The sequence below is a fragment of the Schistocerca cancellata genome, chromosome 5 (genome assembly GCF_023864275.1).
Source record: "Schistocerca cancellata isolate TAMUIC-IGC-003103 chromosome 5, iqSchCanc2.1, whole genome shotgun sequence".
Classification (NCBI taxonomy): Eukaryota; Metazoa; Arthropoda; class Insecta; order Orthoptera; family Acrididae; genus Schistocerca; species Schistocerca cancellata.
This window is the reverse complement of record NC_064630.1, coordinates 718,110,720-718,182,808: the sequence shown is the minus strand read 5'-3', so window position 1 is coordinate 718,182,808 and position 72,089 is coordinate 718,110,720.

Genomic DNA, 72,089 nt, shown 5'->3' with positions numbered 1-72,089 from the left:
AACATTCTTCATGTGTGCTTTTATTTTAATTATAGGTTTAGTTATTGGTTTTAGTTGGTTTAGCTTAGTTCCTTATTTCCTTTTATCTTTACTCTCCTGAAAACCTGGAAAATGTAAATAATTCGTTTTAAATACCAAAGGAGAGCGATCTCGCGGAAATTCCTCGTCGTTTTCTGCTCCACCTGAACTCTCTAAAACATTTACTCGCTACGCAAATCGTTCGGCACAGCTGTACATAATGTTGTTTGATGAGTCTGGATGGTAGCTCCAACAATGTAGCAACTTAAAGTTTATTAATTCGGAGATAATCTCTCGACGAATCATGACCGGGGAAAATGCTGGTTCTCACTATCGTTCCAAACTTCACCTCCCAGTGATCTACGCCTCGTAATCAGATTAAGTTTTGCATCATCCCAGTTCCCAGAACTCCTGAAGATAGACGTTGACTGTGGATATTGTATCACAGAAACAGTCCCTTTGACTGTTCAGAATTGTCACTAAATCTGTAAGTAGGCTGTTTAGATTTTTATATTGGTAATGCCACGTAGCGCTCTGTATGAAAATCACTGGCTGTGCTGTGTGCAGTCTGTGGCTAGTTTGCATTGTTGTCTGCCATTGTAGAGGGGCAGCTGGATGTTAACAGCGCATAGCGTTGCGCAGTTGGAGGTGAGCCGCCAGCAGTGGTGGATGTGGGAAATGAGATGGCGGATTTTTGAGTACAGAATGGGTATTATGAACTGCTATGTATATTATGCTTTTTCAACACTATTAAGGTAAATACATTGTTTGTTCTCTATTAAAATCTTTCATTTGCTAACTATACGCCATATGAAACGTCCCCTTAGAAAAATTGTACTAGACTGTGCTTAAACTGACACACAATATTTTTTAGCGCAACGCAATCTGACTTTCAGAAATCCCTACAAAGGAATGGCCCTGACTAACATTAATCTGTACCTTTCACAAATCACTTACCTCACCAAAAATCTTCGTTACTCGAACTACTGCAATACAGCGAGCGCCACTACTGCCAGCTAAATAACAGATTCAAACTACAGAAGTCACTAACCACTACTTCTGTGTGCAATTTCTTTTACTAATGAGACTTTGTGAAAAAAAACTGTAATTCCTATTATGATGAATGATCAGGACTATCTTTATGGACTGTGAGAAAATTTTAGCTTTTGACTAACATTGTATCAATAAGTGTGTGCATTTGATTTCTTTGTTATTGTAATTATGAAAAATTTTATCAAATCATTATAGGCCACAGCCCAAAACAATTTGTAAAATTTTTTGTGGGGAGCATGGGGGCTATGTAAGTAGGCTGTTTATGTTTTCTTATCGGCAACCTTACGTAGCGCTCGGTATGAAAATCACTGGCTGTGCTGTGTGTAGTCAGTGGCCAGTTTGCATTGTTGTCTGCCATTGTAGTGTTGGGCAGTGGCAGCTGGATGTGAACAGCGCGTAGCGTTGGGCAGTTGGAGGTGAGCCGCCAGCAGTGGTGGATGTGGGGAGAGAGATGGCGGAGTTTTGATAATTTGTAATACTGGATATTATGAACTACTATATATATTATGACTGTTAAAGGTAAATACATTGTTTGTTCTCTATTATCATCTTTTAATTGCTAACTATGCCTATCAGTATTTAGTGCCTTCTGTAGTTTGGATCTTTTATTTAGCTGGCAATAGTGGCGCTCGCTGTATTGCAGTAGTTCGAGTAACGAAGATTTTTGTGAGGTAAGTGATTTGTGAAAGGTATAGTTTAATGTTTGTCTGAGCCATTCTTTTGTAGGGATTTTTGATAGACTGCGTTGCGCTAAAATTATTGAGTGTCAGTTTAAGCACAGTCGTGTATAAATTTTTCTAAGGGGACGTTTCATATGTTCTTCTAATACTAAGCTACATTCACTATGATGAGGAATACTGTTATCCTCAAATATAATTGGCATTAATAATATGTTATTTACCTTGTAAATATGCTTAGACATTATTTATTCTGTTTTGTTTTAATGCTCATGTGTAAAGTTGATGTTTCAAAAGTTATTCTGATCTTTTATGTATTTACTTATGTCATAATTCCTGTAATACTGATGTATATGTTATTTCTATTCTTTTGTAAAGCCTGTATTACTACAAATGTTATCTGTATTGTTATGTTTTAATGATGTATTTTGTACCTTTGTAATTGTATTCTCATGTTATAATATTGTAATTGACACCAGTTCATCAAATTAAGTAACTTGTAAGCATTCATTTCACTGCACACATTTCTGTTGGTCATAGTAATGCACAATATGTGAGAAGTTGGGACTGTTAGTGTTTGCACATGTGTTAATAATTCAGCAAGGTACTGGATAACAGCATTGCTGGTTCTAAGGACAATTCCAAAAACTTCGTGAGTGTACAAGTGGTGGTTTATGGACTTTCTATATTCTCCGCAAGACTCTTCGATGGTGATTGTGCACCGGCACAGTCGCAACGGATGGCTGCTGGCCGTCTCTACAAGGACTACAGTGGCTCTACACCTTTGCTGACTCACCGGTACCATTATTTCTACAAGGACTGCAGTGGGTCTGCACCTCTGGTGGCCCACCAATACCGTAATCTCTATCAGGACTACAGTGGTCTGCTCTGTGATGACCTACCTACCAATATTCTTCAAAACTTCGACTGACTCTGCTGTGGGTTTGCTCTGCTGTCTTTCCGCTGGAAGGACAACACTACTTCTTCAAGACTGCATGCAACTCGACTACTTCTGTGTGCAATTTCTTTTACTAATGAGACTTTGTGAAAAAAAACTGTCATTACTATTATGATGAATGATCAGGACTGTCTTTATGGACTGTGAGAAAATTTTAGCTTCTGATCAACATCGTATTAATAAGTGTGTGCATTTGATATTTTTCTTACTGTAATTATGAAAAATTTTTTCAAATCTGTATTGGCCACTGCCCAAAACAATTTGTAAAATTTTTTTGTGGGGAGCATGGGGGCTATGTAAGTAGGCTGTTTAGATTTTTATATTGGTAATGCCACGTAGCGCTCTGTATGAAAATCACTGGCTGTGCTGTGTGCAGTCTGTGGCTAGTTTGCATTGTTGTCTGCCATTGTAGAGGGGCAGCTGGATGTTAACAGCGCGTAGCGTTGCGCAGTTGGAGGTGAGCCGCCAGCAGTGGTGGATGTGGGAAATGAGATGGCGGATTTTTGAGTACAGAATGGATATTATGAACTGCTATGTATATTATGCTTTTTCAACACTATTAAGGTAAATACATTGTTTGTTCTCTATTAAAATCTTTCATTTGCTAACTATGCCTATCAGTAGTTAGTGCCTTCCGTAGTTTGAATCTTTTATTTAGCTGGCAGTAGTGGCGCTCGCTGTATTGCAGTAGTTCGAGTAACGGAGATTTTTGGTGTGGTAAGTGATTTGTGAAAGGTATAGATTAATGTTAGTCAGGGCCATTCTTTTGTAGGGATTTTTGAAAGTCAGATTTCGTTGCGCTAAAAATATTGTGTGTCAGTTTAAGCACAGTCTTGTATAATTTTTCTAAGGGGACGTTTCATAAATCCGGCCAAAAATATAAAAAACGATCCATGAGCAGCGCCTATTAGACGGAGGGAGTCCGACAGTAGATCAGTTCCAGGTACACAACTCGTGTTGTCTGTAGTTCAACCATACGTAGACGGTCAATATCGCGGTTCGATCGCGTCCGCAATTGTTACTTTGTGCCACGAAGGGCTCTCAAGAAGGGAAGTGTCCAGACATCTCAGAGAGAACCAAAGCGATATTGTTCGGACATGGAGGAGATACAGAGAGATAGGAATTGTCGGTGAAATGCTTAGTTCAGGCCGCCCATGGGCTACTACTGCACTGGATGACCGCTACCTACGAATTATGGCTCGGAGGAATCTTGGCAGCAACGCCACCATGTTGAATAATGCTTTTCGCGCAGCCGCAGGACGTCATGTTACGACTCAAACTGTGCGCAATAGGCTGCATGATGCGCAACTTCACTTCCGACGTCCATGCCGAGGTCCACCTTTGCAACCACGACACCACGCAGCGCGGTACAGATGAGCCCAGAAACATGCCGAATGGGCCGCTAAACATTGGCATCACATTCTCTTCACCGATGAGCGTCGCGTATCCCTTCAACCAGACAATCGTCGGAGACGTGCTTGAAGGCAACCCTGTCAGGCTGAACGCCTGAGACACATTGTCCACCGAATGCAACAAGGTGGATGTTCCCTGCTGTTTTGGGGTGGCATTATGTGGGACCGACGTACGTCGCTGGTGCTGATGGAAGACGCCCTAACAGTTGTACGATACGTAAATTTCATCCGCCGATCGATAGTGCAGCTATTTCGGCAACCTATTGGCGAGGCATTCGTCTTCATGGACGACAACTCACACCTCCATCGTGCACGTCTTGTGAATGACTTCCTTGAGGATAACGACTTCGTTCGACTAGAATGGCCAGCATGTTCTCCAGACATGAACCCTATCGAACATGCCTGGGATAGATTGAAAAGGGCTGCTTATGGACGACGTGACACACCAACCACTCTGAGTGATCTACGCCGAAGCGCCGTTGAGGAGTGGGACAATCTGGACAAACAGTGCCTTGATGAATTTGTGGATAGTATGCCACGACGAATACAGGCATGCATCAATGCAAGAGGACGTGCTACTGAGTATTAGAGGTACCGGTGTGACTGCAATCTCAACCACCACTTCTGAAGTTCTCGCTCTATGGTGCTACAACATGAAATGTGTTTTTTTCATGAGCAGTAAAAATGGCGGAAACGATGTTTATGTTGATCTCTGTTCCAATTTTCTGTACAGATTCCGGAACTCTCGGAACCGAGATGATGCAAAACTTTTTTGATGTCTGTATTTGTAACCGTGATAATTAACTAATTTCGGTATGGAGATATACACACTTTGAATACCGTACTTTATGTTAGTTATTGGATTTTATTTTGTGCAAAAAAATTATGTGAACATTTGGTATATACCGCAGCGACGTCTCACAACAATACAATCTCGCTCCTCCTCTCACACGTCCGATCTCTCCATTTTCTTCACAACGAGTCCCTACAACAGAGATGCATTCTTAGCTCGGAACGTCCGATTCTCGCAGTTGGTATATGCTGTTCATGAGGATATCAATTCGTCGCATCTAAATTCTTGTGTGTTAATTTACTATTACATTCTGGAATGCAATCTTTAACATGACCATGTAGTTGGAACTGTGAACGTGTTATGCAAAATTCGCGAAGCTTATCAAAGTGTAAAATGATATGTAGCTTGGGATGGTATACCAGATAAAAATTATACTTCATACAATAAAATGGTATGTAGCTTGGGATGGTATATCAGATAAAAATTATACTTCATACAATATTTTATAAGCCGGAGTCAGATTGTGGGAGAAGCAGCTACTCATTTCAGTTTTACTACGCGATACCTGCGAGTACATGACTATTCGAAGGAAGTTTAGGGTTTAACGTCCCGTCGACAAAGAGGTCAGTAGAAACATATGACAATTCGATATACCGTACAGGAGATGGACGAAACTATGGGAACATCACAATGGCAACACGTTATCTCGTCTGACATGGTGTAGAAAAAACGTTGACATCAGTACGCCTCCAGTCGTCTCGGAATGGATAAGACAGCTATCGCATGGTTTTTACGGAGACTTTATTACCGTTCTTCCTGCAAAATAATGGCAATTTTGGGTAACGATTACGGAGGCGGACAGCGGTTACGCACCCTTCACTCCAAAGTACGCCACAAAGGCTCAATAACACTGAGATGTGATGACTGACCTGAGGAGATGCCACAATTCATCCTCGAGCTCACAAAGCCAGCTCTGAACAATGTGAGCTGTGTGAACATCGGCTCTGTAGTCTTGGACCACAGCATCACCATTAGAGAACAAACATTGTACTGTGGGAAGTATCTGGTCAGCTAAAATGATCACATAATCCTTTGAAGTAATGTGGCCTTACACAGTAACCATGGGGCCCGTAGAATACCTCGATCTCGCTACTCAAGCCATCGCCGGACCCCTGCCATATTTCATTCTTGGGAAGTAAACTCGGTCAGAGGACGGAAACAGTGAGAAACAAGACCCATCCGACCAAATCAAATTCTTCCATTGCTCCACAGTCCAGGTTTTATGGCGTCCTGTTACGGGCAGTTGCTTCACTGATAAATGTGCTGGAATTCGAGCTCACCCTGCAATTCCCAGCTTATCGAGCTTACTTCATTTGTGTGTGAGTGTGTGTGTGTGTGTGTGTGTTGACAGGGTTCGCGAGTGTGACATTCAGTTCTGCAGTGACTTTTACAGCTGTCGTGCCGTGTTATTTTCCGTGAAAATCCTCTACAATGTCCCTCCGTCACGATCACTAAACATATTTCGTACACGTTGTGACTTAGGGGAAATTGTTTTACCGCTTTATGTGTATACGTTATAAATCTTCGATATGGTGCCTCTTGAAACACCAAACATTTCGGTTCCCTTGCTTACTGAAGCCACTCACAAAAGAGCACCAACAACCCGCAAACGTTAGAAGTCACTTACTTCCAACGTAATGCACTCTGGACTACACAGAACGCTGGCCGTTGTGGAAGAGCGGTTCTAGGCGCTTCAGTCCGGAACCGCGCTGCCGCATCAGTCGCAGGTTCGAATCCTCCCTCGGGCATGGATGTTTGTGATGTCCTTAGGTTAGTTAGGCTTAAGTAGTTTTAGTCTAGGGGACTGATGACGTCAGATGTTAAGTCCCATAGTGCTCAGAGCCATTTGAACTACACAGAACACTGACCTGACCACGAATTCACTGGCAATGTCTTGAGGCCATTTCACATGTGCCGTTCGTGCTTAAATGTAAGAATAAAACCTGAGGGTTTGGCCAGAAACTGCATTTATGTATCCAGAATGAGATTTTCACTCTGCAGCGGAGTGTGCGCTGATATAAAACTTCCTGGCAGATTAAAACTGTGTGCCGGACCGAGACTCGAACTCGGGACCTTTGCCTTTTGCGGGCAAGTGCTCTACCGACTGAGCTACCCAAGCACGACTCACGCCCCGTCCTCACAGGCAAAGGTCGCGTGTTCGAGTCTCGGTACAGCACAAAGTTTTAATCTGCCAGGAAGTTTCATATCAGCGCACACTCCGCTGCAGAGTGAAAATCTCATTTTGAAAACATCGCCCAGGCTGTGGCTAAGCCATGTCTCCGCAATATCCTTTCTTCCAGGAGTGCTAGTTTTGCAAGGTTCGCAGGAGAGCTTCTGTAAAGTTTGGAAGGTAGGAGACGAGGTACTGGCGGAATTAAAGCTGTGAGGATGGGGCTGAGTCGTGCTTGGGTACCTCAGTCCATGGAGCACTTGCCCGCGACAGGCAAAGGTCCCGGGTTCGAGTCTCGGTCCGGCACACAGTCTTAATCTGCCAGGAAGTTGCATTTATGTATTTACCGCGGTGGTTCCATATTTTTGTCCTAACCCAGTAATGTTAGTTTGTATTTTTTCTTCTTGTAAGCATACTGTTTACTTTATTGATTATTATTTAAAGGCGCTACAGTCTGGAACCGCACGACCGCTACGGTCGCAGGTTCGAATCCTGCCTCGGGCATGGATGTGTGTGATGTCCTTAGGTTAGTTAGGTTTAAGTAGTTCTAAGTTCTAGGGGACTTATGACCACAGCAGTTGAGTCCCATAGTGCTCAGAGCCATTTGAACCATTTTTTGATTATTATTTAAGATCAAATGGTTCAAATGGCTCTGAGCACTATGGGACTTAACATCTATGGTCATCAGTCCCCTAGAACTTACAACTACTTAAACCTAACTAACCTAAGGACATCACACAACAGCCAGTCATCACGAGGCAGAGAAAATCCCTGACACGCCGGGAATCGAACCCGGGAACCCGGGCGCGGGGAGCGAGAACGCTACCGCACGATCACGAGCTGCGGACACTTAAGATCATTTAATGAGATGTACACAGCGCTGTTTATTATACCATTACCTATTGTAAATTACGAAAATGCAGAGTTCAAAATTTCGGGGAAACGTATTTCAGTTCAATCTGTTTATTCAGTTTAATGTCAGCCCAATTACTGAATACAATTTTGGCCTAAAATTTGTAAATTTTTATCATGGAAATATATACTAGAAAATGATGTAAAACATAATGGCTGCTTATCAAAATGGATACATTTCAATTTCACTGAAGCGCCAAAGAAACTGGTATAGACAAGCGTATTCAAATACAGGGATATGTAAACAGATCGAATACGGAGCTCCGACGGCAACGTCCACATAAGACAACAAGAGTCTGGCGCAGTTGTTAGATCGGTTACTGCTGCTACATTGGCAGGTTATCAAGATTTAAGTGAGTCTGAACGTGGTGTTACAGTCGGCGCACAAGCGATGAGATACAGCATCTCCGAGGTAGCGATGAAGTACAACCATTTCACGAGTGTGACATGAATATCAGGAATCCGGTAAAACATCAAATCTCCGACATCGCTGCAGGCGGTAAAAGATCCTACAAGAACGGAAGCAACGACGACTGAAGAGAATCATACAACGTGACATAAGTGCAACCTACTGCAGATTGTTGCAGATTTCAGTGCTGGGCCATCGCAAGTGTTAGCGTGCGAAACATTCAACGGAACACCTTCGATATGGGCTTTCTGAACCGAAGGCCAACTCGTGTACCCTTGATGTCTGCACTACACAAAGCTTTACGCCTCGTCTGGCCTGTCAACTCCGATATTGGACTGTTGATGACTGGAAACATGTTGCCTGGTCGAGCGAGTCTCGTTTAAAATTGTATCGAGCGGTTGGACTTGTACGGACATGAAGACAACCTCATGAATCCATTGACCCTGCATGTCAGCAGGGGACTGTTCAAGCTAGTGGACGCTCTGTAATGGTGTGATGTGCGTGCAGCTGGGACCCCTGATATGATTCTCTTCAGTCATCGTTATTTCCGTTCTTGCAGGATCTTTTACCGCCTGCAGCGATGTCGGAGATTTGATGTTTTACCGGATTCCTGATATTCACGTCACACTCGTGAAATGGTTGTACTTCATCGCTACTCTGTCAGGTGACAGGTGGCATGTACGTAAGCATTCTGTCTGATCACCTTCATCCATTCATGTCCATTCTGCATTCCGACGGACTTGGGCAATTCCAGCAGGACAATGCGACATGCCACACGTCCAGAATTGGTTCAAAATGGTTCAAATGGCTCTGAGCACTATGGGACTCAACTGCTGAGGTCATTAGTCCCCTAGAACTTAGAACTAGTTAAACCTAACTAACCTAAGGACATCACAAACATCCATGCCCGAGGCAGGATTCGAACCTGCGACCGTAGCGGTCTTGCGGTTCCAGACTGCAGCGCCTTTAACCGCACGGCCACTTCGGCCGGCGTCCAGAATTGCTACAGGGTGGCACCAGGAACACTCTTCTGAGTTTAAACACTTCCACTGACCGCCAAACCACGAGAAAGAACATTATCGAGCATATCTGGGATGCCTTGCAACGTGCTAGTCAGAAGAGATTTCCGCCCCCTCGTACTCTTCCGGATTTATGGACAGCCCTGCAGAATTCAGGGTGACCATTTCCGCAAGCACTACTTCAAACTTTAGTCGAGTCCACGCCAAGTCGCGTTGCGGCACTTCTGCGTGCTCGCGGGGGCCCTACACGATATTAGGCAGGTGTACCAGTTTCTTTGGCTCTTCATTGTATTACCAACCTTAAGCATGACTTCTAGATCACTACTACATTAACAGTGAAACAGTCTTGGATTATCTGTAAATGAATCAACAGGAATCTACGAATACTGTGTCTATAAAACTAAAATTCGTGTTTCATTATTCAGATGGGAAATTTTACAAAAATTTTCGTTGAAAAAGGTGTTATCTTACAAAAATTACTGTCTCATCTATTTTTATTTGACTATACAGAAAACATACAGAGAATTAAATGAATCTTTAACTTTCCATTTTAAGTTTGCAAATGGCAATAACGCGTGTAAGATTTGGGACTGTTGCTCCAATGTGTAATGGATATCGCTGAGCGCACCAAAGCTGCAGTTTGTTTGTGAAGTTATGGACATACAGTCCACGTCAGTCTACTTTGTACGTGACGATTCGATAACACATAAGTGATGAACCAAACAATATGACCACTACCCACCAGGAAATTCAGTGCTACCTGTTGGCGTTGAGCACACGTGACGCGATGAAAAAAGTAGATAAGCGATGCAGAGGCGAACGGGAAATCATTCTAGACACCACACGATACGTAAATGGGGCAATCCACTAACACAAGCGATTTTGACAAAGGGCAGATTGTTAAGTCCTGGCTCCTGACAAAGAGTTCCTCGAAACTGGTGGCCTGTTGCCGTATTTCTATCCTGAACATCTGTGGAAACTATTGAATGTCAGTGAAAGCAGAAGTAGGAATAAGGTGGTGGACGACCACACATCGTCACAGAGTGAGTAGGTCTGGAGCTTCCCTGCTCTTTATAGCAGGAATGGCAGAGCCTTGTGGCAGACCTGACGACACAGTGTTTCAGGGTACACCGGTCAGCGCACATTGCTGAAGATGGGGCTCCACAGCCGACCACTCCTAGGTGGTCCCATGTTGACGAAACAACATCTACAAGTATGACTGCACTGGGCACAGGATAACCTAGACTGGACCGTGGATCAGTGGAAACGTATCGCCCTGTCGGTCGAACCACGTTTCTTGTCATACGGAAACGCCCTCATTCACGCCAACTGCTTCCCGCTGAGCTTCCATGCGACCAGTGCTAGTAACCGAAGGCACCGTGACAGCTGTGGACCTAGTGAAAATTTTTGCGGACCAGCTGCATCCCTTCACGCTAGGAATCTTCCTCGACCTACGTGGTCTTCCAGCAACGTACAAGAGCCTCCTAAAAAGTGATGCCTTCGGATTGTTTATGTGAGAACTCGAAAAATGGCTCTGAGCACTATGGGACTTAACTTCTGAGGTCATCAGTCCCCTAGAACTTAGAACTACTTAAACCTAACTAACCGAAGGACATCACACACATCCCTGCCCCAGGCAGGATTCGAACCTATGACCGTTGCAGTCACGCGGTTCCAGACTGTAGCGCCTAGAACCGCTCGGCCACAACGGCCAGCTTATGTGAGAACTCAAAGCATTTTAAATAAAGCAAACTTTATCAATAATCTACATCTTTATTCTTCACATACATATATATATATATATATATGAAGACAGTAACTGTTCTCGAAAGAACGTATTACTATTGTTGGCCGTGCAGCTTTTCCCTGAAATAAATGATGACTAACTGAAACCCTCAGCTGCCGACAGGTGTTGTTGACATACCGCGATGTGGACAGCTGAAAATGTGTGCCCCGACCGGGACTCGAACCCGGAATCTCCTGCTTGCATGGTAGACGCTCTATCCATCTGAGCCACCGAGGACACAGGTAAATAGCGCGACTGCAGGGACTTATCCCTTGCACGCTTCCCGTGAGACATTCCCAACTGTCCACAATTCTACAAATGTAATGTACCTTATAGACATTTGCCCATTCACTCATTACTCGCGCACGCTTTGGCGATTCCTGTAAGAGTTTGGGCAACCTGTACGCATTCGCACAGACGAAGGTCAATGGCTGGGTAGCCTTTAACTATATATATATATATATATATATATATATATATATATATATATATATATATGAAGACTAACTGTTCTCGAAAGAACAACAGTAATCTGCTCTTTCGAGAACAGTTACTGTCTTCATATTTATATATATATATATATATATATATATATATATATATATATAGTTAAAGGCTACCCAGCCATTGACCTTCGTCTGTGCGAATGCGCACAGGTTGCCCAAATCTTACAGGAATCGCCAAAGCGTGCGCGAGTAATGAGTGAATGGGCAAATGTCTATAAGGTACATTACATTTGTAGAATTGTGGACAGTTGGGAATGTCTCACGGGAAGCGTGCAAGGGATAAGTCCCTGCAGTCGCGCTATTTACCTGTGTCCTCGGTGGCTCAGATGGATAGAGCGTCTACCATGCAAGCAGGAGATTCCGGGTTCGAGTCCCGGTCGGGGCACACATTTTCAGCTGTCCACATCGCGGTATGTCAACAACACCTGTCGGCAGCTGAGGGTTTCAGTTAGTCATCATTTATTTTTCACGTCTGCATACTTATTTCTCAATAAAGTCATACTGGCGTAGAACGCTTTTCTCCCGACGACAAAACAGTTTGTTGGTATTACAGTTGTAAAAGTACCGTAGGCTGCTGTAGAATATCGTAAGTAAGCGAAGGCTGTAGTAGTTTTCCTAGTAGCCTTTGTCAGTTAAGATTGTAGCCACGTTACCTGTACATTAGGTGTTTTGCATACTGTAACACCCCAAGAAACCCGAAAACCCAAATAAGAATGTCATGATAATTTAAAGTAGGGAACAGTGTTATCCTGACAGGTACGAAAATTTTGACAATAATATAACACCTTAAAGTTTTGATGCACACCAATTTCAATAATTACTGAGTATGTCATGATATAAAGCTAGAAAGAAAGGAAGGTTATTTTAATTAGCTATCAAACATTTCAGTAAAAACTGCAACTCAGTACGACGAAAGTTAAGTCCAAAGTAAAAAGTCGGTCAGAAATAACATTTATTGTGAAAGAGAGTTGTAAACGCGGCGAAAACGAAATTCAATGCGTCTACAATATTCTATCATGGAAATGTTAGTTGCTTGCTAGGTTGCTTGCTATCAAGTCGAGAGAGAGTACCGTTTGTTATAGTACTACAAACGTAACGCTACGAGATTGTTTCTTTTCAAAAAGAAAAAAAAAACTAATATTGTGTGATAAAGGTGCGTGGACTTTGTTCTCAGTTATTCTGACTTGAGAACTTGAACTGAAGTGATATTCTGATAGTGTACGACGAGTTAATGAACTTTAATTATTGGAGATATTATTGTCGGACAACCTTCATCAAAGTGAACAATTACAACGAAGAATGGACATAGTATCGAAGACTGCAATACCTGATTAGCCTGGAGTAGGAAACATTAATACGACCACACGAAGATAATACAAATACGCCGATTGTAAAAGTTGTAATTGTCACAATCACCGAACTGAAAAGAATCGTAACTGATCTGATCCATCGGTGTGCGTGTGGTGTGATGATTATAAACTAATTGCTAAGAAGGAACAATAAAACTGTTCGTCAGTAATGGAAATCCCACGTGTTGGCTCCATCATTAATTAAACTATGTGATAGTTAATGATCAAAATTAATTAACTGTGAACATTTTAATTGAAAGAGTGACTTGATGAACATTGAGCATTGAAAGGAGTGTTTTGCCGAAATAATATCACGACGCCCAAAAGCAAGATAGCATTGTAGATTATCTCTGGATTTGCGTCGGTCGGCCGGGGTGATCGAGCGGTTCTAGGCGCTGCTGCAGTCTGGAACCGCGCGACCGCTACGGTCGTAGGCTCGATTCCTGCCTGGGGCATGGATGTATGTGATGTCCTTATGTTAGTTTGGTTTCAGTAGTTCTAAGTTCTAGGGTGCTGATGGCCCCAGAAGTTAAGTCCCATAGTGCTCAGAGCCATTTGAGCCATTTTTGATGTGCGTCGTGCCGTAGTGAGCAATTCTGCCTAGCAACGTAACAACAACTACTGATACTGAACCGCAAATGAATTTTTCCTCGTTTCAGTGGTGTGAAACGACGCCGATGATGAATGATTCACTGAATACTGCAATAACTAACTAACCGGGCACAGCAAATCATCATAAAACCGTGACAGACAATTAAAATCAGCAGTTCGCATCGCTGAGAAGACTGTGCGGACTCGCAAACGGACTTTCATACATTACGCGAGGAACAATTTTCTTTAGAGATTTCCACGTTATCCGACGGGGACAACCATAACTGCGAGTCGCGTCTCCTTTCCACCGACCGAGCTGCAGCAGTAGCGGCTCAACATCAACAGTGACAAGAGGGGAGGGGGGACGTCACAATACCTATCGTGCGTTATCTCACGTCGATCACTTTATTTGCAGGATGCGATCAGTGTCTTACTAGACCCACCTAGGTAGCGGGACTGGCGAAACCTTTACGAACTGACCTCACCTCTGCTTCCACCACTTCATCACTACCAAAGTGAAGTCTTCAAAGGTATTCTTTATATTTTGAAAACAGCTGGAAACCGGATAGGAACTTTATGTGGACTTTACGGGGGACAATCGATGACAGTGAATCCAAGGCGTCGGATTGTTGCAGGTGTTGCAGCGTCCCTCTCGCCGGAGGTTCAGGTACTCCCTCGGGCATTGGTATGTGTTTTGTTCTTAGCATAAGTTAGTTAAGTAGAGTGTAATTCTAGGGACTGATAACCTTAGCAGTTTGGTCCCTACGGAATTCACACACATTTGAACATTATTTTTTGTTGCAGCGTTCGTGTCTGGTCTCGTACCGTCTTGCTGAAGGAGAGGGTAATCTAATGTGTGGATGAACTCTTCGTGTTCGAAACTCGATTACAGTACGCTGTTCCTCACGCCCCGACATTGTTACGTTACGCACCGACATGTTACTGGCTACAATTCGGAACTCTCGAGCGGCTGAATGTTCCAACATACGTCAGCGAAACGGGAAAGTCGACCGGGTAAAACATACGTGTAATATCTCGGTCGATGCTAAGAACAGAATAAAAAATCGGAGGCATCACTTCTCAGCACGCACTCGTGGGCGAGCGTGTCACGAGGCCAGAATCCTGGCACAGTCGTTTGAGGATGTTAACCTAGTCCGCCTGATCTGAAACCGATCGAACACATGTGAAACACTATCGGACTCCAGCTCCGCGCCCAAGTACCACCGGCGAGTAGTTTACGCAAATTTCGTACCCTATGCGTACACGTCGAGTGTCACGTGTCTCCGGAAACCTACTAAGGACTTATCTAATCAGTGTAACACGGATTCGCTGTTGTATTGCGTTCCAGATGTGGATCAACGCGCTAGCGCTATACGCAGGTGGTCGTAATGTTTAGATTCAACAGCGTATGTAAATCTGGCAGAAAAGTCGATGGTTTTTTCTATAGTTCGTAAAAGTCCCTAAATCTAGCATCAAGCGGGACTGAAATTTAGTGCGATCCATATAAACCGGAACTACTTTTACGAGTCACAATATTTGAGGAAATAACGGGACATATTTGCAATGTTGGGGATGATAACAGACAACCGGGAGATTACATAGATACACACAAACTCTTCACAAGATATTGGAAATGATTTCCGCGAACATCGATGCACAGTTGTACTCATTTCACCATATTCCGCGGAGTTCTGTCACATGTATCCTCGCCAAAGTTGCTTATGTCATGGGTAATTGCCTTATTGAGTTTCGCAGTTGTCCATGATCTATTCGAGTACCCTCGGCTTTTAAGATACCCCATATAAGAAAAAAATCCGGGGTTGGGGATTAGATGAGGTGACTGGGGAGACCACAATTTTTTTGAGATTATTCGGTCACCAAAGAAACTGGTTACAAGTTGCATGTGAGCTTAGACGTGTGAGATACTGCTCCATCTTGTTGGAAATAACCTTCTGTAAGTTTGACGTCATCCAACTGCTCCAAAAATGTGTTGAAGATGCCAGTATGTACTGTAGTGTGCACGGATGTATCAAGAAATGGGCCCAGCCATCCTGAAAGCTGACACCGTACTCACAATCCAACTTTTCTATCATTTAGTCATGCTTCATGGGTGATACTGTGGTTTACACCAGTCCAGCATCTACTGTTCTGGGTGTTGATATGACGTGACAGATGGTACCATGCCTCATCCGTAAACCAAATTGTGGAGAGAAAGTCTGGACGTTGAATAACAAACCCCTGAAACCATCGACAATGACTTGTTCTCTTCTCATGATCTGTTTCTTGCAATGCTTGCATCACGTGCATTTTGTGTGGTCGGAACGCCGATGTATTCGCAGTTCTCTAACACGTGCGATATGAAATGCTTGCCTCCTGCCTCAATCGACACAACGATTTCCTTGGAGATTTCTGCAAATCTCCAACCGTCCTCGGATATTACCACTAACCTCTGCACTCATTGATGGTCTATGATTACCAGTGTCACTGTTTAGTACACCAGTTTTCTGCACCTTCCTTACAGTCGATGAAATTGTTGCCTTTGTGGGAACATCGCGCTCACTGAACTCTCTCATACATGCCCGTTGTGTTGTGACCAATGAGTCTGTCTTCCAATATATTTTGACGATAAAAACCCGCTCTCGAAGTGTGTACTGCATGTTTTTTCCAGCTAAAGACTGCGAACGAATCACTGATTTGCTCGTTATTCACTACGCGTACATGCGACACATCTTCCGAAGGACGAAAACCGAATTTCGAAAACCGTTTTTCACTGTCGCTGCCTGGAAAACACCTGTTACAGTTTCTGATTTAGCCGGCACACTCACTATTTATCTTCAGTTGGACGAGGTGTGAAGTGTTTCAGTCTAATCTACTTATCATTCACTATACTGAACGTCACTCCGTCCATATTAGACGAAATTTTTTAAAAAGAAGGCGGAAGCTGACATCCCAAGCACGTTTAAAAATCGGTTGTGATTACATGGGAGCGAATATCGACTGCGGAATTGTAAAACTGGCAACTAGAAGAGGATTTCCAGAATCGATTTTGAAATGTTTACATGACCACCGAGAAGCGGTATTGAAAAAATGGTTTACTAAATCCGGTTTTGGGAGACCCATCTAAATGGGGTGATTGTGGTAAGTTCCTATGGGACCAATCTGCTGAGGTCATAGGTCTCAAGGCTTACACATTACTTAATCTAACTTAAACTAACTTACGCTAAGGGCAACACATGCACACACACCCATGCCGGAGGGAGGACTCAAACCTCCGACGGGGGAGCCGCGCGAACCGTGACAATGCGCCCGAGACCGCACGGTGACCCTGTGCTACCGGATGATTGTCACAGGGTGTAACTTATACACTTACAGACTTCACAAACCCCGACCGACGAAGCTACGAACGAACTAACATGAGCCGAGCAAGCGTGGCATTATACCGCTCGAAGGACTAATACGCAAAAATTACAACCAACTTGCCAACGACGGGCGATAATTATGATTCTCCCAGAGCTACTGAGATGATTAAACATGGTTCAAATGGCTCTGAGCACTATGGGACTTAACTTCTGAGGTCATCAGTCCCCTAGAACTTCGAACTACTTAAACCTAACTAACCTAAGGACATCACACACATCCATGCCCGAGGCTGGATTCGAACATGCGACCGTAGCGGTCGCGTGATTCCAGACTGTAGCGCCTAAAACCGCTCGGCCATCCCGGCCGGGCCCGCAGCTCGTGGTCGCGCGGTAGCGTTCTCGCTTCCCGCCCCGGGTTCCCGGGTTCGATTCCCGGCGGGGTCAGGGATTTTCTCTGCCTCGTGATGGCTGGGTGTTGTGTGATGTCCTTAGGTTAGTTAAGTTTAAGTAGTTCTAAGTTCTAGGGGACTGATGACCATAGATGTTAAGTCCCATAGTGCTCAGAGCCATCCCGGCCGGCCATGATTAAAACAACTTTCCCATTTCTACGAGCTTTCAGATGGAAATTATGACCCACTGAAGTAGTTCAGATGTACTCGGGTAGTCCTATATCCGGGCATGGGTGTGTGTGTTTATCCTTATGATAGTTTACGTTCAGTAGTGTGTAAGCTTAGGGACTGATGACCTTAGCAGTTAAGTACCATAAGATTTCACACACATTTGAACATTTTTAAGTCCTGTATCGAAGAGTTGGATATTCGAGATAAGAAACTGCAGATTCTACTTTCTTCTCTGTCGTGAAACGATGAGCCAAATTTTTTAAAATAACTGCACAGTTGAACATTATATGTTACTACAAATGGTAGGGTATCTCAGAAAGTTCTTCCTAAATACCACACTTCCGCCATCTGGATACTGTTGCATATTCATTAGTCTAAAACGTAGGATAAATTCCTCTCCTTTCTTCTCCCACAATGTCCTCCAGATCTTAACAGAGCCACTAATCCCTTAATGCGCGTCGTTTTTCGAATCACAGTACAGCTGCGGATAGTTTTTGTACCCCAAACCTCCTGACCCGTGATTAACGGCGCTTTAAACCCGCGCCGGGCGGGGGAAGTTTCTCAACTGCGATCGCTAAATAATTATGTTGCTGCCGATGAATAATTCAGGCCGCCTTAAGCGAACCGAGATCCTCGCCCGCCGGCTTAATGTTGCGTGAAGAAGTTGAATACACGGCCGCTCGAAGAATATTAAACACTGAAACAGAGAAACAAGCAATTATAAATTGAAACAAAGTGATGAAACTCGGCAGCACTTAATTTCAAGTTCAGCAAAAGTTAAATTAATTTTCTAATTGGAATTATAGTCATTAGAGGTCCAGTATAAAGAAACTTCCAGCCCAGGGTAATGGTTTTGGTCCTTCTGAGCGCGCCTCCAAGAACACCCGGGGCACCGCAGGATTATCTCTCAGACTGCTCCCGTCTTTTCGCTGTGAGACGAAACAGTCTCCTTACATTACACCAGTCGCATGTGAATAACTCAACATTTGTTAAAATGTTGCCGGCTGAAGTGGCCGTGCGGTTAAAGGCGCTGCAATCTGGAACCGCAAGACCGCTACGGTCGCAGGTTCGAATCCTACCTCGGGCATGGATGTTTGTGATGTCCTTAGGTTAGTTAGGTTTAACTAGTTCTAAGTTCTAGGGGACTAATGACCTCAGCAGTTGAGTCCCATAGTGCTCAGAGCCATTTTTTTTGTTAAAATATTCAAACGTTTTTGACCTGCAAATATATATGCTGTAATGGACAGTGAATAATTGTGCGTAGCGGATAACCGTACATCTAGATCAGTATGACTACTCTGCAATTCACATTTAAGTGTCTGACAGAGCGTTCATCGAACCACCTTCAAACGATTTCTCTAGTGTTCTACTCCTGAACAGCGTGCGGGGAAACAACACTTAAGTCTTTCCTTGCGAGTTCGCGCTTATTTTATTACCACGAGCGTATGGAGGGTGGTACCAACAAAATATTTTTGTATTTTGAAGATAAAATTAGTGATTCAAATTTCGTGAAAATATCTCACCATAATGAAAAACTCCTTTGTTCTATTGACTACTCCCCAATTCGGATACCAAAAGCATGACACTCTATTCCCGTTTTCGCTGCCCTCTTTTGAAATTTTTCGATGTCCTCTGTCAACTCTACCTGTTTCGGATCCCATATCGAATAGCAGTACTCACGAAGAGGACGGGCAAGTGTAGCGTAGGCATTGTCCTTTGTTGACCTGTAGACGCAATTGTAGCTTCCGATAAACATGACGACTTCCGACTACTGCTACTCTCTTCTGATTCCAGTGAGTAAACAGGAACAAGTTGGCAGACCTCATTTCAATTGTGAAATCCGTGATGATGATGATGAGGTCCCATACTCCGAGGAGCGTAGGGGACGATGCGGGAAACCCGCACCGCCTAGGCAAGGTCCTAGCGGAGGTGGTTTTCCATTGCCTTTCTCCGACCGTAATGGGGATGAATGATGATAATGAAGACGACACAACAACACCCAGTCTTCTCGAGGCAGGAAAAATCCCTGACCCCACTGGAGTTCGAACACGGGACCCCGTGCGCGGGAAGCGTGAACGCTACCGCAAGACCACGAGCGTGAGGCAAATAAAACAGGCCAGTTTCTTGTAATTTGCAGCAGACAGAAAGTAAGGCGGTAAGTTTACAGTTATTACTATTTTACTTTCATCTGAATATGTTGTTAAAACCTGTGTTTCATTGTATCGTATCATCAGTTTGCTTTCGAAATGTAATAGTGAGACGAAGAGAATGATTGTATTACTATGTAGTGGCAAACTGAAGCCGTGGTGCACTAAAAGAGAACAGGTGAGGTCACTGACAAAAAAGCTGGAAGAAGCTGAAATGAAGAAGGAACTGAAGAATGAAAGAAACACCAGAATGGGAAAACTGTGGGTGCTGTACTGAGAAGCCAGAAAAGAAGGAAAGTAAAAGTAAGGAGGAAACACCAGAATTGCCGTAAATATAGGATGTTCTCAGCATTTGGCATAATGTTGGTTAAGATGATTGCGACAACAAATTTACTAGTACACTGAACTCATTACCTGAGCGTAGAACATAACGTAAGAGATTTGTGTTGTATCTGTGGAGATATAGGTAAGTACCATGAATTGTGTCCTATGTGTGTTCGGTGCTCTGTTTGGAATAATTCTGCATGTACAGAACACATCCAAATACTATGTGATGACTGCTAATACAAGGAACGAACATTCTAAAAAAGTTTGAAAATTGAAAATGAAAATGATTCCACATTCCGTGTTGTCATTGAAAACCGTTCCAATAATACAATTTCCTAACAGAAATCGGGAGATAATTTAATTGGCGATTATTTTCATTCATGTTTCATTAATATAAGCTTCCCGTCTCAAGGCACGGTTCCGAAATCACTTACCCCATGGGTTAGGTAGTCATACACAACCTCTTCTTCATGATATTTGCAGTTAAGCTTCATTGTACATTTTTTAACATTTAAACTGATTTAGTATAGTACAGGGCTATTACAAATGATTGAAGCGATTTCATAAATTCACTGTAGCTCCATTCATTGACATATGGTCACGACACACTACAGACACGTAGAAAAACTCATAAAGTTTTGTTCGTCTGAAGCCGCACTTCAGGTTTCTGCCGCCAGAGCGCTCGAGAGCGCAGTGAGGCAAAATGGCGACAGGAGCCGAGAAAGCGTATGTCGTACTTGAAATGCACTCACATCAGTCAGTCGTAACAGTGCAACGACACTTCAGGACGCAGTTTAACAAAGATCCAACAACTGCTAACTCCATTCGGCGATGGTTTGCGCAGTTTAAAGCTTCTGGATGCCTCTGTAAGGGGAAATCAACGGGTCGACCTGCAGTGAGCGAAGAAACGGTTGAACGCGTGCGGGCAAGTTTCACGCGTAGCCCGCGCAAGTCGACGAATAAAGCAAGCAGGGAGCTAAACGTACCACAGCCGACGGTTTGGAAAATCTTACGGAAAAGGCTAAAGCAGAATACTTACCGTATACAATTGCTACAAGCCCTGACACCCGATGACAAAGTCATGTCGGTCGTGGTGGAGATCATGATCAGCAATTCATGTCATGGCCTCCACGCTCTCCCGACTTAACCCCATGCGATTTCTTTCTGTGGGGTTATGTGAAAGATTCAGTGTTTAAACCTCCTCTACCAAGAAACGTGCCAGAACTGCGAGCTCGCATCAACGATGCTTTCGAACTCATTGATGGGGACATGCTGCGCCGAGTGTGGGAGGAACTTGATCATCGGCTTGATGTCTACCGAATCACTAAAGGGGCACATATCGAACATTTGTGAATGCCTAAAAAAACTTTTTGAGTTTTTGTATGTGTGTGCAAAGCATTGTGAAAATATCTCAAATAATGAAGTTATTGTAGAGGTGTGAAATCGCTTCAATCATTTGTAATAACCCTGTAAAAGTAGAAAAACTACAGCAACCTTACAAACAGTTGGTTTTTAAGGCACTTACTACGAATGTGGCAAAATAATAATTTTTGCTTAAGTACGCACAATTCCGCCACCTTCCCATGCAACTGCCTTTTTAAAATGCTGCTAATGAAATAATAGTCTTCCTGAAGACGATCTGTCATTAATGAGGCGTAGCGCCTTTACATCGTCCGTATTGAGATGGAAGGTACGTGACCAGACGTGCAGTGTGAGTCACGCGCCAGACACGGGGCGTCAGATGGATCGAGTGTATGTAATTTCTATGCCATAGGATAGAGACCACTAGGTGACGGACGCCGTTGGAGAGGCAGTCAAATTACTGTCAGTTTTATTTCCGATTTTGTTTGATTAATTTTGTGATTGTTTATTAATTACTGCTATTATTGTATTTCGTAATCAGAGTGACAGAAAGTATGAATGTGAACTACTGTTTTATGTAATGTTTTTATACTATGGATTGAAGTAACAAGTCACGTGAGTAATGTTCGAGAATGACGTGTGTGTTAGTCAGTCGTACCGGGGGATTTATTATAAGCTATTTCGTCACTATATGGTATTGGGGAAATGAGATCATGATTTCGGAAGAACAGTTTTGTTAAAAGGGAGTTAATTTTATATTTGTGGGTTTTCCAGATTTATTTATGGTAATTTACTCTTCTGATCCAATCATAAATTTTGATTCGTTCTGTATATCTGCGCGGGATTGACCGGGCTTCATGCTGCTTTCCGATTAGCTGCAATGTTCCTCTGAAAAAAAAAAAAAAAAAAAAAAAAAAAAGGTTCAAATGGCTCTGAGCACTATGGGACTGAGGTCATCAGTCCCCTAGAACTTAGAACTACTTAAACCTAACCAACCTAAGGACATCACACACATCCATGCCCGACGCAGGATTCGTACCTGCTACCGTAGCAGTAGCGCGGTTCCGGACTAAGGCGCCTAGAACCGCTCAGTCATAGCGGCCGGCGGAAATTAGCACTTTCGCGCATTTTTTGGGGAGCTTCCTTTGTGCAGAGAGAAGAAGAGAGTCGAGGCTTGGATCTCATATTGATAAGACATATTGATATATGCTCCGCTGAAAATTATTAATAGTGTGATATTTCGATACTAAAATGTTTGAGAAGTGCCGTCTATATTGGAAGAGAAATCGAATTAATGCACAGGATGAAATTCAGAACTTTTAGTGATATTTAAACCATTAATTACCGCAAGGTGTATTGCTTACTCGCGAACTTGGACGTTTTGTTCCCTGAGACTAATATTAGCAACGTTTGAGCGAGCAATTCTAAAAGAAACAATCCGTCTGTAAACTTGGGTAAAGAATTACCACAAACTCGCTATTGTTACGAATAAGGTGTGCGTGTGAACTTTTCAAACCATGTATGTAGAGTTTAGAGTAAGGCTTGGTAGTAATTGGTGTATGCGAGCTTATCGCAACAGAGTGAAATATTACTCATACAAATACTTTCATTTAACTATTTCCTTCCACTGCCAAACAATTTTAATGCGACTTGAGATTATTGTGTATACAGCTGCTTTTTCCATAACTTTTTCCGGCAGAGAAATGCATGCCAGTATCGTAGAAGAGATGTGCGTGTGTAAGAGGAAATTTATCATCAGGTGGGTGGAGCTTCGCAAATCAGGCTGCGTCGCCGCAATAGGAACTAACTTATGTTTTAAACGGTTTCACATAGTTTTGCTGTACATTCAAGATCAAGCAAAGGTAGATTTTGATTGCCAAGTCTAAACTAAGGAAATTTCAAAAAAGGAAAAATTAAGAAGAATCAGAAGGACTGTTACAGTATCATGTTGTAAGTTACTTCGAGCCGTGATGGTTCTCTGTACATCGAGCCTTGACCTCTGTTTCGATCTTTGGTCGTCGAGAGCCAAGTGGCGCGCTCTGGCGGACTGAAAAAGGGGTCACTGGAGAGAGGTGACGGCAGTACGAGAGTAGCCAAGTTCTCGCGAAGTGGTAATGGATTGGGCCGACATCCGCAGTACTTGCGGTGTGTTGTGGGCGAACCGGAAAGCCTAGGCACTTGGGGGGCCGTTGACGGTTGTTACAACACTACTGGCCATTAAAATTGCTACACCAAGAAGAAATGCAGATGATAAACGGGTATTCATTGGACAAATATATTATACTGGAACTGACATGTGATTACATTTTCACGCAGTTTGGGTGCATAGATCCAGAGAAATCACTACCCAGAACAATCACCTCTGGCCGTAATAAAGGCCTTGATACGCCTGGGCATTGAGTCAAACAGAGTTTGGATGGCGGGTACAGGTACAGCTGCCCATGCAGCTTCAACATTATACCACAGTTCATCAAGAGTAGTGACTGGTGTATTGTGACGAGCCAGTTGCTTGGCCACCATTGACCAGACGTTTTCAGTTGGTGAGAGATCCGGAGAATGTGCTCGCCAGGGCAGCAGTCGAACATTTTCTGTATCCACAAAGGCCCGTACAGGACCTGCAACATGCGGTCGTGCATTATCCTGCTGAAATGTAGGGTTTCACAGCGATCAAATGAAGGGTAGAGCTACGGGTCGTAACACATCTGAAACGTAACGTCCACTGTTCAAAGTGCCGCTAACGCGAACAAGAGGAGACCGAGACGTGTAACCAATGGTACCCCATACCATCACGCCGGGTGATACGCCAGTATGGTGATGAATACACGCTTCCAATGGGCGTTCACAGCGATGTCGCCAAACAGGGATGTGACCATCATGATGCTGTAAACAGAACCAGGATTCATCCGAAAAATGACGTTTTGCCATTCGTGCGCCCAGGTTCCTCGTTGAGTACACCATCGCAGGCGCTCCTGTCTGTGATGCAGCGTCAAGGTTAACCGCAGCCATGGTCTCCGAGCTGGTAGTCCATGCTGCTGCAAACGTCGTCGAACTGCTCGTGCATATGGTTTTTGTCTTGCAAACGTCCCCATCTGTTGACTCACGGATCGAGACGTGGCTGCACAATCCGTTACAGCCATCCGGATAAGACGCCTGTCATCTCGACTGCTAGTGAACGAGGCCGTTGGGATCCAGCGCGGCGTTCCATATGACTCTCCTGAACCCACCGATTCCATATTCTGCTAACAGTCATTGGACCTCGACCAACGCGAGCAGCAATGTCGCGTTACGATAAACCGCAATCGCGATAGGCTACAATCCGACCTTTATCAAAGTCGAAAACGTGATGGTACGTCTTTCTTCTCCTTACACGAGGCATCACAACAGCGTTTGACCAGGCAGCGCCGGTCAACTGCTATTTGTGTATGAGAAATCGTTTGGAAACTTTCCTCATGTCAGCACGTTGTAGGTGAATGCTCTGAAAAGCTAATCATTTGCATATCACAGCATCTTCTTCCTGTCAGTTAAATTTCGCGTCTGTAGCACGTCATCTTCGTGGTGTAGAAATTTTAATGGCCAGTAGAGTATGTGTACCTCGTTCTCTTGTCTGCTAACTGCAGAATTTATGCTGTCGGTCGCGGACTCTTGGAAATTTCCAGAGCTTACGTCGTTTTATTGGAACAACTTTTCCGTCCTCTATATCTGCAGGCCTGTTTACCCTGAGGTTGTTTTATGTGCGGTATGCTGTTTGCTCCAGGACTTTGTATTCGTATTTACAATTTATTACGCGGGTTGGTGTTACCATCCGTTAAGTTCAAAAAAATGGTTCAAATGGCTCTGAGCACTATGGAACTTAACTTCTATGGTCATCAGTCCCCTAGAACTTAGAACTACTTAAACCTAACTAACCTAAGGACATCACACACATCAATTCCCGAGGCAGGATTCGAACCTGCGACCGTAGCGGTCGCGCGGTTCCAGACTGTAGCGCCTAGAGCCGCTCAGTCACCCTTGCCTGGTCTGTTGCAGGCGGCATCCCGTATTGTCGACCAGAGGTCGTGTTCGGCAGCCTTTTGCCTTTGCACCGAATAAGCAATGACTATACGGCAGATGTATAACTGAATATTTTATGAACTAGTTTCATCCGTTTTGACCCTAGCGTTTCAAGATTTACATTTCATTGGGTTGTTCAGTTGATTGGGCTGTATCCCTCCCACGTGTTTTTAATTTATACTTTGTACACTCAGTTAAAATTGTTACCGCACTTACTGTTCATTTGGGTGTTGTGGCCTCGGTTGTGTTGATTTGATTTTGTGTGCACTCCGTTGGCGTCTTGGTAATTTAATATTTCCTAACGTATGCTCTGTACTCCACGCGGCTCCGCTAAACTTGACTTCTTGCGAGCCTTGTGCTACTTTGCGCAGCTGTGAGCGTTCGAGCCCGGTTGGGGCTTGTGATCCTATTTCGCGCGCCCGTAGCCTGGCGGTACACTGTTTGTCCTTCCGCCGTCTGTCGAGGGGTCGCGCTAGGGCGGCTTTAACTGTGTCTACCGTTACGCACAGCGTTGTTATCTTGGGGGTTGGGGGTTGTTTGGGGAAGGATACCAGACAGCGAGATCATCGGTCTCGTCGGATTTGGGAAGCATGGGGAAGGAAGTCGGCCGTGCCCTTTCAAAGGAACCATCCCGGCATTTGCCTGGAGCGATTTAGGGAAATCACGGAAAACCTAAATCAGGATGGTCGGACGCGGGATTGAACCGTCGTCCTCCCGAATGCGAGTCCAGTGTCTAACCACTGCGCCACCTCGCTCGGTAGCGATGTTATCGGTTTCTGCTCTGTGCGCGGAATTCACATACAAAATGAATTGTATTTGTCTTGTACTTGTTTTCTTTAATAGCTTCTGCTATCCAAGCGGTCACTAAATTCTGTGTTAAAGAAAAGTGTTTTAATTTTGTATATTACATACCTTCAGGTAGTATATTCATACTGGCACTTTTCTTTTCACTGTTAGTGTCATTTTATACTTCTAAAAGAAGAAAGGTTCAGATGTTAATGCTTTCCTAAAATGTTGGTAGGCATGAAGAATTTCGCCCGTGACATTCATTAGGATTATGGGGATCTCTTGGCGCTCCTAATACCGATTATCACGTATTGTTCAGAATTATTCTGACAAGCAGGGACTGTGATCCCTTCGTTTCCCTGAATCGAGTTCTTGCCCTTTATTGCCCTCATCTCGTTCCTTCTACAGACGAATTATTATTAGCACGATTGCGCCACTTGGGCTTATTATCCTTTGTTAATAAATTTTCATATATATCATTCTTTGTTGGACCGTTTGTTAGCTGCTAAAGCTGTCATTTCAAATGATGTGTTACTAATTTCTTATCTTTTAAGAGGTTGTTGTTAAGGACAGCCAAACAAATTTTTATGTTCCTTTAAATTAAACTGTCTTTTTCAATCTGAAAGCTTTATTTTGTTGAATTGTTGTTGTTGTTGTTGTTGTTGTTGTTGTTGTTGTGGTCTTCAGTCCCGAGACTGGTTTGATGCAGCTCTCCATGCTACTCTATCCTGTGCAAGCTTCTTCATCTCCCAGTACCTACTGCAACCTACATCCTTCTGAATCTGCTTAGTATATTCATCTCTTGGTCTCCCCCTATGATTTTTACCCTCCACGCTGCCCTACAATACTAAATTGGTGATCCCATGATGCCTCAGAACATGTCCTACCAACCGGTCCCTTCTTCTGGTCAAGTTGTGCCACAAACTTCTCTTCTCCCCAATCCTATTCAATACTTCCTCATTAGTTACGTGATCTACCCATCTAATCTTCAGCATTCTTCTGTAGCACCACATTTCCAAAGCTTCTATTCTCTTCTTGTCCAAACTATTTATCGTCCATGTTTCACTTCCATACATGGCTACACGCCATACAAATACTTTCAGAAATGACTTCCTGACACTTAAATCTATACTCGATGTTAACAAATTTCTCTTCTTCAGAAACGCTTTCCTTGCCATTGCCAGTCTACATTTTATATCCTCTCTACTTCGACCATCATCAGTTATTTTGCTCCCCAAATAGCAAAACTCCTTTACTATTTCAAGTGTCTCATTTCCTAATCTAATTCCCTCAGCATCACCCGACTTAATTCGACTACATTCCATTATTCTCGTTTTGCTTTTGTTGATGTTCATCATATATCCTCCTTTCAAGACACTGTCCATTCCGTTCAACTGCTCTTCCAAGTCCTTTTCTGTCTCTGACAGAATTACAATGTCATCGGCGAACCTCAAAGTTTTTATTTCTTCTCCATGGATTTTAATACCTACACCGAATTTTTCTTTTGTTTCCTTTACTGCTTGCTCAATATACAGATTGAATAACATCGGGGAGAGGCTACAACCCTGTCTTACTCCCTTCCCAACCACTTCTTGCCTTTCATGTCCCTCGACTCTTATAACTGCCATCTGGTTTCTGTACAAATTGTAAATAGCCTTTCGCTCCCTGTATTTTACCCCCTCCACCTTTAGAATCTGAAAGAGAGTATTCCAGTCAACATTGTCAAAAGCTTTCTCTAAGTCTACAAATGCTAGAAACGTAGGTTTGCCTTTCCTTAATCTTTCTTCTAAGATAAGTCGTAAGGTCAGTTGTTGTTATAAAATCGTAAACTTTGAGTTTAAAGAACTTTTATATTTTCAAGTAATATTTGTTGCTTGTTTTAATTCTGAAACCTTTTATGAAGAAATCATTTCATATGCAATAAATAGTGAATGACGATCCGTACCCTGGTGTCCAGTCCTTCCTCTAAAATCCTTATTGGCGATTTTTGGGCTAGGAAATTTCCCCATTACGGCTCCAGTGTTTCAGTGTCCGTAATCTTAGCCTCAAAGTTAGACGAATTTACAAAATGGCAGTGTCATGAAACCGTATTATTACTATTTCTGGAAAAAGCATTCAATCTCATCACAGCTACGACTGGAGTGTGGTGAGGCTCTGATCGGCGGACAGCGATGCCTAGTAGGGACACACTTTGTGGTGTGTTGGCAGAAGAGCCAACACCGTGTTGCTAGAGGAGGCCGAAATGTACGCGTTTAAGCTCACGCAGACTGGCGTGAGGTCTGGAACAGTTAAAGGAGTTGAGTCTAATAAATAAAGTACGAAGCTCTTGGAATACTTAACTTTAATCCACAATTTGAGAACATCGCTCTTGTTGATACATGAATGATAATCTCAATATAAACTGGTAATAGCGCCTTGCTAGGTCGTAGCAAATGACGTAGCTGAAGGCTATGCTAACTATCGTCTCGGCAAATGAGAGCGTATTTGTCAGTGTAGCTTCGCTAGCAAAGTCGGCTGTACAACTGGGACGAGTGCTAGGACGTCTCTCTAGACCTGCCGTGTGGCGGCGCTCGGTCTGCAATCACTGACAATGGCGACACGCGGGTCCGACGTATACTAGCGGACCGCGGCCGATTTAAAGGCTACCACCTAGCAAGTGTGGTGTCTGGCGGTGACACCACACTTTGATTATGAACACATATGCTACGAATGAGCGTCAGACAGGACGCTCCAAAGACTCAATACTCTGCAGTACAAAGCCCTGCGTACAGTTATTGGGGCGTTCATCTCAACCCCAGCCAACGCATTTCTGGTTGAACCGGATGAACCATCGTTAAAGCTGCGACGAAGATTTCAATGCAATAAATTTCTCCTGCTCCTCTGATTCAACGACTATGAGCCCCTTGGGGAGTTAGCATCCTACTGTGTGTGCGGAAGATATTGGCTAAATAAGCAACTTACACTCGTCGACGCTGAATATCTACAGGCATTAAGGTACAAGATGAGGAAAAGTCATACCGAGCACCAATGTAACGTTTCAAAACTAGGGCCCAACTAACGCAACAGCAATGGAATTCATGTCTTGCTATCCCTGTACGTGCGTGGAGTATACAGACGGGTTCAGGTCTAGTGACGGAGCTGGCAGTGCGTATTTGGTACTGCAAAGCTAGATTCACACTCCACTATTATGACATTCAAGCTGACTGCCATTATGGAATCACTGCTATTCGTACAGACGACCACAGCACGCACACTAGTCGTATTCTCTGGTAATATGTCAGCCCTACAATTGATTACAAACGATCATAATAGTTGTACCAATCTCACATTTGCAGCAATTATCGACGTTGTGTCTCGGGTACAGATTAACTGACACAACGTCGTAATGGTGTGGATGAAAGGCCACTCACCGACACCTGGAAATGAACAAGTAGATTCCCTGGCAAATCAAGCGTCTCTACACGTAGCTATTAAATGTGATGAACTCTCTCGCCGATAGGATGTCTATGCTCAGAAAGCGGCTGTCACTGACTGGCAAGAGGAATGGACGAGGACATCTAAAATCAAACGTAGGCACTATAAGACACAAACATCGAGGAGCCTCACGTCAGTTGTAACACGGGTGAAATTTGACCACTGGAAGTTCAACAAACACCTCTATCAGCTCAAGTTATACGACACCCCTATATATGTTAGCGGAGAGCAACTAGACCGAAACCATTGAGACGTGGGACTTAGGGAAAGGAGGCAAGGTGTGGACGGGGCCTAATCAGTTACCGTTGGTTGCATAGAAAACACACACACTTTATTTAAAAAAAAACTCTCAACAATCATTTTTGAAAGATTTAACTACACTCGCGGCCGAAAGCCTTGTCAGAAGAATTGCAAGTTATTGTCGACTGAAGGCCACAAGCGATGTTACACACAATCAACGGCTGAAGACCTGGTTAAGAAGATTCCAAATTATTCGTCGGCTGAAGGCCAGAAGCAATTTCAAAAATACACAAAGGCTGAAGGCCTGAATTACCAATAAAGTGGACAATTACACGTTAAAATACCCAAAACCCTTTTAACAATCTTAATAACTGTAACAAGTCATAGTGACGGCTGAAGGCCTTATCAAGACAGAACTGAAACTATGTATTTGTCGGCTGAAAGCCACAAGCAGTGTTACAAACAATTAATGGCTGAAGGCCAGCAGCAATTTCAGAACACACAACGGCTGAAGGCCTGAATTACAAGTGAGGAAGGCAGTTACACATTAACAAATATTAAGATATTTTCTTCTTAACAATCAAAACAGTAACAAGGTATTGTAACGGCTGAAGGCCTTATCAAGAAAAAATTGCAAATTATTAGTCGGCTGAAGGCCACAAACAACGTTACACACATTCAACTGCTGAAGGCCTGATTAAGAAGGTCGAAAATTATTCGTGGGCTGAAGGCGACAAGCAATTTCGGAATACACACGGGCTGAAGGGGTGGATTACAAATGAACTGGACAATTACACTTTAAAAATACTAAAACCCTTTCTAATAATCTTAATAACTTGTAACAAGTTATAGTGACGCTAAAGACTTCACTAAAACAGGATTGAAAATTATTTGTCGGCTGAAGGCCACAAGCAATGTTACAAACAATTAACGACTGATGGCCTGATTAAGAAAGGATTCAAAATTATAGGGGGCTGAAGGCCACAAGCAGTTTTCAGAATACTCAATGGCTGAAGACCTGAATTACCAGTAAGGAAAGCAGTTGCATGTTAAAATACTAAAACCTTTTTAAAACAATCTTAACGAACTGTAACGGGCTATAGTTACGGCTGCAGGCCTATTAAGAGAAAATTTAAAATAATTTGTCGGCTGAAGGCCACAAGCAGTGTTACAAACAATTAACGGCTGAAGGCCAGAATTACAAGTGGAGAAGGCAATAACATGTTAAAACATTTTAAACAATTATGACAACTTGTCCAAATAAGTCGGAGTGATCCACAGGTAGCACTCCTTGGATCGACCTGAGGAAGGTGACTACAGCTGTGTAAGCGGTGAGACACGCAGCCAAGAGTTGTACTCACGTAACAGGATGGCAACTCACACGAGGGGTAGCATAAGCGCCGACCGACCGACTAACCAATCCGCTTAACGTCCGATCACCGGTACAATGATGGAATATTTTTAGGCAAGGGAGAAGTGACAGACAGCGCCACGTCTTCCGAAACACACCCAAGGCCAAAGGAAACACTAGAACCAAGGTATGCCTTCCCAAAAACATATGTACAGTGTAGTGGACTGACAAGACAGCCAGTCCACAGTGACGGGTAACCGAAAGGCACGCGTTTACACACGCCGGCTGGCGTTATGTCTGAAACAGGATACGTAATGAATGCTATAAAGAAAAGTACGTAGCTGCTGGAATACTTAACTTTAATCCATCATTTGTATACAGCATTCTTGATGATACAAGTGAGACTCTCTCTAGAAATGGTTAATGGCGCCTTGCTAGGTCGTAGCCATGGACTTAGCTGAAGGCTACTCTAACTGTCTCTCGGCAGATGAGAGAAAGGCTTCGTCAGTGTACTCGCTAGCAAAGTCGTCGTACAACTGGGCCGAGTGCTAGTACGTCTCTCTAGACCTGCCGTGTGGTGGCGCTCGGTCTGCAACTATTGACAGTGGCGACACGCGGGTCCGACATGTACTAATGGACCGCGGCCGATTTAAAGCTACCACCTAGCAAGTGTGGTGTCTGGCGGTGACACCACATACAGTACAATTCAAGAGGCTGTCGAACTACAAGCTGTGTCGGACAGTATCAACACGACGTGGAAAGGTACACTGCCGGAAAAGTACGCTAACCTCCAGGGCAGGTAACTGGGGCGTTAGCGGCCACAAGGCACAAAATATCGCTGGTTGCACTTCACTAATAAGAATAATACTAAATCCAAACTAACATCTAAGGGTAGAAGACGGCTAATGGCTTCCGCTAACCTGACAGACTCCGACCCTGGAAGCAGCAACACGCAAATAACAGTGAGATCTCAAACAGAGGAGGTTTCAGTACTGGACACGGTTCACTCAACTTCAAACGTCCTGGGTTCGGTCGTCGGCTACAGCCCCTCCGTCCGACATGGCCTGCACGCCACCAGCTGTCCCGGCCTGCGCTGGTGCTGCGGACCTCCTCGCTGCTCCGTCCGAAGCCCAACTGCCCGACACACAGGACGACCCGGAAATACAAGCGGTCGCACCAAAGATAGTACCACAGTACTGGCTATCGATAACTGCTGCTGCTGCCACTCGCAGACAAACGATACCAGCAACTCAGTGGCACCATTAACACATGAAGGAATCGAGACGCCACTACCGCTATAACGCGACGTCAAGTTATGAACGGCAAGAACGCGAGCCGCACACGGCTCAACCATATACAGGGCGAGACACCTAACGTTACCGCTGGATATATTTCGTAAACCACATCAAATACTGGCGAATCGATTCCACAGACCGAACGTAAGGAGAGGGGCTAGTGTAATTGGTTAATACAAACCATAAAAAAATGCACGGAAGTATGTTTTTTAACACAAACCTACGTTTTTTTAACTGTAACCCCGTTAGTTTTGTTAGCACATCTGAACATATAAACAAATACGTAATCAGTGCCGTTTGTTGCATTGTGAAATGTTAATTACATCCGGAGATATTGTAACCTAAAGTTGACGCTTGATTACCACTCCTCCGCTGTTCGATCGTGTGTATCGGAGAGCACCGAATTATGTAGGGATCCAAAGGGAACGGTGATGGACCTTAGGTACAGAAGAGACTGGAACAGCACATTACGTCCACATGCTAACATCTTTTTATTGGTCTTTTTCACTGACGCACATGTACAGGGTGTTTCAAAAATGACCGGTATATTTGAAACGGCAATAAAAACTAAACGAGCAGCGATAGAAATACACCGTTTGTTGCAATATGCTTGGGACAACAGTACATTTTCAGGCAGACAAACTTTCGAAATTACAGTAGTTACAATTTTCAACAACAGATGGCGCTGCGGTCTGGGAAACTCTATAGTACGATATTTTCCACATATCCACCATGCGTAGCAATAATATGGCGTAGTCTCTGAATGAAATTACCCGAAACCTTTGACAACGTGTCTGGTGGAATGGCTTCACATGCAGATGAGATGTACTGATTCAGCTGTTCAATTGTTTCTGGATTCTGGCGGTACACCTGGTCTTTCAAGTGTCCCCACAGAAAGAAGTCACAGGTGCTCATGTCTGGCGAATAGGGAGGCCAATCCACGCCGCCTCCTGTATGTTTCGGATAACCCAAAGCAATCACACGATCATCGAAATATTCATTCAGGAAATTAAAGACGTCAGCCGTGCGATGTGGCCGGGCACCATCTTGCATAAACCACGAGGTGTTCACAGTGTCGTCTAAGGCAGTTTGTACCGCCACAAATTCACGAAGAATGTCCAGATAGCGTGATGCAGTAATCGTTTCGGATCTGAAAAATGGGCCAATGATTCCTTTGGAAGAAATGGCGGCCCAGACCAGTACTTTTTGAGGATGCAGGGACGATGGGACTGCAACAATTGGCTTTTCGGTTCCCCATATGCGCCAGTTCTGTTTATTGACGAAGCCGTCCAGGTAAAAATAAGCTTCGTCAGTAAACCAAATGCTGCCCACATGCATATCGCCGTCATCAATCCTGTGCACTATATCGTTAGCGAATGTCTCTCGTGCAGCAATGGTAGTGGCGCTGAGGGGTTGCCGCGTTTGAATTTTGTACGGATAGAGGTGTAAACTCTGGCGCATGAGACGATACGTGGACGTTGGCGTCATTTGGTCCGCAGCTGCAACACGGCGAACGGAAACCCGAGGCCGCTGTTGTATCACCTGCTGCACTAGCTGCACGTTGCCCTCTGTGGTTGCCGTACGCGGTCGCCCTACCTTTCCAGCACGTTCATCCGTCACGTTCCCAGTCCGTTGAAATTTTTCAAACAGATCCTTTATTGTATCACTTTTCGGTCCTTTGGTTACATTAAACCTCCGTTGAAAACGTCGTCTTGTTGCAACAACACTGTGTTCTAGGTGGTGGAATTCCAACACCAGAAAAATCCTCTGTTCTAAGGAATAAACCATGTTGTCTACAGCACACTTGCACGTTGTGAACAGCACACGCTTACAGCAGAAAGACGACGTACAGAATGGCGCACCCACAGACTGCGTTGTCTTCTATATCTTTCACATCACTTGCAGCGCCATCTGTTGTTGAAAATTGTAACTACTGTCATTTCGAAAGTTTGTCCGCCTGAAAATGTACTGTTGTCCCAAGCATATTGCATCAAACGGTGTATTTCTATCGCTGCTCGTTTAGTTTTTATTGCCGTTTCAAATATACCGGTCATTTTTGAAACACCCTGTATATTACCATGAGGGGTGAGGTACACGTACACACTTGGTTTCCGTTTTCAATTACGGAGTGGAATAGAGTGTGTCCCGACATGTCAGGCCAATAGATGTTCAATGTGGTGGCCATCATTTGCTGCACACAATTGCAATCTCTGGCGTAATGAATGTCGTACACGCCGCAGTACATCTGGTGTAATGTCGCCGCAGGCTGCCACAATACGTTGTTTCATATCCTCTGGGGTTGTAGGCACATCACGGTACATATTCTCCTTTAACGTACCCCACAGAAAGAAGTCCAGAGGTGTAAGATCAGGAGAACGGGCTGGCCAATTTATGCGTCCTCCACGTCCTATGAAACGCCCGTCGAAGGTGTACCTCACCCCTCATGGTAATGTACATGTGCGTCAGTGAAAAAGACCAATAAAAAGGTGTTAGCATGTGGACGTAATTTGCTGTTCCAGTCTCTTCTGTACCTAAGGTCCATCACCGTTCCCTTTGGATTCCTACGTAATTCGGTGTTCTCCGATACACACGATCGAACAGCGGAGGAATGGTACTCAAGCGTCAACTTCAGGTTACAATATCTCCGGATGTAATTAACATTTTACAATGCAACAAACGGCACTGATTACGTATTTGTTTATATGTTCAGATGTGCTAACAAAACTAACGTGGTTCCATTAAAAAAAACGTAGGTTTGTGTTAAAAAACATACTTCCGTGCATTTTTTTTTTTTTTTGTTTTGTTTGTGGTCTTCAGTCCTGAGACTGGTTTGATGCAGCTCTCCATGCTACTCTATCCTGTGCAAGCTTCTTCATCTCCCAGTACCTACTGCAACCTACATCCTTCTGAATCTGCTTAGTGTATTGATCTCTTGGTCTCCCTCTACGATTTTTACCCTCCACGCTGCCCTCCAATGCTAAATTTGTGATCCCTCGATGCCTCAGAACATGTCCTACCAACCGATCCCTTCTTCTAGTCAAGTTGTGCCACAAACTTCTCTTCTCCCCAATCCTATTCAATACCTCCTCATTAGTTACGTGATCTACCCACCTTATCTTCAGCATTCTTCTGTAGCACCACATTTCGAAAGCTTCTATTCTCTTCTTGTCCAAACTAGTTATCGTCCATGTCTCACTTCCATACATGGCTACACTCCATACGAATACTTTCAGAAACGACTTGCTAACACCTAAATCTATATTCGATGTTAACAAATTTCTCTTCTTGAGAAACGCTTTCCTTGCCATTGCCAGTCTACATTTTATATCCTCTCTACTACGACCATCATCGGTTATTTTACTCCCTAAATAGCAAAACTCCTTTACAACTTTAAGTGTCTCATTTCCTAATCTAATTCCCTCAGCATCACCCGACTTAATTTGACTACATTCCATTATCCTCGTTTTGCTTTTGTTGATGTTCCTCTTATATCCTCCTTTCAAGACACTGTCCATTCCGTTCAACTGCTCTTCCAAGTCCTTTGCTGTCTCTGACAGAATTACAATGTCATCGGCGAACCTCAAAGTTTTTACTTCTTCTCCATGAATTTTAATACCTACTCCGAATTTTTCTTTTGTTTCCTTTACTGCTTGCTCAATATACAGATTGAATAACATCGGGGAGAGGCTACAACCCTGTCTCACTCCCTTCCCAACCACTGAGGCCCTTTCATGTCCCTCAACTCTTATAACTGCCATCTGGTTTCTGTACAAACTGTAAATAGCCTTTCGCTCCCTGTATTTTACCCCTGCCACCTTCAGAATTTGAAAGAGAGTATTCCAGTTAACATTGTCAAAAGCTTTCTCTAAGTCTACAAATGCTAGAAACGTAGGTTTGCCTTTTCTTAATCTTTCTTCTAAGATAAGTCGTAAGGTCAGTATTGCCTCACGTGTTCCAACATTTCTACGGAATCCAAACTGATCTTCCCCGAGGTCGGCTTCTACCAGTTTTTCCATTCGTCTGTAAAGAATTCGCGTTAGTATTTTGCAGCTGTGACTTATTAAACTGATAGTTCGGTAATTTTCACATCTGTCAACACCTGCTTTCTTTGGGATTGGAATTATTATATTCTTCTTAAAGTCTGAGGGTATTTCGCCTGTCTCATACATCGTGCTCACCAGATGGTAGAGTTTTGTCAGGACTGGCTCTCCTGAGGCCATCAGTAGTTCTAATGGAATGTTGTCTACTCCCGGGGCCTTGTTTTGACTCAGGTCTTTCAGTGCTCTGTCAAACTCTTCACGCAGTATCTTATCTCCCATTTCATCTTTATCTACATCCTCTTCCATTTCCATAATATTGTCCTCAAGTATATCACCCTTGTATAAACCCTCTATATACTCCTTCCACCTTTCTGCTTTCCCTTCTTTGCTTAGAACTGGGTTGCCATCTGAGATCTTGATATTCATACAAGTGGTTCTCTTCTCTCCAAAGGTCTCTTTAATTTTCCTGTAGGCAGTATCTATCTTACCCATAGTGAGACAAGCCTCTACATCCTTACATTTGTCCTCTAGCCATCCCTGCTTAGCCATTTTGCACTTTCTGTCGATTTCATTTTTGAGACGTTTGTATTCCTTTTTGCCTGCTTCATTTACTGCATTTTTATATTTTCTCCTTTCATCAATTAAATTCAATATTTCTTCTGTTACCCAAGGATTTCTATTAGCCCGCGTCTTTTTACCTACTTGATCGTCTGCTGCCTTCACCACTTCATCCCTCAGAGCTACCCATTCTTCTTCTACTGTATTTTTTTCCCCCTTTCCTGTCAATTGTTCCCTAATGCTCTCCCTGAAACACTCTACAACCTCTGGTTCTTTCAGTTTATCCAGGTCCCATCTCCTTAAATTCCCACCTTTTTGCAGTTTCTTCAGTTTCAGTCTGCAGTTCATAACCAATAGATTGTGGTCAGAATCTACATCTGCCCCAGGAAATGTCTTACAATTTAAAACCATGTCTTAAAACCATGTCTTACAATTTAAAACCATTTTTATGGTTTATATTAACCATTTACACTAGCCCCTCTCCTCACGTTTGGTCTGTGGAATCGATTCGTCAGTATTTGATGTGGTTTACGAAATATATCCAGCGGTAATGTTAGGTGACTCACCCTGTATTCCTACAATACCTTCGGAACACGTATTGCAGAAACGTACTTGCAAATAATCGTTGGGCCTTTTGGTCGTCATTTCCAAAGCAGCTTCCAAACCTCTTTAGCCTTCAATAATATAGCAACGTATAAAACACTCTACGAGTTCGTCAACAGTGCCAACATCCCGATGTAGCTCCTTGCGACTCTAATTTAATGTCCTTGGTAATTAGAATGCCAGGGGAACACAAAAGCGCAATTAACTGACTATATTCCCACGTGCTGCTCAGTAGGATACGGAATACTCACCTTATAAATGAATGTCACGATGTACCTCTCCTATATGTGTGTCTAAATACTGGTGTAACGTCTGGCTGCAATACCCAAATCTGGTAATTGTATACTGTTCATATGTTCTGTCTAGATGGTACTTATACGCACGCACAAATATTCAATTCTCTATCAGTAGCTTTTGAAACAGTTCTTACAGAACATACAAAAAAAACATTATGTTGCTAATTTAGATACGTGCTCATAAATATGGATTGAATTGTGAATATCCCAAACGTTTACCAACGACGATTTCTGATTGCTTATTCTCTTACCAGCAGAATTTTTACTGCTTACTGCCCCTCTGTATTCTGTTTTACTTTTTCGTCGCATTTACTGTTCCTGTGGATCTAAAATTGTTTGATGTCGGAATCTGTCCTTCATTAAGCCTATGTAGCTTCGTATGAGGGTATGACTTAAACTAATGTAGTATCCGAGTTGTCAAAACAAACTCTAGTACAACATTTCCACTGTTGAAATGGCTGTATGGGCACGTTCTTAAAACCAATCAATTAAAAAAAAATAAGTAAAGGAAATGAGCTGATACGAAAATCTCAGAAAGCATTTAAGAAATACATATTTTACTGCATCATCTCAAAAGGTTCGACAGATAAAACAGTAAAAGTGATTCTGCAGTCTCATAGAATGAAAAAACGCTTAGAATAATTTACCGAAAGGGTAAATTAAAGAGTCTGACAACAATCATTCTGCCTTTGCTACCGTTTATACAGTTTTATGGGGCACATTTTTTCATAAATTTAGTTTCATTTAATTTTGTGGCAGTTGCCATACCTTTCTCCACAATCGTCAGTTAAGCTAAGGATGTGAAGCCTTGTGTGCCAACAGTCTGTGAGTCGTGTAAACTCTTTTCTGTGGGTTTCCGTATTTAACTGTTTGCGTCTTCATGTTACCTTCAGTGGAGATGGGGAATTGCCCAGAATTTGCCTAAACTGTCGGGAAAATCGCCTAAAATCCATACAGACTGCCCAATGTAGCAGACCTTCGGTTGCGAAGCTGTCGTTCAACTGTATCAAGTATCACTTCTGAAATATTACGCACCAGTTGTCGAAAATATGTGATTTCTTCAACGCAACATATTTCGGTACTGTACTAGCCTATTATGAAGTTCAAGATAATATACAATTAAGCACTGTTCAAAAATGGCTCTGAGCACTATGGGACTTAACAGCTATGGTCATCAGTCCCCTAGAACTTAGAACTACTTAAACCTAACTAACCTAAGGACAGCACACAACACTCAGTCATCACGAGGCAGAGAAAATCCCTGACCCCGCCGGGAATCGAACCCGGGAACCCGGGCGTGGGAAGCGATAACGCTACCGCACGACCACGAGCTGCGGACAATTAAGCACTGTCAAAAGTAAAAAAAGCAAACAGCAAACATATATTTTCAAACATATAAAACTCTTCCTCGTGCTTCTCATGTTGGCGCATGACACTTTGACAAAGCTCTGTTGATAACTGTAACTGGACCTTCTGGGGTCCCCGCCTCTTTTTATATTGACGCGTTCGCCTTTCGTGATATCTAGTGGTCGGTTACGCAGTACATAGGGGCATCCAGATTTCCTTCTATCAGGCAGTGTATCACTGAATGTCAATCTACAACGGTCGCTTTCTTCCCTAAGGAGTTTGTGACTTATCATACCAGGCCGCGACGATGGGTTTTTCTCTTTGCTGTTGCAGGCACCAGAGGCCAACTTCTGGCATCCACAGGAGCTAGGCTTGTCCAACGTTGATATGGTGGGCGATTCTTTCTGTAAGCCTTTTACATGGCGTATGGTTGTGGCCTACTATGCTGGCTTTGAGTTAGTGACTTTCTGTGATGCGCGGTGTTTTCCAGCACACACTGAAAGTAAACTTACGAAAAGTCCTGAACCAGCACTTTGTAGAGAAGTGCTATTAGTGGGAGGAGATCTGTCTCACAGTAAGCATCTTGCTATAGGGCTTTCATTGGTTGCATTTGACTAGTAAAAATGTTAACTCTGTCAAATCAAAGCTGTTGACCTTTAATTAAACATCTACATCGATCTTCTGCAACTCTTTCTGGATTTTCTACAGTCTTCTCGCATTGCAACATTCCTATAGATGACAGCATCGTCTGTAGAAAATCTCGTAGCTCTCCTGACGTTACCCACTACATCATTTACATAGAGGGTATGCCAGAATTGCCGGCCGGAGTGGCCGAGCGGTTCTAGGCGCTGCAGTCTGGGACCGCGCGACCGCTACGGTCGCAGGTTCGAATCCTGCCTCGGGCATGGATGTGTGTGATGTCCTTAGGTTGGTTAGGTTTAACTAGTTCTACGTTCTAGGGGACTGATGACCTCAGACGTTAAGTCCCATAGTGCTCAGAGCCATTTGAACCATTTTTGTGCCAGAATTCCACTGACAAACAATCGGACGTTGTTTAGGGATACCATCTGAGTTTTTTCGTATCATGGACCCATGGTCTACAGTGATTCGTTACAGAATTATTACATTCCATATGATTTCCTGCTCCGGTTAGCTGTGTATCTATATTCCACTGAAAATAGTGCACAACACTGCAAATGTCGACGGTACGCTCAGCGTGTCTAGTTTGGAAATAAACTTGTTCCATTCTCTCGCAGTAGTTGGAGTTGGCAACGATAATGCTCACTTTATTCTTCTCCCTCAAGCTTGGTCGCAACGGCCCTGTTCCAAGTCCAGCTTGGTCTCCAGATATGACAGGACCCTGTAAAAAGCCTAGTTTTCGAGACTTCGGAGCTGCTTGCTAGGATTATCACAACCACGGATGTGGTACGCCAAACTCCTGAAATCCTTGAGCACATACGACAGTCAACATTGCGTTGATCTCCAAACTGCTGTGATCATGGTGGTCGAAATTTTGAACAATTCCTGTACGGGTATAGTTCTGAATTTGTTACGTGCTGTACTGTACGTTGACACAATAGATTGAATATACTATGACAAAAGAGTATGTGTTTCGTATGATGGTTGCTGCATTACCCTGTTGTGTGTTGTTCGGTTTGGTGATTGAGTATTAACGACTACTTTTCACAGAAATAAGACTGAATACGGGAACAAACCGAATAAAACTCATTATTACTCTGTAACAAGTACCATGAATCCTTTATGTTAAAAGACCCAGAAGGTAGACGTGAACAACCTTCGAAAGTTTCTCAGTGGGATTCTTAGTGGGTAATGTAAACAGTAATGGTCCTGTAACACTATCGTGGTGTGCCCCAGAAACTGCCATTACATCCGTAGATTTACACCGTTAAGAATAACATGCTGGGCTCTATTTTTTTAGAACGTCTGAAGTCAGTCTCAAACCTGGTACCATATTGAATAAGCTCGTACTTTGCTTATGAAATGACAGTGCAGGTCTTTTTCAAAGTCAAGGAACACAGTACCAACGTTAGCACTTTTGTCTACGGCGCTCTGGATCTCACAGATGAATAGAGCGAACTTCGTTTCACAAGATTTCTGTTGACGAAAAGAGACGATGTTCCATATTTCCATTATATCCAGTGATATATCATATTATATACATGCATAAAATGTATGTGTCTGAGTGTGTATGCAGTGTGCATATATATGTGTGTGTGTGTGTGTGTGTGTGTGTGTGTGTGTGTGTGTGTGTGTGTATGTGTGTTTGTGTGTGTGCGTGTGCGTGTATATTTGTTTGTTTGCTCTTTCACATCTCATCCTAAAGTCCTAAAGCCACTGGATCGCTTTCAACCACTTGGTACACATAGAACTTATTATTTGGGAAAAAGTACTTGGGGGGGGATGAGAATTACCTAGCTCCCATAGGGCAGTGGTAGCTGTGAAAGGAGTAACTCCGACAGAGAGAGAGTGGAGGAGGATGTAGGCAGATGGGGGGGGGGGGGAGGAGGAGATCGAAGATGAAGAGGGAGTAGGAGGGGATGGACAGAGAAATGGGGAAGAGGAAATGTATAGAAAGAGGAGAAGAGGAGACGTACAGAAAGAGAGGAGGGGGTGATGTGTGCAATAGAAATGCCTTATGGGTTCGCGGGAGAAACGGCGGGTGAAAGGTTCGTAGGTCCATGTTACGAGCATCAGTTCAACTACCCTTTTTGAAAACTACATGTACTTTTTTAGGCAATCGCTTGGTATCCTTCGTTCGATAGAAGGGGAGCAAGTGCTTTGTATAATCTCTGTAGTATCTCAGAGGTGTGTCACCCAGTCCTGACGCCTTTCCACTACTGAGTGATTTTAATGGATTTTCTGTTTCCTGATCGCTTGTCTGAATAGCCGCCATTTCGGCGATCGCGCAATGATTGAAAGAAGGAATTGTATCATGATTCTGCAGTGACGCTATTTCGGAATTCTGTATTCAGAATGTTTTGACTTGGCAAGACAGCCAAGCCACTATGAGAGGAAGCCGAAAGGCACGCGTTTAAGCTCACGCAGGCTGGCGTGAGGTCTGGAACAGTTAAAGGAGTTGAGTCTAGTAAAAAAAGTACGGAGCTTCTGGAATACTTAACTTTAATCCATAATTGGTGAACATCGGTCTGACGGTACATTCATCTTAAGATAAATAGCAAATGATAATGGCGCCTCGCTAGGTCGTAGCAAATGACGTAGCTGAAGGCTATGCTAACTATCGTCTCGGCAAATGAGAGCGTAATTTGTCAGTGAACCATCGCTACCAAAGTCGGTTGTACAACTGGGGCGAGTGCTAGGACGTCTCTCTAGATCTGCCGTGTGGCGGCGCTCGGTCTGCAATCACTGACAGTGGCAACACGCGGGTCCGTGGTATACTAGCGGACCGCGGCCGATTTAAAGGCTACCACCCTGCAAGTGTGGTGTCTGGCGGTGACACCACACAGAATTTCGGCCTCTCTGCCGCCTTTCGTTTCGGCGCCAGTATCACCACTTAATGAATAGGTGATTTAGACTCACTTACTGACTTTACTAACTCCAAGTGTTCTGAGGATTTTGAGTCACATCGGCTGGCCGAAAAGAGGTTGGTTTAATAGTGTATCAGCGCAGAGAATTAATTCGGGTCCACAAAAAAATAAATCCTGATGGGGAGGGGGGGGGGAGGGGACTTTGTGTTTATCCGACTTATGTTGTGTGCACGGTGTGGCAACTCCCTTTATTTCGTTCCTTCACATTCTCTCAGAACACTCCCTGTGAAATGGAAATGCTGGCATGGGACTTGTGATGTAGTCGTTTAAAAGCAAGGAAAACACAATACAGCGTATTTGTGCAAATGATTTAAAACATAACGAATGCATGGCGTTTCGCCTCCTGCTTCCAGAGCTCCACATCGATCTTGAGAAACTCTTCCCGTATCCTACTTTGTAATTAGTGTATGAACAATTTCAGCAAATATGTGAAGCACAAAATGATAGATTACGTTTCGATATCAGCTGGATCTGTATAGTGGCAGTTTTTCTAAAACGTTATTTTTGTAAATATTGTTATTATCCCGTTCAATGTAAAAACATATTTTTGAAAATCGTTCAATAAAACATCTTTAAGAGGCTGAACAACTTACTTATCGGATTCATTTTTTATTGTTGTCGTTTTGGAACAATCCATTCAACCCTTTGAATACATCGATACAAGGGTATTTTGTCTAACTCCTGTCGTAACTTTCTAGAGTTTTGTCCAAAAAAGGTTCTAATGGCTCTGAGCACTATGCGAATTAACTTCTGAGGTCATCAGAACTTAGAACTAATTAAACCTAACTAACCTAAGGACATCACACACATCCATGCCGGAGGCAGGATTCGAACTGCGACCGTAGCGGTCGCTCGGTTCCAGACTGTAGCGCCTAGAACCGCACGGCCATTCCGGCCGGCTTTGTCCAAAAAAACTAGCCATTCTTCCACTAAATAAATTAATCCCATAATTAGTATTTCCCAAACCATGTTTAAGGCAACGACAAGAGGTTATGAAACCAAAATTAAATAGAACGAATGTACATACGTACGCGCTGTTGTAGCCTCGAAGACTGGCGTGTCGTACCTGAGAGATATGAGGGTGACAATGTTTACTAAGGCCCGACAACGCCTCACCTCACCTTGCTAATGGCGCAGCAGACGACCACTGCTCATCTGAATGCCTGACAGCTCGACAGCGATAGCCGTTAAGACTTGAACATGCCAGATTCAAATGGTTCAAATGGCTCTAAGTACTGTGGGACTTAACATCTGAGGCCATCAGTCCCCTAGAACTTAGAACTACTTAAACCTAACTAACCTAAAGTCATCACACTCATCCATGCCCGAGGCAGGATTCCAACCTGCGACCGTAGCAGCAGCGCGGTTCCGGACTGAAGCGCCTAGAACCGCTCGGCTACAGTGGCCGGCTGAACATGCCAGAGCGTAGTACGTTGCGGACCCATCGGTGTCGAACCATGCTAGCTGCAAGTTGTTAACCAGCGGGGCTCACGAGAAACACGGGCCCCGCAACGAACTTGTGACGTCACACTTGTCGACTTGTCCAGCACACTTCGCGAACGCTCGGTCCTTGCAGGGCCCACAGGAAATCAATATGCTAATGGAATGTCCCCACTATAGGTCTTAACTTTTGTGGTGTACTATCGAAAGCGTCCATGCATTTAAAAGTGCACTCAAGAATTATTTAACCTCTCTGAAATACACTAGTGTCCAAAATTAAGGCAACAAACTGAAATTTTGTAAGGTTGCGTTTATTTTGCCACAAAACAGTATAATCAGTTGATAGTAAAGTAGAAACTATAAAAAGAATACAGAACGCAAACAACTGTAACACGCATAGCGGTAGACAAAAATGTTTTCGTTTTTTCCAGTTTAACGGATTTACACACAGCTTCCGACAACTGGTTAATTCGCCCAGTATAGGTGTGACCACCTCTGGCCGCAATACAGGCCTGACAAACGACGTCCGCAGCTCGTGGTCGTGCGGTAGCGTTCTCGCTTCCCACGCATGGGGTCCCGGGTTCGATCCCGGCGCGGTCAGGGATTTTCTCTGCCTCGTGATGACTGGGTGTTGTGTGCTGTCCTTAGGTTAGTTAGGTTTAAGTAGTTCTAAGCTCTAGGGGACTGATGACCGTAGATGTTAAGTCCCATAGTGCTCAGAGCCATTTGAACCATTTTTGAACAAACGACGGATCATGCTGTGAATGGTGTCATTAGTCTCATGCTGAGACAATAACGGCCAAGTCTTAGAGAGTGGATGGTGGATGCAGACGTGATGCAACACATGTCCCTAGTGCATCCCACACGTGCTCAATGGGATTCAAATCGAGAGAGCGAGCAGGCCACGCCACGCCATGAGTCCAATATCTTCCGTTTCCAGGAAAACATCAACCACCTGTGCTCTATGAGGTCGAGCATTATCGTCCAACAGTACGAAATCTGCCGTCCAGAGTGGCCGAACGGTTCTAGGCGCTACAGTCTGGAACTGCGCGACCGCTACGTTCGCAGGTTCGAATCCTGCCTCGGACATGGATGTGTGTGATGTCTTTAGGTTAGCTAGGTTTAAATAGTCCTAGGGTACTGATGTCCTCAGATGTTAAGTCCCATAGTGCTCAGAGCCATTTGAACCATTTTGAACGAAATCTGGGCCCACAGCACCTAGCAACAACCACGCATGAGATCCCAAGATCCCGTCACGACCCCTGACATCAGTTAAACCTTGCTGATGTAACTGTACAACTTCATGAGGAGGTGGTCGAGGTGTCAACATAATGTCTGCCCACACCATTAGGGATCAGCCTCGATATCAGTCTCTTTGCACAATGGTTGGATTCCGATATCGTGTTCCACATTCCCTCCAGGTGCGAATCCGATGAGAATCACTGTCCAGATCAAATCAGAGGTCATCTGTGAAGAACAATGGCCCACTGTTAGACCGTTAACTTTAGGCGTTCCCTTTAGGCGTCAGAGGTACACATACACCAGGTCTCCGACCAAAGGCCACTCTGCCGAAATCTTCTGTACATCTTTTGCCTCCCTACAACACGTCCAGTGCATGCTGCGAGGTTAGATGCCAGTTGCCGTGCAGTACCGTCGTACCCTTACAGCCAAATAACGGTTCTCTCTTGCTGAAGTCACGCGTGGTCGGCCCCGCCCTGGTCTTCGGGATACAGTTCCGATCTCTACAAATTGTCGCCACAACCGAAAAATAACAGAACGATTCACATTAAGCCATCGAGCCACATCAGTTCTCGACTGTCCTGCTTCCATTCTTCACATGGCCCTCCACCGTAGAGAGCCTGGTAGGGTCTTCTCTGTGCCATACTGCACCGTCTGTGACTGTGCACACAGGGATTTTGGAGGTGAGCTACCCGACAAACACTACTCCGTTTGATACAGTAGGTGTCCTGACGTCAACGTTGCCGTGGTTGTCTGTTGACCAGAATGCCATCTTCCGTGCGGGATACTACCGTGCGGGCATCTGTTGACAGTACGATTATGTCTTGAATTAGACACAGGACGGGGAAATACTGGTTCGTTGCTTTAATTTTGAACACCAGTGTAGTTACCCTGTTCTCCGCCAGAGACAGATACTGGTATTCTTAACACGTGCAGTGTCCCATGCTGTGACGTAAGCACCACGGCCTGTCGTTCGGGGCCTCGGTACCCAGATAGCTGCCGATGGTAGCCGTCACATATGGATGACTTCCAGAGGGTCGGCCAGCGAAGCCGCGCTGTTCCTTCGTCGCAGCCATGGCCGCCTCCAGACTTCTGCTGCTCTCCTGGGCCGTCTTCTCATTGGGCTGCGAGGCGCGTTACGGCCTCATTCTGTATTCGGCCGTGCCCACCTGCTTAACGGCTCCCTGGCCGCGGAAATGTGTCGGCGCCGGTCCCCGGTAATCACTTTCGCCGCTCCTCCTATGCCACCCACCGTGTCCCCGAAGTTTCCTTCCGTTCGCGAACTACCACAGCAATTTGCGTTTAATTTGGACACGAACCTCTCAGTAATAGCAACATAAACGAGAAAAAATTTCATTGTTAGCTAAGAAAGAGAGGTGCCTACATCTCTACATATATTTACATACACCATAAGCCACCGTATGGTGCGTGGCATTGGGTATCTTGTATCATTATTAGTCATTTCCCTTCGAGCTTCAACCGCAAGTAGAGCGAGGGAAACAACGACTGAGTATTTGCTTCCGTACGAGTCCTAATTTCTCTTACCTTCGTGGTCCTTACGCGAGATCATTCCCCTCTGTTAGGGGGAAGATTTGTCTGATGTGATAGAAGAAGAAACAGGAGTCGATTTAGAAAAGATAAGCGATCCAGTATTAGAATCAGAATTTAAAAGAGCTTTGGAAGACTTAAGACCAAATGAGGCAGAAGGGATAGATAACATTCCATCAGAATTTCTAAAATCGTTGGGGGAAGTGGCAACAAAACGACTAGTCACGTTGGTGGGTAGAATGTATGAGTCTGGCGACACACCATCAGACTATCGGAAAAGCATCATCCACACAATTCCGAAGACGGCTTGAGCTGACAAGTGAGAGAGTTATCGCACAATCAGCTTAACAGCTCATGCATCCAAGTTGCTTACAAGAATAGTATACAGAAGAATGGAAAAAAATATTCAGGATGCTCTTGATGATGATCAGTTTGGCTTTAGGAAAGGTAAATGTATGAGAGAGGCAATTCTGACGTTGCGGTTAATAACGGAAGCAAGACTAAAGAAAAATCGAGACACGTTCATAGGATTTGGCGACCTGGAGTAAGCGTTCGACAATGTAAAATGATGCAAGATGTTCGAAATTTTGAAAAAGTAGGAGTAAGCTATAAGGAGAGATGGGTCATATACAATATGTACAACAGCCAAGCGGGAATAATAAGAGTGAACGACCAAGAACGAAGTGCTCGTATTAAAAAGGGTGTAAGACATATATGTAGCCTTTCGCCCCTACTGTTCAATCTATACATCGAGGAAGCAATTATGGAAATAAAAGAAAGGTTCAGGAGTTGAATTAAAATTCAAGGTGAAAGGATATCAACGATACGATTCGCTGATGAAATTGCTATCTTGAGTGCAAGTGAAGAAGAGTTACATGATCTGCTGAGCGGAATGAACAGTCTAATGAGTACAAAGTATGTACTGACAGTAAGTCGAAGAAAAACGAAGATAATGAGAAGTAGTAGAAATGAGAACAGCGAGAATCTTAACATGAGGATTGATGGTCACGAAGTAGATGAAGTTAAGTAATTCTGCTGCCTAGGCAGTAAAGGAACCAATGACGGACGGAGCAAGGAGGACAAAAGCAGACTAGCAATGGCAAAAAGGTCATTCCTGGCCAAGAGAAGTCTACTAGTATCAAACAATAGGACTTAATTTCAGGAAGAAATTTCTGAGAACGTACGTCTGGAGTACAGCATTGTATGGTAGTGAAACTAGACTGTGGGAAAACCGGAACACAAGAGAATCGAAGCATTTGAGATGTGGTGCTACAGACGAATGTTGAAAATTAGCTGGTCTGATAAGGTAAGGAATGAGGAAGTTCTGCTCAGAATCGGAGAGGAAAGGAACATTTGGAAAACATTGATAAGGAGAAGGGACAGGATGATAGGACATCTGTTAAGATATGACGGAATGACTTCCATGGTACTAGAGGGAGCTGTAGAGGACAAAAATTGTAGAGGAAGACATGCATTAGAATACACCAGCAAATAATTGAGGACGTATGTTACAAGTGCTACTCTGAGATGAAGAGGTTAGCAAAAGAGAGGAATTCATGGCGGGCCACATCAAACCAGTCAAAAGCATGATGACCAAAATAAAAAAAGCATCATTCTGCAGTCAGCTTCAAATGCAGATTCTCTGTACTCTCTCAATAGTGTTGCGCGAAAAGAACGTCATATTTCCTCCAGAAATTCCCATTTAATTTCACGAAGTATCTTCGTAGTACTCGCATGCTGATAGAACCTATAGGTAAGAAATCTAGCAGCACGCCTCTGAATAGCTTCTATGTATTCGTTTAATGCGGCTGGGCTCCCACACACTTGAATAGTAATCAAGAATGGGTCACACCAGTGTTCTTTATGAGACCTCCTTTATAGATAAGCTACACTTCCCTAAAATTCTCCCAATAAACCAAGTCGCCTTCCCTACTCTTTTGCGATCGTTCCATTTGATATTCCTTTGGAACGCTACACTCAGAACAAGCTGCCATTCATCACACCAACTAGAAATTTTGTCGAAGTCAACTTGTATCCTCCAACAGTCACTCAACGACGACACTTTCCCATACACAACAGGATCAGCAGCAGACAACCACAGACTTTTGCTCACAGTGTCTGTCAGATCATTTGTGTATGCAGAGAATAAAAAGGGGTTCTGTCACACTTCCCTTTGGCACTCCTGACGATACCGTTGTGCCTGACGAACACTAGCGGTAAAAAAAAACCACTCACATATCTGGGAACTTAATCGCTATACTGTGGCCTACGTTAACAGTCGACAGTGGGGCACTGTGTTAGACGCTTTCCGCAAGTCTATCAACATGGAATCCACCTGTTGCCCTTCATCCATGGTTCACAGGATGTCATATGAGAAAAGGGCAAGCTGAGTTTCGCATAAACAATTCTTTTTAAAAGCGTGCTGATGCGTAGTCATATTTGTGAAAGAAATCTCAGTTTTCCTGTCTACTTTGTCATGACTATGTACTGACGGAGGCAAACGAAAGAGAGGGACAGTAGTTCGCTTGTCTAAATAACCCAGACTTTCACAATTGGTACACCAAAGCAAGTTTAGAAAAATGCTATGTAAACATGTTACAAGAGAGTGAAAGGCGGCCGTTTGGGAACGAGCGCTTTTCATGCATTGCAGAATTGCACCACACTCGACGTAACTCACTTGTTGTTCAAGACGATCAGTGTTTTCTTTCAGTTTCTTTCTGTGTTACAGGGCGACAGTTCCTTCTATGTATGGTATAGCTTTGATAGAGCTACGATTCTTGGCAGACACGCGATGTGAAAGTTACTTTCGTTCTTAAGTTTTGTACACCAGTGTATTTAAAGAAAGGAATCACGAAACCACGAAAGGTGTTGTGATGCGCGTTAATTAAATGGCTATGAGCACTATGCGACTTAACTTCTGAGGTCATCAGTCGCCTACAACATAGAACTAATTAAACCTAACTAACCTAAGGACATCACACACATCCATGCCGGAGGCAGGATTCGAACCTGCTACCGTAGCGGTCGCTCGGTCCCAGACTGTAGCACCTAGAATCGCACAGCCACTCCGTCAGGCTGCGCGTTAATTTATCCACAACCAGTCTCGGTCAAGGTACCATCTTCATGTCAAGGACATTGTTCCATCGTCTTACGGGAGGATCCCTTGGCGTCAAGTAAATCACCATTCTTATCAGTTGCAGTGCGGATAAGTGACAGTCCACAACCATGCAAAAGGAATGCTATTGAGACGAATTTTGTGGTACACATACTCACTTTGATGAAGTAACAATTTCCCAACTGCGTATTCCTCTTGTTTAGCTCCTCCAGGATTGTGATTTTTTCAGTTCTGTCAAGACTTCATTTGTTAGGAACTATATGTTTTCCTCTCCCAAGAGTGCTACAAAGTAGAAGTGTGCTACGGTTAACAAGATTTGCTCAGAAAAATGTCTCTGCGTTCCACCCCTGCCCACTTTCTCAAAAAGATCTGAAATGTAGGATACAATGCTGCAGTGCCTGTGTTATTCCCAATTACAATATTAAGTCCGAAGGAATAGGCACTGCGGCGATCACTGCCATTATAAAATACATTAAATGTATTCGCAGTCGTGAATGTGGATAACTATCAGCTGTATAATGGAATGACGATAACGAAAATTTGTGCTGGGCCAGGACTCGATCCCGGATTTCCCGGTTATAGAGAGCGGTCGCCTTCTCGTTATTCTTTTTTCGTAAACCGTCAGCGTATCCATTCAGATATCTTTTTTTTTTAAGACGCTGCCCCTTTTTTCCACTCTCAGTCCCAAAGCAGGGCATCTCAACCACCCGTTATTTCATTTTTTCTTTTTTTTATGTGCTCAGCTACTGCTTTTTTTTTATTTTTCCCGCCCCAGGACAGGAAAGGGAAACTACAAAAAAAAAAAAAACTTGCCACCGCCATTTGTGGCCTAATAAAAAAAGAAACTGCACCTCTTCAAGCTTTGGCGCCTATCCACGCCTATCCCGAAACAAATAACCTATTACTACAAGGGCGTAGGAAAGGAAGAAAGTAGGAGAAAGAACATATAGAGTAGCGATGAAAATGGAAGTAGTTGGATAGGGGCTTTTGTTTTTTTAGTTCATTTTATTTAATTTTTTTATATTTTTGTTTTGTACTTTTCGGTTTTTTATGTTTTTCTTTTTCAATTTTTTTAATTATTCTATCTACCAGAATTCCAGAAGTCACCAGCGCCTTCCTATTGGCGAAACACCCAAACGTGTCTTCTCGAAATTTTACTGGATATTTCGTTTGCAGTGCGTTCAGAGAATCACATTGGCAAAATAAGGAACAGTCTCTCATGGCTTGGACGTTCCAGCTGCAAGGCGGGTAATGAAAGGGGCTCCATAGAAGATTGGAAAAGAGCTGGTTGTATTTGGGGTTGCGAACAAGTGCACAGTGTCGATCGTTAAGTTGCGTCCAATACCCCAGTTCTGACTCCTCGCCGGGGCCAAAAAGGTAGCGGACCGTAAGGCCACATATCCAATTTACAGCGTTAGTTTTCGTTGCGGGGTAATAAATCACAAGCCCGCCCGGTTAGCCGAGCGGTCTAACGCTCGGCTTTCCAGAGTGGGAAGGAGCGCCTGGTCTCCGGCACGAATTCGCCCGGCGGACTTGTGTCGAGGTTTGGTGAGCCGGTCAGTCTGTGGACGGTTTTTAGGCAGTTTTCCATCTGCCTAGGCGAATGCGGGCTGCTTCCCCTTATAACGCCTCAATTATAATACGTCGGCGATTGCTGCAAAAACAAGTTCTTCCTGTACGCGTACACCACCATTACTCTACTACGCAAACATAGGGTTTACACTCGTCTGGTGTGAGACGTTCCCTGGCGCGGGGTGGGGGGGGGGGAGGGGGGGGGCACCAGGGGCCGAACCGCACAATAACCCTGGGTTCGGTGTTTGGGGCGGCGGAGGGCTGAAGTGGACTGTGGTAGTCGTCGTGGGGTTGTGGACCACTGCGGCTGCGGCAGCGGGAGCGGGGACAGAGCCTCTCTGTCATTTCTAGGACCTCAGTTAACATACAACATACATAGAATAAACCAAATGTGGGAATAAAAGCATCTAGAAAGTGTATGAGCAGGTCTCTGTCGGGTAAGGAAAATCAAGATACGCAGCACAAGTCTCCAGACGCCAGATGACGGACCACATGAAAATCTGTGAGCGTCTGTGTCATCTACACCACAGTGAACACAGAGTGGTGTCACGGCGAGGTGGATGCGGTGCAAACGAAAGTGGTTGACTTGTTTGCCATTGACGGTGATATACCAGGTGGACTGGACGCTGGTGTCGAGAAAACCTGCATGAACCGCTTTCACACACGTCGCCATATGATATGGGAAACGTGTGTTCGATGGTATTGGAGGGTCGACACTTTTGTAATGTGTCGTGGACAGTCTTTGTATGGGGTATACGTGGAGGGGATAAGGAGAGGAGCATTCAACATAATTCGAGAAAGAAATTACGAAAGTTATAAAGGAGGGTGTGGGGGGGGGGGGAGTGGAATGTCTGATAACGTGACTGGGGCTGACATGGCGGCTGGCGCATATTGGTGTAAGAAAAGTCCGGTCAGGCTCGTATGCAACAGCGCGAGACTTTCAGATTGGAGCTAACAAAAAGTGCCGTAACTCTGTCTGGCACTTGAAATAAACCTGCTCCTCCACATTCCCGTGGGAGAGCAAGAGAGGAAATTGAACTTTAAATAACGTCCCGGTACAAAGGGTCCCATCGCCATCAACATACGACGGGCGAGGGTAATCGGAACCGGGAACACTTGTACCACGTGGGGGAGGCGAGAGGCGTGGTTGAAATTAACGTATTGCGCACGCTGTACAGTGTCGAGGGGTCCAAGTCGGTGGTCCACAAAGCCAGCCCTGATCGTTTGGAGGAGACGTCTACTGTTTGTTACCACGGAACGACGGAGGTCATTCATAAAATCATTGCCCAAACAGCGGACGCTGGTGGCCACACTTAGAGGAGCAACATAACTCCCATGTATTCCCTCACCAATAAGCAGAACCTTCGATTTGGAAATGTTAAGAGAACAGCCCGATGCTTCGCCATATGTCGCCACCCAAGTCAGAGCCGCAGTCTTCATTGCGTAGGTGGAGGACTAAATCGTCAGCCTAGGCCGTACTACAGAAGCAGTGTCCATGCAGGCCCATCAGACACTCGCGAAGTCCCTGGAGTAGGGGCTCTAATGCCAAAGCATACAGTATCCTGGAATGTTTGCAACCCTGTCGGACTGAGCACTCAATCACTAGAGGCGCGGTGAGGCAACCATTACAGAGTACTCTTGAAGTCGCGCCTTTCGTTTGGCTATGTGAGTAAGACTTTTTTTTTCACTAGCTGCTTATATTTTATGACCCACCGTCTAATTTCTTATGGTGGGTCGTATGTTGCCACTTAGCCGCTGTGACTGGGTCCGGGGTCCGGAGTGACAAAGTAACACCACCTCGGCTCCCGTCCCCACTCACACCGTTGCCCGTGTCCTGCCACGTGGAGGCGGGCTCTATTTGTTTAGATCCATTTGATATCTTTTTTTGTGCAGCATTAGAAAAACTTATAACTAATACAAAATCAAGTAAGATATTAATATACAAAACGAAATTAAATATTTAGAAAGAAGGAAGGGGAGAACTGAATAGAGAAGGGATAGGTATAATATTGCCCGTCACCTGGTTGTGGGCGGTGGCCCGGGTCTTGGAATGACCCTCAAGACGCTGGCCGTCGCTCACCATGCCTTTAACATCTACCATCCTAAAAACTAACTTAACTAGAAGAGATTAGAGTACGTTAAAGCTAGAAACTAAGACTAAGACCTCCATGTCCAGCCTGCTAAACAGTTTACGATATACAATAGAGAGGTAACTGATTTTGTGTTTGGCTCAAAGTTGCTAATGAAAGGGTACTTGTGGTAAAAGTAATAAGGTATTGACACTAACGGTTTGTGTTGAGCCTACAAGGCTCTTAGTATAGTACAGCAGGCGCAAGCACCTCCCGGCCCCGCCGACAACACGACCTGAACGGTGGTTGTCCCCGATCTACCATAGGTATCCGTCGGGTTGGGCTCAAAAGAGAGGGACCACAATTAAGATCCTTCCATCCGGACTGTGCGCTGCCTCTTAACGGAAGACTAAAGGACATATTCAAACTCCCATACATCGTCATCCATGTGTCTACGATCTATACTTGTTCATCCATTGTGTACATTCCTGTGCCGGCCGGAGTGGCCGAGCGGTTCTAGGCGCTACAGTCTCGAACCGCGCGACCGCTACAGTCGCAGGTTCGAATCCTGCCTCGGGCATGGATGTGTGTGAAGTCCTTAGGTTAGTTAGGTTTAAGTAGTTCTAAGTTGTAGGGGACTGCTGACCTCAGAAGTTAAGTCCCATAGTGCTCAGAGCCACTTGAACCACTTTTTTTTTTTTTTTTTTTTTTACATTCCTGTACACGGGAGACATTTTACTTGAAAGACGCTTATCCAGTGTCGGTGGATAAACACGATATTGCAGTGTCTGTGTTATTCTGAATTACGATGCAGTGTACCTTTGGCACAGGCTCTGCAGCGATTACAGTCGTTATGAAACACGTTAAATGTATTGGCAGGCTCGGATATGGACAACCATCAGCGGTATAATGGAATGAGGAAACTGAAAATTTGTATGGCACCAGAACTAATGCGTGCCCGAAGGAATTTTGCATCGTAATGTAATCGTAACCGTATGTAAAGTACACCAACGGCAAAAAACAGTCAATACCGTCACTGCGCGATAGCGATGGAAATGTTACCGATGATGGTGCCACTAAACCGGAGTTACTAAATACGGTTTCCCGTAATTCCCCCACGAAAGAAAAGGAAGTAAATATTCCAGAATTCAAAAACAGCTAACAGTTGTTAGCATGAGTGACATAAAAGTAGATATGTTAGGTGTTTCGAAACAACTCAAATCACTTAAGAAAGACAAGTCTTCCGGTACGGATGGTATACCAATGAGAGTATGTAGACACAATAGCACCTTTCTTAGCAATCATATACAATCGCTCACTTGACGAAAGGTCTGTTCCTAAAGACTGGAAAGTAGCACAGGTCACACCAATATTCTAGAAAGGAAACAGGAGTAACCCATTGAATTACAGACTCCTATCACTGACCTCTATTTGCAGTAGGGTTTTGGAGCATATTCTGTACTCGAACATTATGAATCACCTTGAAGAACATGACTTATTGTTACATAACCAACACGCATTCAGAAAATATCGTTCTTGTGCAACGCAGCTAGCTCTTTATTCCCATGAAGTAATGAGTGCTGTCGACAAGGGACCTCAGTTCGATTCCATATTCCTAGATTTCCAGAAGGCTAGTGATACCGTTCCTCACAAGCGACCACTAAACAAATTGCATATGAAGTATCGTCTCAGTTGTAGAGACTGGATTCGTGATTTCCTCTCAGAGAGGTCAAAGTTCGTAGTGATAGATGGTAAATCATCGAGTAGAACAGAAGTTCCGCAAGGTAGTCTCATAGGCCCTCTGCTGTTCCTCGTTTACATAAATGATCTAGGTGATAATCTGAGCAGCTCCCTTAGATTGTTTCCAGACGACGCTGTAATTTACCGTCTAGTAAAATCATCAGACGATAAATTCCAATTACGAAATGATCTAGAGAGAACTTCTGTATGGCGCGAAAAGTGGCAATTAGCACTAAACAAAGAAAAGTGCGAGGTCATCCACATGCCTACTAAAAGATATCCGATAAATTTTTGGTATACGATAAGCCGCACAAATGTAAGGAGTGTCAATTCGACTAAATACCTAGGAATTACAATTACGAGTAACTTCAGTTGGAAAGACCACATAGATAAAATAGTGGGGAAGGCGAAACAAAGACTACGCTTTGTTGGCAGAACACTTAGAAGATGCTACAAACCCACTAAAGAGACAGCCTACATTACACTTATCCGTCCTCTGCTGGAATATTGCTCCGCGGTCTGGGATTCTTACCAGATAGGATTGACGGAGGACATCGAAAAAGGGCAAAGAAGGGCAGCTCGTTTTATGTTATCGCGCAATAGGGGTGAGAGTGTCACTGATATGATACGCGACTTGCGGTGGCAGTCACTGAATCAAAGGCGGTCTTCTATGCGGCGAAATCTATTTACGAAATTTCCATCACCAACTTTCTCTTCCGAATGCGTAAATATTTTGTTGACACCCACTTACGTAGGGAGAAATGATCATCATAATAAAATAAGAGAAACCAGAGCTCGAACGGAAAGATTTAGGTGTTCCTTTTTCCCACGCGCCATTCGAGAGTGGAATGGCAGAGAAGTAGTATGAAAATGGTTCGATGAAACCTCTGCCGGGCACTTAAGTGCCAATTGCAGAGTAACCATGTAGATGTAGATGTAGATGTAATTCACAATAACACGGGCACTGCAGTATCGTATTTATCACCCAACACCGGGCAAGCGACTTTCAAGTAAAATGTCTCCCCTGTACGGAAATATACCTAATGGATGTACGAGTACAGGTTGTAGATAAATAGTTGACGACATGTTGAAGTTTCCTGCTTGAAGAGCCAAATGATTAGTCAATCGCTAGCGATAAGCGAGAAATCCGGATTCAAGTCCAAGTACAACAAAAATTTTCATTGTCGTCCTTCCATTATGTAGCTGATGGTTATCCATTGAAAGGTGGCTACACTGAGCCACAGCGCCAAAAATCGCGCCAGAGAGAGTATTGTTCCGCCGCCTGCACTGGCAGTGCGTATTGAGAGGTAGCGGCAGGCAGTTCTTGCCGAGCAGTTGTGGTGGACACTGCTTGTAGCGGAAGTTGAGATGAGATGTGGTAGTGCAGAGTGTTGTTCCATGTTTTATGCAGTGGTTTGATGGGAGAGATAGCAGAGGTTGATCCAATGGAGATATTGTAATGATCTGAGTGCTTTTCGTCAATATAAATTAAGGTAACTAACTACTGTTCTTTATTTTCTTATTATTTGTGTGTCCTGAATAATGCTTCATTACAGGTTCAGTCAACAAAGCATCTGGCGTGTGTTCTCGTATTAGAGTGTAATTTTGGTTTTCTTGTACAATTATAGTATTTCTAATTTTCCTTTATCACGTCAGTATAAATGATATTTAACATTTCTTGTCTTGTTGAAGAAGAACCGTGCCAGATGTGCGTTGAGTCACACGACCACACACAGAACAGCGACACTTGTGCTTTGTTGGTTTCATAGATTTTATAGTTGCTGGGGACTTAATTAATTAACTGTGTTAACGAAAATTTTCATTTCATTCTTTGTTGTCATTCTATGCAGTCAGATAGCGTAACAATTAGTTGTCAGGGCCAGCCGTTTACGATACTTGCGTAATCGGACATACAGCTACTAAAATTATTTGCATTTTAATTTTTCATTTTATTAAGCCCCCATGCACGTGGCGACCGCTGCTTAGGATCGTCCCTTGGAATCTTCTGATTGTAAAAATAGTAGACAGTAGTATTGTAGTAATTTGTAGTTTGGTAATTGTAGTCCATTTTGCATGTGTAGATTTGGTAATTGGTATTGTTCTAATGGTCATCATCATCATCATCTTGGACAGTTTCCAGCCACTGGCTGGGTCTGTCGGGAACACAAGCCTCTCCATCGTGTTCTGTCTTTCCACCATTCCCCCTCTTCCACCTTCGTCCAGTTCTCTCCTCTTCTCGTCACACATTCCTTCACTCCCTTCACCCATCTATCTCTTGGTCTTCCTCTGGGCCTCTTCCCCTCCAGTTGCAGATCAAACATCCTCTTAGGAATTCTTCCCTCATCCATTCTCTTCATGTGTCCGTACCACTGCAGTCTTGGTTTTTCTATCCTGTCCTGTACTGGTTCCTCCTTTAGTCTTTCCCTCACATACTCATTTCGCAATCTGTCTCGTCTTGTTACACCCAACCTGCTCCTCTGGAACTTCATTTCGCTAGCCTGTATTCTACTTTTGTCGCTTTTGTGCATTACCCATGTCTCACTTCCGTATGCCAATATGGGGACAAAGTAGGTTCGGTATATAATTCCCTTGGATTTCTGTGGCACCTCCTTGCTCCAAATAAGCCCCCTAATGCATTTGTAGAACTGCCCTGCTTTTCTGCACCTTTCATTTATTTCCATTGCGTTTCCCCCCTTACTTTCAATCACGCTTCCCAGGTACTTGAAGTTCTCTACCACTTGTAGTTTTTCCCCTCCACAAGTTATATCCACATTTGGCCTATTCGTCTTCCTTGTTGTGACAATTATTTTACTTTTCTTTGCAGAGAAATGCATTCCATATTGTGCTGCCGTTGCCTCCCATGCATCTAACTGCTCTTGCACCTCCTTCTCGCAATTTCCCCATAACATCAGGTCATCGGCAAAAAGCACTGCTTTCATTTTATGATCTCCAATTGCATCTGACACTTGCTGTAGGATTTCATCCATAACAATAATAAACAATAAAGGCGAAAGTGCACTTCCCTGTCGCAGCTCATTTTCCAGCTTGAACCATGCAGTACATTCCCTCCCCACTTTCACACAACTCTCACTTCCCTCATACATTTTTCTGACTTTTCGTGTTATCTCTTCATCTATCCCTTTTGCGTTCAGCACATCCCAGAGCTTGTCCCTACAGATACTGTCATACGCCTTCTCAATATCTAAAAAGGCCATGATTAAGTGCTTCCCGTACTCATAGTGCCTTTCCTGCAGTTGCCTTACCGCAAATATGAGGTCCGTTGTTGATCTTCCCGGTCTGAAACCATACTGCTCCTCTTGCAGTCTACTTTCAATACTGCTTCTTATTCTCTTCTCCAGGATCTTTTCATAGATTTTTCCACAGTGGCATAGCAGGGTGATTCCTCTGTAGTTCTCACATCTCCTTTTATCCCCTTTCTTGAAGATCGGGACTATAATTCCTTTCTTCCAATCCTCAGGAATTCTGTTCTCCTTCCACACCACCCTCAGCACTCTGTATAGCCACTGGGTTCCTACTTCTCCTGCTGCTCGTATCATATCCACTGTTACTTCGTCCCAACCTGGTGCCTTGCCCCCTTTCATCCTCTCAAAATTTATTCATTTTTTGTTGTCTTGTCCACGGGTTTGGTAATTTAGTGCAATTATTTCAATTGTTCGAGTAAACGTGTTTGAGGGAAACATTTCGAGTGAATGGTATTGTTGGACATAAGGAGGCATTGTGTGTAATTTTCGTACAGTGACGAGTTTTGTACATTTAGTAAATGATTACGCGATCCATGAAAAAGGCAAAAATGATGGATAGTGAGAATGACGAAATTGTTAACATGGCGAACTCGCCAACAGAGGAAAACAGTATCATGAATAATGTAGTGGAAGACAATTTAAGAAGTCGGGAAAATAGTCCGGAACCATTTCAAAATTTTTCTCAATCAGAAAATTCACAGAACCCGAGATTAACGATAGAAGATTGTGGAATAGTATCGAACACAGATAGCTTTATGGCTATGCAGAAGGAAGTTAGTTTTGTGGGAAATGTTAGGGGCGAAAAGAATTTCGAGCAACTTAACACGGAGCAGTTGATGAGTGCAATATTAAATTTGGGATCTCGGTTAGAATCACAAATAGGAACAATTAAAACTGATATGGGAACAATGGGATCACAGATACGATCTGAATTTAAAACAGAGATAGGTACAATTAAAACACAGATGGGAACAATGGAAACACGGTTAGACTCACTTGGATCACAGATGGGAACAATGGAAACACAGTTTAGATCTGAATTAAAAACACAGATGGGAACAATGGAAACACGGTTAGACTCACGAATAGGGACATGTTTCAAAAACATGAAAGATGAATTAAAGAAAGAAATTCGAGAAGAAGTACAACCGATTTTGAATGCTCACAATAATAGATTAGTTGCAGTAGAGATTAGACAAAGGGAACAGGATAGAGAACAGGAAGAAAGAGATCGCGCGATAGTACAGAAATTTTCAGAGTTAAATTTACAACGTGCGAAAGATAAGGAAGAAATATTTGAGAGAATCGAGGAATCCGTACCAAATGACAGATTAAATAACCTAACACAACAGTATGAACAGTTAACTAATAAATGTGTTAATACTGAAACCCGAGTCGCGACACTTACGGAAGACGTAAATAAACAGAGAGAACAAATTGGTGACTTATCGGAAAGAGTGGAGGAGATTTCAGATAAATTGACAAATCTTAGTTTAAATGGGGACAGAGATTCAGATGACACAGCTCCATTGCCATTTTCAGAAACCGAAGAGTACCAGAGCATAAATAAACATGTTGAAAATCAGGGAAAATTTAATGAACGCGTGAAAAGGGAATTTGAGGCATTAAAAAAGCAAGTCAAACAAATTGAAGGCGAAATCGTAGGAAAAGACGGCAAAGGAAATTTAGAATCACAGATACCAGAGGGGTTTGAAGAAAATAATTTGTTTCATTTACGGGATGCAACAAGAGATCGCCAGGCGCGCGAACTTGACAATAATCGACATTGGGACTGGGACAGACGCGGTAGGTCTTTGTCGCCACGAGGCGAAAACTTTGACTATAAACACTTTTTGACTGTTCGGAAATTTAAGATCTTCCGCAATTCTAAGAATGACATACATCCATGTGCATGGTTAGATCAATTTATGTACGCACTTCCACCAAATTGGCCACTAAGTCACAAACTGGAATTTATGTGCGGATATTTAGAAAACGAACCGGCGACGCGGATGCGCGCACTCATTAGAGATTGTAATAATCTGAATGATTTTTATCATGCATTTCTATCGGCATATTGGTCCGAAAACACGCAAGACAGAGTCAAACACAGTCTTATCATGCAGCGTAATTTCAAACAGTCTGAGTTCCGCACGCCAGCGGAATATTTTGAAGACATGATTCGAAAGAATCAGTTCCTTTTCAACCCTTATAGCCCGACTGAATTAATTAGCATTTGTTTAACTAAGCTGCCACAATCCATAAGACAAATTGCTTTAGCCGGACGATGTAAAGACGACATTGAGACTTTTAAGACTTTGTTGCAAGAACTTGAGTATGACAACGACGACGGGACTTCTTGTAACTTTTTCAGTAACAGTAATTACAATCGATTTTCAGAGAAAAGGGATAGTGATCGGAACGGACGTTATATGGGTAATGTTGAGAATGACAGACGTAACAGACAGGACAATAGATACCAGCCCTATGACAATAACAGACGTTCTAACAGAAATTACACAGACAATTATAATAGCGGTAATTCGTACCGGGATGATCAATCATATGGAAACAGTAATCGGTGTCATCAGGACAGAAATTATTCATACAGTAATAGAAATTCTTACTACAGAAATAACCAGGGTAGTAGATACAACAATAATTTCAGAAGTGACAGTCGAAATTACACAAGAAGCAGTTATGCAGACAGACAGGAAAATAGAAATTTTAATAACAGACACAACCAAGAATTTGCATCTAACAGACAGGAAGGACCTAATTGGCATCCTCCACGTGACAGAACTTCAGAGAGACAAGTGCAAATCGTAGAAATTGATCCGCGAAATGACGGGAACAATCAAAGACGTGACGCAAACAATCGACAATGACTAGCAGCTTCGGCTTCTGGCAGCAATATAGACGGTTCAGAAAGTAATGACACTACGGCTTTACACTACGTACGCCTGGAAGACATGAGAGACATTTTGTTAGACGAAAAGGAAAACAATGTAGACGCATTTTTACATCCTGTTATTGAAGTATGTGTGGGCAAGAATAAGTTCACTGCTGTTTTAGATTCTGGGAGCCCATTGAACGTCATTAGTGAATCAGTTTTTCGTATATGTGACAGGACTATTGCCTGTCCTGTGTTACCTATTTCTAAAACTACAGTTCTAGGAGCGATTTCTGGAAAAGGTGTAGAAGTTAAACAACAGACCAACCTAAATTTCAATTGTCAAGGATACGAATTTTCTGCTAATTTTATTATTGTTCCATTACTCAGTACACAAATTATATTAGGTATGGAGTTTCTTAAGCACATAAGGCAATTTTGAACTTTAAAGAAGGAAGTGTGAATTTGACTGTTGCCGGAATGCCGAAATGTTTGAAATTTTTCGAGTGTTTAACAAGATCTGAGTCAGATACTAAATGTTTAAGGTTTCTTACTTCTGATGTTTTCGTTGAGCATTATGACGACAATGTGTTTATTCATGACAATGACAATAGATACAGAGACGCGATGGATGATATAATTAATAGCGAAGAACTAATTAATGAAAAGGTTAAGAAAGCTGAAGTGCCAGATGACGTTGCAAGAGAAGAGCTGCACCACATTTTGACTTCACATGCTACAGTATTTAGTCATCACACAGGAACTATACAAGGCTTACAATATTTATTTAAAGTAAAAGAACACACACCATTTCGCGGGAAAACGTACGCTATTCCTTTGGCTTACAGAGACAAGGTTAAGAATGAACTCCAGTACATGTTAGATCAGGGCATTATTGAGCCTGCAGTCAGTCCTTATACTAGCCCATTACACGTTGTTCTGAAAAAGGATGGGTCAATTCGTTTGGTTCTGGATTCCAGACAGATAAATAATATCATCATTCCTGAAACTGACCGCCCACAAAATTTAGATGAACTTCTTCAACATTTCCATGGAATTAAAGTTTTATCCACGATTGACATGCGCGCAAGTTTTTGGCAAATAGAACTCCACCCTGATTGTAGAAAATATACTGCCTTTTTAGCCTTTGGTAACTGTTACCAGTTTCGGAAATTACCGTTTGGACTTACTGTATCTTCGGCAGCATTCATTCGTAGCTTAAATGAAATTTTACCTGTGTATCTTCGTGACAATATTACTTCATATGTTGACGACATTCTTATTGCTAAACATTCTTGGAGTGAGCACAACAAAATTTTGGATTCATTGTTACGTATCTTTGCAAGAGTTGGCATTACAGTAAACTTGGAAAAATCTGAATTTGGTCGTTCTCAGGTGAGATTTCTCGGTCACATTATTTCTACAGAAGGTATTATTCCTGATCCAGAAAAATTAGACGCTATTCGTAATTATGCTGTTCCTACCACAAAACGTGACGTTCGTAGTTTCCTTGGTGTCTGTAATTTTCTGAGACGCTTTGTTAGATTGGACAATTTGGCCACACCTCGTTTATGTGAACTATCCGGAAAGAAATCTAATTGGTGTTGGGATGAGGAAGCTCAGTCAGAATTTGAACAACTTCGTGATGCCTTAGTTGCCGCCCCACTTCTATCACACCCGGATTTATCTAAAGATTTTTGTTTGGCGACGGACTCATCATACAAAGGCCTAGGTGCACATTTATTTCAAGAGATAGAAGAAAACGGCGTTGTAGTACAAAAGACTATTGCATTTGGAAGTCGTGTTCTCTCGAAATCAGAAAAGAATTATTCGATTACGGAACTTGAAGCTTTGGCTGTTGTTTGGGCTTTTACAAAATTTCGCACATTCTTGTTTGGCAGACATACTAAGGTTTACACCGATCATCGAGCTCTGGAGTTTCTTATGTCGACAAAATTAACTCACGGCAGATTGTCACGATGGGCGTTGTACCTACAGGAATTTGATTTTAGTATTGTTTACATACAGGGTTCTTCAAATATTGTTGCTGATGCTTTATCACGTGCACCTATGGGTTTGAAACAAAGTGCTGAAGAGGACTGCAAGGAAAACAATTATTGTTTGATGTATATTCAAGGTGTTGCGTTTGAGAACTTTATTTCGTCTTCGCTCCAGGATATCGCTAAGGAGCAAAATAAGGATCCAATCTGGAAGGACATTAAGGAGAAGTGGAGGAGAAAGGAAAGCGCAACGATTAGACAGCATTATTTAGTTCGCAATGACATTCTTTTTAAACGAAAATCGGTCGACAACTCTGTTTGGTTAGTTTGTATTCCTGATGAGTGGGTTAATAAGCTGATTTGGTATACGCATTTCAGTTATGCACACTTTGGTCCCAGAAAATGCTTTCATAAATTACGAGAAAATTGCTACTTCAATAATATGGAAAAACGTATTCGATTTGTTCTTGCCAAATGCTAATTATGTCAAAAGGCTAAACCGCCAACAGTATCTCACAGAGCACCGTTGTTTCCTATCATTCCAGCAAAATTAAAGGACATGGCAGCAGTTGATTTGTTCGGTCCAGTGGTTCGATCTACTAATGGTTTTGCGTACATTTTCGTAGCAGTGGAGTCGACATCAAAATATGTGTGTTTTACACCGTTACGCAAAGCAACAGCTCGTTCAGTATCTAATGCTTTCATTAACCATTTTCTTAAAGAAGTGGGTCATGTTGATAAGGTTATATCAGATAATGGATCACAGTTTCGTTCTAAAATTTGGCTTCGTACTCTACAACGTCGTAAAATTAAACCAATCTTCATTTCACTTTTTCACCCTCAATCTAACGCTTCAGAGAGATGGATGAAGGAAATCAATAAATTGTGTCGTCTTTATTGTCATCAGAATCACAGGACGTGGGATCAGTATCTTCATATTTTTCAAAACATTCTGAATGAACTTCCTAACGACTCAACTTCTTTACCGCCTATACTGATATTAAAAAACAAAGCACCGACAAATCGGATTTCTGAAATCGTTCCTTTTCCGCCTCCACGGAAACTGCGGCATTCTGAAGTTGTCAACCAGGCTCTACAAAATATTGCGTCTGCGGCTGCTAGAAGAGAGAGATCAGCGAAGCGTCCTGGTCGTTTAAAAATCTTGTCAGTTGGTCAGAAGGTGTTAATTAAGTCTCATCGATTGTCTCACAAAGGTAAAGGCTTGTGTCGGAAATTTTTTCTGCTTTATAACGGTCCATATAGAATTCGCAAAATTATACATGATAACACTGTAGAAGTAGAAACTCTTAAATCACGACGCTCTAAGGGAATACATCATATATCCAACGTTAAAATTTTTGTGGAATGATATACTTTTGAAAAATTTTTGTAGAATGACATACTTTTGAGAAACTAACAGTTATATGTAAACACACGGAGAGTACAAGGATACCGCGCTGTGTTTTGGCGGCGGCACATACTCAAAGCAACAGTCAAGTCTGCGCGCCGCTAAAGGCAGTCGTTGACCGCAAACAATCACTTCCTACGTCACGCGCCTACAGCTGATCGAGCGCTCAGTGCGAATGCACTGACAGCCGTAAATAAATACACAGTCTAATTTCTCCGATTAAATTCAATATAAAGCTATAGTGACTTGATGAATTCTGTTATTAACATTCAGTATTTTTCAGGATACGGTTCTATAAAATATTTAAGAACTTCAGGTAAATTCTGTGCGTGTCCGACGTTAAGACGACTTGCTATCGAGAAAATTTCAGGAAAAATGTCATTTCGAAGAAGAAAGTAATAAACTAAAAAGGTAATTATTAATTGAGTTTATTTTTCAGGTAACATATTTCCACTCAGGTACGTACTTTAGACGTAATTTGCTGCTCGCGATTACGTGATTCATACTTTGTGCTAATTACATGTTCTATGAATTTGCTTGTGAAGCGACGTGCTTGTGTACGTTAACTGATTTTGACAATTTTTATTAATGTACTGGATTGTAACTTGTGTATATTATGCATCGCGTGGCTGCACTGCTTTTTCACTGATGTTATATTTTTTTTATTATGTGCCTGCTGTGCCTATTTATTTAAATTATAATTGTCACCTGATTAATTGTGCTGATGTGGTTAGGTATGTAAGTTATACTTTGTGATTTATCTGCTTGCGCCTTCATGTTTACTTATTAAGATACGATGCTAATGACCTGTTTATTACGTAAGATATGTTTGCTGCTATGCGTATGGATTGAATATTTATACATTTCTGTTTGTTGTCACAACTACTCTTTAATTTTGTATATAGAAATGCTGTTGTACTGTGTATGAACATAGAGTTCAGGTTACACTGTGGTATGGGTTACGGATTGTTCGCTTGGCGAAGCCTCGTTATAGAAATTGTGCTGCATCCACTTGTTGACATTCTGTTCTCTACTGGTATATTTACTCGCTATTGCTTGTTTTGCTTACGCTCAGTGCTTTATATTTTAACATAAGAAAATGAACTGCTATAATTCGACGAACGACATTAGTACAAGAAACGTCATAGAAGTCACATGAGCTGGAGGTTTTATGAAAGCTGTATAAATGTATGCCAATAGGAAGGAAGCTAACGACATGACATACCAACACAGTTATTACACTGCATTTTTCGTGAGCAATTGAAATAGGAAGTGACACTTGACACAAGAAATACTCCACATGTTTGCTTCTGTTTGCCATAATTCTTGAAGTGGTGTACACACTGTGAAATATTAGGATCATTCACACTCCGTAATCGTACTTAATTACTGAGAGTTATTCGAACTAAGTCTGTTAGAGGTCATGTATGCATTCTTTGTTTATAATTCATAATGAGTAGAAGATTTTGGTCAGATGGATTACACAGAGGCTGTGTGTTGACAGTGTGTCCTCGGATTGTATGGGATGAGGAGGTTTGCATTAGGATTGTATCTGTACTTTTTCGACGAAACTGACTTGAGGAAAGAGTTGTTATGGAAGTGAAATGATATTGGTGCTAAGGTTTATATGTCGACGTATTGAAGAGGTATTATGGAGGTATTGAGATTGTATGAAGTTGATTGGAGTACGGGTATAAGAGGTAAAATAAGTGAGGTGCATATTTTTTTTGTTGTTGGTCTATATGGAACAAGGAGGATGAAGATAGCAGACTAGAACACTAAAATGGAAGGAAGATTGTCTACACACACTTTGTTAAATCACTAAGCAGTATGTATTTTTTTTTTTTTGGAGAGAGGAAGTTGCATATCTTGGCACACTGACAGTTGTTCAGTAACAGTACATTTTGATCTGGCTTGGCAAACATTGGTCTTGACATGATGACTATGACGTTGACTTAACAATTATTGACTGTTATACATTGCTGTCACTACTACTTGATACACATGATGAACATGAAATTTGACAGAAGTGGATTCAGCCAGTTAACACTATACAATTACACAGTAGTACTTAATGTGGATGAAAGATGAGTGAGTGTGTTTTGTGTGTTTTCCTTTCCTAATCCTAGCCACTTATCTCCTAAATATTATTTTATTTGTTTGTAGTGGCTTGCACTGACACCCAAAAATATTAACTGATGTTTGTGTATTTGTAATAGTAATATAACAATTATCTGATATCATTTGTGTGTTGTTATGATTTGTATGTTTAGTGTAAAAGCATTGTAAAAGCATTTGTAAGTGTATTCAAACTATTGTTCATGCTTGAACTGTCTGAGTAGGGATGAAATTATGGACTGTTACTTGTACTTTTTCTACATGATTGGTGCCACTAGGACATGTTTAATTTCTGCTAATGAACTGTGTGATAAGTGATAGTTGTTTAATGTCATTTGTTGGAGTCTGAACCTACTCCACAATGCTGGGTGCCATTGATGAACTGCTTCTACTGAGAAATGTGACTTGTTGATGTGTGCACCTGTTCAACAATGCTGGGTGACATTGATGGACTGCTTCTACTGAAATGATGTCACCTGTTGTTGTCTGCACCTACTCAACATTGCTGGGTGCCATTGATGGACTGCTTCTACTGAAATGATGTCACCTGTTGCTGTTTGCACCTGTTCCACAATGCTGGGTGCCACTGATGGAACTGCTTCTACTGACATAATGTCACTTGATGGTGTCTGCACCTACTCAACATTGCTGGGTGCCATTGATGGACCGCTTCTACTGAAATGATGTCACCTGTTGGAGTCTGAACCTACTCCACAATGCTGGGTGCCACTGATGGAACTGCTTCTACTGACATAATGTCACCTGATGGTGTCTGCACCTGTTCAACATTGCTGGGTGCAACTGATGGAACTGCCTTTATTGAAATGATGTCTTTTGCTGCTCTCTGCACCTACTCAACAATACTGGGTGCACAGATGGAGCTACTTCTATGGAAATAATGTCACTTGATGGTGTCTGCACCTACTCAACATTACTGGGTGCCACTGATGGACTGATTCTACTGAGATGATGTCACCTGTTGCTGTTTGCACCTGTTTCACAATGCTGGGTGCCACTGATGGACTGATTCTACTGAGATGATGTCACCTGTTGCTGTTTGCACCTGTTCCACAATGCTGGGTGCCACTGATGGACTGATTCTACTGAGATGATGTCACCTGTTGCTGTTTGCACCTGTTCCACAATGCTGGGTGCCACTGATGGACTGCTTCTACTGAAATGGTGTCACTTGTTGCTGTAGCACCTGTTCAACATTGCTGGGTGCCACTGATGGACTGCTTCTACTGAAATGATGTCACCTGTTGCTGTTTGCACCTGTTCCACAATTCTGGGTGCCACTGATGGACTGCATCTATTGAAATAATGTCACCTGTTGGAGTCTGCACCTGTTCCACAATGCTGGGTGCCACTGATGGAACTGCTTCTACTGACATAATGTCACTTGATGGTGTCTGCACCTACTCAACATTGCTGGGTGCCATTGATGGACTGCTTCTACTGAAATGATGTCACCTGTTGGAGTCTGAACCTACTCCACAATGCTGGGTGCCACTGATGAACTGCTTCTACTGGAATGGTGTCACCTGTTGGAGTCTGCTCCTACTCGACATTGCTGGGTGCCACTGATGAACTGCTTCTACTGAAATGATGTTACTTCTTGCTGTCTGCACCTACTCAACATTGCTGGGTGCCATTGATGGACTGCTTCTACTGAAATGATGTCACCTGTTGGAGTCTGAACCTACTCCACAATGCTGGGTGCCATTGATGGACTGCTTCTACTGAAATGATGTTACTTCTTGCTGTCTGCACCTACTCAACATTGCTGGGTGCCATTGATGAACTGCTTCTACTGAAATGAAGTCACTTCTTGGTGTCTGCACCTGCTCAACATTGCTGGGTATCACTGATGGACTGATTCTACTGGAATGGTGTCACCTGTTGGAGTCTGCTCCTACTCAACATTTCTGGGTGCCATTGATGGACTGCTTCTACTAAAATGATGTCACCTGTTGGATTTTGCACCTGTTCCACAATGCTGGGTGCCACTGATGGACTGCTTCTACTGAGATGATGTCACTTGTTGCTGTCAGCACCTATTCAACAATGCTGGGGGCTACTGCTGGAACTGTGAACTACTTGTTGTGAATATTTGTATTAACTGATTTTTTGTGTATTACTGTTTGTGAAAGTTATAAGACTCTTACCTGCTCATATTCGTCATTGCTGACGTTATCGATTGAATTGTTTAACCACATGATATTTCTGTAAACTATTATGTAAAGTCACATGTATGAAAGAATTTGTATTGCTTAGTGTATTTTATATATTAGGCTATTGTAACGTCAGTGCAAAGCCAAAATTTTATCTAGTTATATGATATTTACGTATTAATATTATCTTTTATGTTTGTCTGTATTTTTTTTGACGAATTTGGTGGTATTTTCACCACCAATGCTGGCAAAAATACCATCAAATTCTGGCCCGTGGAGGAAGGGCATATGAAAGGTGGCTACACTGAGCCACAGCGCCAAAAATCGCGCCAGAGAGAGTATTGTTCCGCCGCCTGCACTGGCAGTGCGTATTGAGAGGTAGCGGCAGGCAGTTCTTGCCGAGCAGTTGTGGTGGACACTGCTTGTAGCGGAAGTTGAGATGAGATGTGGTAGTGCAGAGTGTTGTTCCATGTTTTATGCAGTGGTTTGATGGGAGAGATAGCAGAGGTTGATCCAATGGAGATATTGTAATGATCTGAGTGCTTTTCGTCAATATAAATTAAGGTAACTAACTACTGTTCTTTATTTTCTTATTATTTGTGTGTCCTGAATAATGCTTCATTACAGGTTCAGTCAACAAAGCATCTGGCGTGTGTTCTCGTATTAGAGTGTAATTTTGGTTTTCTTGTACAATTATAGTATTTCTAATTTTCCTTTATCACGTCAGTATAAATGATATTTAACATTTCTTGTCTTGTTGAAGAAGAACCGTGCCAGATGTGCGTTGAGTCACACGACCACACACAGAACAGCGACACTTGTGCTTTGTTGGTTTCATAGATTTTATAGTTGCTGGGGACTTAATTAATTAACTGTGTTAACGAAAATTTTCATTTCATTCTTTGTTGTCATTCTATGCAGTCAGATAGCGTAACAATTAGTTGTCAGGGCCAGCCGTTTACGAGACTTGCGTAATCGGACATACAGCTACTAAAATTATTTGCATTTTAATTTTTCATTTTATTAAGCCCCCATGCACCATATTCGCAACTGCGAATACATTTAATGAATTTCATAAAGGCTGTAGTCGCCGCATGGTACAGGCATAGTACAGGCAGTACAATGTCGCATTTATCCGCCGGCGCTTGCAAGGGAATGCCAAGTACATAAAGGGTGAACGAGCACAGGTGGTAGATACATGATTGACATGGTTGACGACATACAGATGTCTGGCCGCGAGTCCTGCTCAGAAAGACAAATGGTAAGGCGAACGCTCGCAATAAGTGGTAAATCTGGGTTCGAATTCCGGTCCGGCACAAATTTTCATTGTCTTCCTTCTGTCGTACAGCTAATGGTTATCCATATTCGCTACTGCGAATACATTTCATGAAAAGTTGGAAGTGAAATGGATGTGTAATTAAAGGTTCTTTCCACATCTCCAATCTTAAACAGGCTGAACCCTATTTATACCGACAAAACTAGATGGATAGTCAGTGGTATTTGCTGAGTGCTTTGGTATAAGGGACCCGTGGTTTCCGGTGGGCCATAAGGAAGTTATTGCTTTTCGTGTGCTTTCTTACAGCCCTCAAGCTGGTATTCAGTGCTGCTCGGTTTTGTCTCTTTTTTTCGGCAGCGTTGATTGTACGCTAACAGTGATTCACAGCGGTATGGATAGTTTCACTGATGAGTTCTTGGCCGCTCTCCACCTCGTATATGGGTACCCTTAATGCAACGCCGCTATGCTAAACAATTCCTGCAGCAGTGGCAATCAAATCACAAAATTTTTTTCAGACGACGGTTTCCGCAGTACTGTTTTATGGTGTGCGTTTTGATGTTCATGCATTGTACCGCTTCTCACATTTGTGAAGGTATTTCCACATAAAACAGGCAGTAAGGATTTCATACCGAACAAATCGTCATTACACTATTACCATGTAACGAGCCCTCGACATTAAGAATTATTTACTACCAAAATATCCAGAAAATATACTTGAAAAACCTCCAAAATTTTGTCTGTGGAGTTTGGGTTCACCTTTTGGATGGGTGTTACAATATCACGTTAAGTCCGTCAGGAAATATGGCATCATCCATTGGCTAATAGCAAAAATGGAATTCTACCATGTGAGCACAAGATCATACCACTTTCCTATAACCACCATTATAGTCAGAAGAATCACCACCTTTTATTGACATAACGAAATATCTAATATCCTCAGGGATTCCATTTCAGAAAATAATATTTTTTGGTAAATGTAAATATCGTGTGACTAGGGCCTCCCTTCGGGTAGACAGTTCGCCGGGTACAAGTCTTTCGATTTGACGCCACTTTGGCAACTTGCTCGTCGATGGGGAAGAAATGATGGTAATTAGGGCAAC